We start from the raw sequence: 72,089 nt of genomic DNA on the forward strand, positions 1-72,089 counted from the left end.
GGGAATTTGGCTCTTAGGATTGGGGACCGGTTCCGTGTCTATGACAACGAAATCAACGGGAAAGAAGAATTTGCCAATTTTAATCAAAACATCCTCAATTATACCCCTAGGCTTCTTGATAGATTGATCGGCAAGTTGCAAAACTACCGACATCGGTTGCAATTCACCTAGGCCCAATTTGACATAAACCGAGTATGGAAGAAGGTTAACACTTGCTCCTAAGTCAAGAAGCACCCGATTAATGATATGATCACCAATAATGCATGATGTAGTGGGTGAACCGGGGTCCTTAAACTTTGGAAGAGTGTTATGTTGCAAAATTGAGCTTACTTGCTCGGTCAAAACCACTTTTCTTGGTGTTTGGCTCTTGTTCTTCTGCTTTAGGGTGCACAAGTCTTTCAAGAATTTGGCATAAGCCAGAATTTGCTTGATTGCATCCAATAGTGGAAGATTAACTTTCACTTGCCTAAACATTTCCATAATTTCATTGGTTTTTGCCTTTTGCTTGTCTTTTGAAATTGATCATTTTAAGGCATCCGGAAATGGAACTTTTGGTTCAAACACTTTTTCAGAATTTTCTTTTGAACTCTCTTCAACACAAGAAGTTTTTAAATCATTTTGTTCCAAATCATTTTTCAACAAAACCATTTCAATATCATTTTTGAAAACTTCTTTTTCAAACACATTTTTCAAAACTTTCTCATTCACAAGATCATATACATGCAATGAAGGAGGAATGGATGTGAAACGAGACGGGTGACAACTTGAGGTTGCACCGGTTCACTCTCTTCATTGGACATTTCAACTTGATTGTCCACAATCCTACCACTCCGCAAAGTAGTCACCGCATTAACATGTTCAATGGTGTGGCCTTCCAATGAGGAATGGGTTTCCACAACACATTGTTGCTTAGGTGGGGCATTAATAGGCATCTTTCCCTTCTCTCTTGCATTAAGAGTGCTTGCTATTTGCCCTACTTGGGTTTCTAGCTTCGCAATAGATTGAGAGTGAGAATGAAGTAATTGAGTGTTAGACTCTAAAGTGCCAAAAGCATTCAAAACTTTTTCTTCAAAGGCGGGACTTCTAGTATTACCTTGGGAATAAGATTGGTTGGGAAAATGAGAATTAGCAAATTGATTCCCTTGTGATTGATAAGGTCTATAACCTTGGGATCCTTGGTTTTGAAGTGGAGGTGGAATGTACTTCCCTTGAAAACCACCTTGGGAAGGATTTGAGCCCTCTCCTTGGTTTTTCCAAGAGAAATTCGGATAATTTCTCCAACTTGGATTATAGTGAGTACCATAAGGATTATTCCCTTGGTTCACAAAAGCTGCATTGACTTGTTCATGAGGTTCATTTTACACTTGTCCGTGAGGATAATGAGAAGTAGAATGAAGAACACTAGAACAAGTCATACATGTTTCATTTAATGCACGATGAGAATGGTTAGGGAAGGAAGATACTTGGTTTGTCGAGTTTTGGTTAATCAAAAATTGATCAAACCTTTGAGATAAAGACTTCATTTCGGCGGCTATTTCATTTGAATGGTCGACTTGATGTAAGCCAACACTCTTCCTACCTTGTGAATTTCTACCATGCTTGGATGATAGTGTTCTATGCAAAGAATTTTCACTCATGCTCTCATAAAGACGCCACACGTCATCCTCATGCCTATTAATGTATGAGCCACCCATGGAAGCATCAACCATACCCTTATAGTTATCCGATAAGCTCTCAAAGAAGTATTGAACTAATTGCCATTTGGACATGTCATGATGTGGACACTTCCTAAGCAATTCATTGAAGCGTTCCCATACCTCATAAAACGTTTCTCCATCCCCATGTGAAAATTCTCGAATTGAGGTTCTCATGGCATTGGTCTTAGAAACTGGATAGTACTTCTTCAAGAACTCTTGTTGCATTTCTGCCCAAGAAGTGATTGAAAAAGGCCTCAGAATGTTAAACCAATACTTTGCCTTGTCTTTTAAGGTGAATGGAAAAAGTTTGAGTCTTAAAACCTCTTCCGGCATGTCCATATATTTTACGGTGGAACATACTTCAAGAAACTCATCCAAATGCTTGTAAGGTTCTTCACTTGGAAGTCTGTGATAGTTACGAAGCATTTGAATGGTTTGTGGATTAATTATGTAATGATGTGCTCTAAATGGAGGCAATTGGATGCATGTAGGTGCATTATACTCGTTAGCCACATAATGGTCTCTTAAAGCAAGAGGTGGATTAGCTACTTGAGATACAACATCAACACCTTGGTTTTGAATTCCTTAATTGATGATGGGAGGTTGTGGAGTATACATTGGCCTTGGCATTCCATATGGAACTTGGCCTTGTTATTGTGGTGGTTGGTGAATGAATGGCCTAGGCATGCCTAATGGTACTTGTATGTTCTCATTGTGCACATTAGGATGAAGAATACCTTGTTGGTCTATGTGACCAAGGTCCTCAGCATGATCATTATTATGGTCATCCCATTGATATATTGGTTCTATTTGAACTTCCTCTTCCCCTAGGATTTCTAATGATGGATTCAAGATGCAAATCAAGAGGGACAAGAGTTGGTCTCAATGAACGACGTCCATGCATGCATAATGCAAAACACAATAAGCACAAAGAATGACAAACCCTATGCCTTCACAACAATGCAATTAGACTTTTTCCACAAACACATAATTCATACTCCCATGCTTTAACAACAATGATGTAAGAACAATTAAAAATAAGCCTCCACACAGGCCGACGATTTAACTAAGGGATTGAGTAAAGAAAGTCTCACAAAGATCCTTTAGCACTTCAACTCCAAATTTAAAGCTTAGCTTAGCAAATTGTTAGAATTTTTAGCTTTTTTCCTTGCTTGGTTAGCTTGAATGCTCCTTTGCTTGCTTCCTCTCCAACAATGCACCTAGTCAAGTAAGAACAACACAATAAGTAACCAAAAAGAAAAATAAAAATAAAGTAAAGAAACGATCAAAAGAGTACTAATCCTAATCCATTCCACAAATCCGACGTTGCCAAATCAATCAATTAATCCCCGGCAACGGCACCAAAAACTATGGTCGTCGTCCTACCATAAGCTTAAGAGAGTGCATTAAAGCGAGCGCCAAGAGTTTTACATTTATAGAAGCCACTACTACCTTTCACTATAAATATAGCAAGGGTGAGTAGGGATCGTCCCACGGGATTGTGAGGATTGAACAAAGTCGTGGAATCGCTATTAGGGCTAGTAGGTCGAGTGATCAAATAATTGGTTGGTTGGTTGATTAGAGAGCAACTAAATTCAACTAAGTGATAATAAAAGAATGCAATTAAGAGTAAGTAAGAGAGAGAAATATCTTGGGGTTTAGAGATCGCCACCAAGCAATGCATTTCTATACCGTTTATAAGTGACTAATGAGGGCAAATAGTGTGTTGCAATATTGAAGTGTGTGTGTGTTTGGTTGATTCAACAAGTAAGGATGACTAGTTAAACATGTATTGTCTAAACATCATGTGAAAGGCAACATCATGTGAAAGGCATAATATATCTAAGCAATGAAGCATATATTGTCTAAACAACATGTGAAAGGCACAATAGATCAAAACAAGTCATTAATCCTTTCATTAAGCTCACAATCCAAATACAACACAAGGTTAAAGACATATGCTACTTGCATTCAAAAGCTTGGATCATCAAACAACAAGCATGGATTGTCCTCCCATTTAACACTACATTACAACTACACTACATCTACACTACTAGCATGAAAATAAACTAGGGAAGAGGCACAATCCATCAAGGAATAAGTATAAATCATTAAGAGAATCACAAGAGCATTCCTTTAAGCACTATGTTTTGACAATTTCCAAATCTATAGCATCAATACACATAGACATGCATCAATAACACAAAATCTAAAGACAAGCACATGAATATCTATTCTAGCATACATAGACATATGGATAGAATGAAATGATCAATTGGAAGCATTAAACCACATAAATCATTGAATACACCAGATCTATATATATCAAAGTGTCAAAACATTAATTACAACACTAATCCCTCAATAATACATAAGATTAAGATATAGAAAACATGCTTGGGGCTAACTCTAGCCCCAAGAGGATGTCTAGCCACTCATGGTGATGTTGCTCCAACCCTCAAGGGCTAACTCCATGGAAGAAATCTGCTCCTTGTTGATGAAGAACTCCAATGGTGTCTCTAGCCTTCTCCTCCTCTAAGCTTGCTCTCCAAGAGACGATATGAAAATGATATTAGCCTCCTCCTTTTGTAAAAAACAATCCTTATCCTTATATAGGTAGGTCAAATGACACCCAAAATGAGCTGGGGTCGTGCACACAATATTCCCTAATGATTGGATAAAGGACAACTTTTAATGAGATGGAAATTTAACTTTTTCGCACTAGAGGAAGTTCTATCGATCGATCGAACCTTGGAATCGGATCGATCGAACTGGCTGAGATCCATCGAACTTAGGCTGGATCGATCCAACTGGTTGAGCTTTTTGGGAAAAGACAAACCTGAGATATTTTGAGAGATATTTTTGGGAAAAGGACAAAAGTGGTTAGTGGGTGGTACAGCTGTGGATAGGATCAATCATTTGAATAAGGACAAAAGTGTTCGATAGATTGAAGGGTGGTGTTGGATCGATTGAACTTTTAGACTTTATACTTTTGGGCCAAGGCTTGGATCTATCTTGAAGTGTTGAGATCGATCATTGTTCGATCGATTGAACCTTGAAGTTGGATCGATCGAACTTTGTTGCTTCCCACCTTTGGCTTCATTTGCTTCTTTCTTTCTCCACTTTGCTCCTTTCTTTGTTTAATCCCAAAATTGCTTCAATTAAGCTCTTATTTGGCTGAGTTAGCTTATTTTTGGGATAAGTGCCTGAAAATGGAAATAATACGAAATCAATCTAAAACCGTAAAGTAAGATAGATAAAGGTACTAGAATGCTTAAGTTTAAGGGGTTTAAATATGCACTTTTCAGCGCTCATCAGAGAGTTTCCATAGGTCCATTAGAACCTCTTTTCTTGACTAGCCCTAGATATTGAACCCGAAATGCATTTGATGTTCAAAAACTCTTAAAGTCTTCTTTTTATTTCTTTTTGGAGAGTACACTTGAAAATAGACAAAAATACCAAAATGAAGATAATCTATATACAAAAACCAAATAATGGACTTAACTAATGTAATTAAGGATTCTTGAATATACAATATTCGGCGCTTATCAGAATGAGAGATTTATTTTTATGAGTTTCAAAGTCTTCTTGGAATGATGGTTTAGGGACTTGATAGGTGTGTTGACTTTGGATTCTTTTTGAGTTTGCTTTGGATAGTTCTTGGGAGCTACGGTTAAGATGTGTGGTTTCATATAATTAATTGCAATACAATTAATTGCTCTCCCTTGTCATTGGAGACTTAGGGTTGTGTGTCAGGGTTCTGATAGAATCATAAAGAGTTTCCATTAGACTCATTGCTATCTTAAGATATCTCTTTCTTGTGGATGTCCTGTGATGGTTAGTGTTGGAACTATCCATTACAATTGTTGTTTTATGTTATCTTGTTGTTCTGTGGTCTTTTTGAGAGCCATTCATTTTTGCTTATGATTTTGTGGCATTGTTATGTATAGTTTACCTTTACATGTTTATATGCCTTATCACTTTGAACATGCCTTAGAAACATGTTTAGGATATGTGGCTATGAATTGGTTTGTGTGATGATAGAGATGGTGCGTTTTTTATATACTATATTTGTTTAACATGCTAATATCATTAGTAATGTATAGCATGTCGTTGTTTACTTGGTCCTTATGTGATACGTTGATAATTGGAATGCCTTATGTAGGCTACGTGATGTGTTTGTAAGGTGTTAATTGGTTTATATGATTTGGTTTTGTGGGTATGTACTATGTGAGTGTCGAGTACATACATGGGTACATTGTGTTGCATTGGAGTTGCATACATAGTGTACATTTATTTTGAGATTGTGACATGGTCACTATATATATCGTTGTATTATGATGAGGGACATGGTCCTATATTGTAATTTTCTTTCTGGTGTTTCATTGACGAGTTTTATCATTACATGGTGTTCATGTTATATTATTGTTCCTACACTGATGCATGGGGTTTTGTGACCTTGGCTGTCGGGATTGTGATATGTGAACTACGTGGTGGACTTGTGTTTTGAGGATTGGTTGTCCACGATAGGGATTTTAATTCTCTGTTGTGATTTTAATGTGTGGCCTTTTGGTGGATCTATTTCATTGATGACTTTTTTGGAGAGTTTGGCTTTTAAGCTGATTTGAGAGGTTTGTTGACATTTATGCTTTCTTATTCATTTGGGGTTTCTCACATTGGTGTTAGGTGACTATTTTATGGTGACGTCTCTCTTTGATTCTCTTATAGAGAGATTTTGTTTAAATGATAGATTCGAGATGTGAGCTTAATTTAGAGATTCGAGATGTGATGCTTGATTTAGAGATTCAAGGTATTAAGGAGACTTTGTGTGTGTGATTTTTGGTGTATTGTCTTGTGGCAAGGATTATTGTGACTTAGGAGGTATTGATACTTTTCTGATTTTGTGGAGTTCGATCCATTATCGCTTGAGAGCGCAAATTTGTTAGGCTTTGGATTCGTACTTGAGAGTTATTTATTAGAGGCATTTTAAGAAGTCCTTGATTTGATTAAAGTGACTTGATTTAAAGGCTTTATGGTTTTGGAATTGTCAGTTTTCTTCGTATTGAGGATTTAAGGCCTTAAGTATTACAGTGCCTATGACATTGTTGCCAGAGTTTTGGTATTGGCTGAGATGGTCTGGCCAGATGTCTTTGGACCATACCCCAACTCTTATAGAATGTTTGGTTACCACAATGCTTGTGGCAATGATTGTTTGGTGACATTAATATCATTTGTATCGAGAGATTTCATGGGTAGATTTAGTGGGGGGTATGTTATGAACTCAGGCTATATATTGTCATGCTACCATACGAAATTGTGTGCTGTGGTTAGGTGCTAGTTGCCATCAATGTTACCTTACTAACGAGTAAGTGTGGGAAGGCTCTAGACACTGTCATGCTATCATACATTTGAATATGTTATGGACGGGTTCTAGTCGCTATTCATTTTTTCATGTTTCCTTTTTCGAGGTACCTTGATTCGATGTGTTTTTAGTTAGAGTTCTTTTAGTGATTTTCTTTAGATTGTGTGTTGATTCGTTTGAAGACGGGTTTCACGGTTTTGTAGTTCCTTGTTCTTTAGTTTGATCTTAAGGTTTTGGGAGTTTTCCTTTGGTGCTTGATGAAGTGATTCTGGATATGAATGTTATGTGTTTTTATTTCAAATAATAAATTACCACTCGTAATAGCACGAATCTTTGTATGATAGTACTATATAGAGGGTGTCAAACCCATAGATAAGTGTACTTTGTTTCACTTTTAACTAATATTTCTTCATTTACAGGTAACTGGTTGAATTGATTGATTGATTGGTTTTCACGAACATAAAATGAAATTAAACTAAAGTGATCAGAGAGAGAGATTTTAGGGCTTTGACTTCACCACAACTTTCATACTTTGGTTAACTATTTCAACTCTAGGGATTTAACTATTTATATTTCAAATGAATTGAACTCAATAACATTCATTCAATTCAGTTTTTAAAGAAATATGTTTTATAAATTGCAGTTAACTATAACCTATCTGCGGTTACCATGGACTATTCACCTACCTACTTCAATTAATTTTGTAAACAATCCATCTTTCCTAAGTATAGACTATGAAAACATTCAGTTATAAAAAACATTGGAACACCATTACATGATCTCCATTCTTATGTCTGACAGGGCTCTACCAGATACTGTCCAATAAGAATGGGTTGAGAATATATTACGAACAGTTTTATCTAAGACAAAGTAATAACAATTTAAAAACTATTTAAAACATTAAAATCCAATTGAGTTGTCTCAATCGCTCATAATAATGTAATCAGAAATATAGTATATATTAAAAATATCCCAGAGTTAAAACAATTAAACCATAGTACTTATATCGGTTTACATTAGTGCCTTAAGAGAGGAATTAGCTACCCATGATGATGCCGAATATCATCCGTGTTGTGGTCATCTTCATCATCACAGACGGCACTTCTCTTCTCAGGGTCTTTACCTTCTAAGGTTATGAAAACCCTAAAAGTCGCCACCACAATATCAACCTTCTGAATAATACGAGAAAAAAGGGACTTCTTCTATTAAGGCCTGTGCCTTCTTTTATAGAAGAAAATAAAGATTTGGTGGGCTTTTAGGTCTTCTGGCCCATCTGGAGTGAAATACGACTTGGAAAAGAATAATCCCCGTAACTTTAAATCCGATATGTCTTGGAAGGCTCGAGCTTTGGGAACAAAGCTCGAGCTTCCTTGAATTATTGCTCGAGCTTCCTTGAATTATTGCTCGAGCTTCAAAAGATGGTGTTCGATCTCTAATTTTGTACTAAATTAGTTAAATTTCTTCAATTATTTTCCGAAGCGTCTTTTCCATCAACACTTAGAATATTTTGGGGTTTTCTTCTTTTAATATTGCTCGATCCAAGCTTCATAAGGCTCAAGCTTTAGGTACCAAGCTTGAGCTTTTGGGACTTAAGGCTTGAGCTTTGAATGATGGTGCTCGATCCTTGAGGTTTGGCACGAGACCCTGGAAGCTTGGTTTTCTTTCAAATCAACTCTTCAAATTCCAATGCCTCATACTCAAGCTTGAGGGCCAAGGCTCGAGCACCCTGAGGTAAAGCTCGAGCACCACTAAGTAGGGCTCGAGCACCCTAAGGTAAGGCTCGAGCACCACTAAGTAGGGCTCGAGCTCTAGAGGTACAAGGCTTGAGCTTCAATACCTTGTTGATTTTTCTTCTTTTTCTTGTAGGGCTCGAGCCTTAGAACTTAGGCTCGAGCTTTAGTACTTGAATTCTTCCAAACTTCCCCATTTAATCTTTTGGTTTACTTTGAATGACCGGCAACGACTCTGTAAGCTTCGATATCAGTTTTTCCATCATAAAGTCCTAGTTTTAACCGATTCTCTGAGAAAGTACCTATAAACACACAATAAGTATAAATCAGTCTAATAATGGATAGAAGTATCACTTTAGGCCTTAGCATACATATATTTAGGGGCTCGAATATGCAATATTCAGTGCTTATCAATGACCTTATGTTTGGTCCTCGTTTTGTTCTCCATAGGATGTGTCTAATTTCGGGGACGAAATCTCTTTTAAGAGGGAAGGTTGTGAGGACCGTGTCATCTTTGTCCTTTTTCTGACTTTTATTTTATTTAATTATTTATTTATTTATTTATTTATTCGTTCATTTTTTTTCTTGTTGCCTTAGGATTTTTTGTTTGAAAATGTTTTTTGACATCACACACATTCTATTTAATTTAAATTATTGTTAATACCTAAATTAATTATATAGAAAAGCATGCTAACTTGTTTTCATTTGTATAATTGCATTTTTTCTTCGTAAACATTTTCATTTTTTGGGGTGCTTTGTGTAATTAACTTTTTGGGTTATTTTATCTTAAGGGCCTTTTTGCAATTATTTTTGAAAGATATTTTGTTCAATGACCATTTTGCAATTTTTGACTAATTGTTGACTTTTTGTTAGAACACTTGGAAGCATGAGATTCTGATAAGTGTAAGGTGTAGATTAAGACTTGTGAGACGGCCTAGGATAGTGATAAGTAAAGGGGTGTGATGTGTGTGTGAGAGAGAGAAGTTGTGTTTGCTTATTATATGTGACTATCAATACATTTCACTTAGTGGAAAATCTAGAAAAAGTTGTCTTCTTCATCACCACTTACCTATCCTCTATTGAAGCCTTGTAAACCTAGTATTAGAAGCTCAATTTCAAGCCTCTCCCTCTCACCTTTTGGTCTTGCACTTGGAAGATAAAAGGTTCCTTACTCCATTGTCCACCACACCTTAATTTGGATTCCATTTTTGCTTCCACTTTCATTGGTTTCTAGAGATACAATTCTCTAGTGAGATAGAAGTTGTTTTATGTTTATATTCTATGTGTTTATTGTGTTCTTTAAAGTTAATATATATTGTATGCATGTTATATAAACTCTAGGTTTGCAAATAGATGAGTATTATATATATATATATATATATCTAACATAGGGTTTCATATTGGTCAAGACTTGTATTTAATTTATCTCTTGTAGTGATGTTATTTCATTTAGTGTAGAATTATTCTAGTATTATCTCCTTGTTTTTGTTGGGATTTATATGCCCTGACATAGAAAATTTCTATTTGAATTAAAGTGACATATGTTCCTAACATATCTAAAATATTTATGATTTATACAATTGGTGAATTCAATATATTGTGTTTCAATTCATTATGGAATTGATAGTGTCCACTTGATTACAAGAGATATTTATATATATATGTGATGGCGATCAATACATGAATATAAATAGTAATCATAAATTGTTCATAGTCGGTAATTATGGATGGACTCATTACTAATTAAGACTTAAACTGGATCCGCGTTAGGTTGAGATATATTGTGAGAGCCGTCATATGCAATTGCTCTCTATCATTGTCATGGCATTTGACTCTTAAATATGAGATAAGTATAGAATCTTTTATTAATTAGTAATTACTTTGATTTGTTCAGTGGATTCTTCGAATCCATGGACCGGCACTTTGGGTAATTATGTAATTAATAGTTAGAGGGTTATATTTTCAATATTTGCATCATTGCTACTTGTATTTATTTTGTATTGATTATGGTTGATCACAAAGTAAATTTGAGGCCTTCGTGTGTTTTTAGACAAAATGATTTTCTATATATTTAGTTATTTAAATTATTATTTTTGTCAAATAAATATTTTATTGTAATCAAGCCGGAAATAATTAAAAGTACCAAAATAAATATATTAATTAAGTAGTCGGATTGATGGCTTTATTTATCTGATAATTAATTATACATAGAGGGGTTAAAGTGCAACATTGACTTAGAGATTATTTATTATTTAATTGGAGTTCAATTACTTTCTTTTAGTGGAGTAGAAATTAATTTATAAATTAATTTAATTGGGTCCATGGACTGGGCCGATTATTAATTCATTATAGGCAAGAAAATAATAATCCCAAAGGATTCTCACTCATAGCCCAACTTAATGTTGGAGTCCTATTAGAATTGAGATATTTGAATTTGAGATTAAGAATGATTTATTGTTTACTTTCCTTATTTTATTTTGCCTATATATACATGGGTCCATGTATATTTTATAAAGACTTTTTTTTAAGAAAAATGAATATATTTTCTCTCTCTAGTTTTTAAGGTTTGATTTCTCTTCTAAAGGAGGCTCCCACAAACCTAGTTTTCCAAGGTCATTTGTAACGACCCGGTCATTTGCATTCTTTTCCTTTTTCCTGAAATTTTACGAATGAATTTTTTTCGTTTAATTTTTTTTTCTGAGCTCTGTTTCGTGTCACTTAGTGTCATCTTGAGTGCTCAGAATTGGTTCCTGAGACTCTTTTCCGTGGATTGACAACTTCCTTTGAGGACCGAGTCATTTTCACATTTTTCTTTTTGCGACACTATGCGTTATTTCGTCCTTTTCCCTATTCTGTCTTATCTCCGTTTGTCAGTTTTTGGCACAACCTCACTTCTCATGCTCGGAGTTGGTTTTTGACTTCACGTGCCTTCATCTTAAGTGGTTTCCTCGAAGTACGTATCTTTACTTTTGTAAGAAAGTACTCTGGTTGCTCCCGATGTCCATAGGGGCATGGATGCAAAGTTCTTTGAAATTATTTTCTTTTCTTGGGGTGTTTTTCGTAAATATCTTTTGAAGATATTTTATTTCAGGGGTTTTTAAGAAAATATTTTAGGAAGATATTTTCATTCTGGGCTATAAGTGCAGTTTTCACTTTTTGGAGGGGCCATTGTGTAATTAATGAAATTTATTGCAAAATGTCTTGTTTTGAGCCTGGATCCTCGTACAGGATTCATTTTCACATTTCGTCGAGTTGTGTACTCTTGGAATTTCCTCCTGGTCGATGTTTTCCAGTTTCAGGGTTTTTGGCCCTAGTTTGTGCCAAACTTGTTTTGGGCATAACTTTCTGCTCGGGACTCAGTTTTTGACGCTGTTTCTTTCTTTGTTCATATTTTATCATTTTGAATCTTTTTCGTTCACAAAGTTTTGCCATTTGAGCCGTCTGCTCAAATTTTACTTTTTCAGACCTGGCGGGGCCCCGTTTGGGGCACTTTTTGAGATTTCTATAAAAGGGGGGTGAGATATTTCATTTTTCATCTTCTCCCCTCTTCATGCACGACCTGGAGCTCCCATGGCAGCCCAAGGGGTGCTGCCATTTTCTCTCTCCTCTTTTGGTTCACTTTTCCTTGATGGAAAGTCTTCGGCCTTAACGTTTGTTGTTCCCCTCACCGTGCTCTACCTTTCCCCCTTATTAGAATTCAGTTTTGACCATTTCTTAAGTTGGGTCTTGAGGTCAAGTTATGATTTTGATGGGGCTTTGATGGGGGTTATGTTCATGGCGTTGTCCCCGACAAAACCTAGTAGTTTCGTCGGATTCGGAGCCGTTCCATTTTGATGGCTTTTGAGATTTTCATCTCAAATTGAGGTAGGGGATGTTCTGGTTTAAATTTTTGTTATATAGCATGCTTGTGATGCTTATACTACTTGTTTGCATGATTAAATGAAAATCTAGAGATTTTATTATTTATTTTTCGTGTACGGGATCTAATTTTCCCTGTTGCTCATGACTTGGTTTAAACATGTAGCATGATTTTATATTGCCCCTTGATATGCTCATTGTCGTGTATTAAAATTGAAACATTTGAATAAGTATTAAAGATTTTATTTAATATTTATCTTAGGTGCAAAATTAATTCACATGGCCTTAACTAACTTGAAATCAATATATGTTAGCATATTAAATTAGGCCTTAGCATGCTCTCCAACATAGTTGAATATGAAGGTAATTGGAGGTGTTTTGAAAATTAGTAATTATTAATTAATTAATTTGCCCCGAGTGCACTATTTACTCTATTTGAATTCTGACTTGATATTCTTGATTTACATGCCATATAGCTTTACATATATTTGATTTAGAATATTCGGATAGGTTTTGAAACTTTTTATTTAATTAAATTCCATGTTTAAGATTTAATCCTTATGGTGATATACAATTTGGAATTGTATTGTGGCATACTAGAAAATTAAGTTTTGGTATGGTTGTTCACATGCATTAAATTGGGATTTATTGCATGAAAATTACAATTTTTGTTTTATATTTAACTTTAGTGAAAGTTTGATTTGCGTGGTCATAAATTAAATGAAATAAACTTGTAATGTGATATTACATTAGTCCTTGGCATGTTTTCCAACATAGATTAATTTGAGAGCATTTGGCTAAGTTTGAAAATCTAGAGATTTTAATTAAATTAATTAATTAAAATTTATTTTGCGGTCCCATTAGCTTAATTAAGGTTTTAACTTGATATTTGTATTGGCCATGACTTGTTTACTAGTATATATTAATTTGGGACTATCTGAAGTTGTTTTAGAACCTTGGGATTTAAATTAGCATGATTTAATTAAAGTTCTACATTGTTGTTCTAACAACCTAATTGAGTTTTAGAATGGATATAGGTGATGACCTTGCCATGCCCTTTAATATGTATTAAATTGAGGTTAATTGAAATTGAATCGGAAATCTAGAGAATTTAATTGTGTTTATCTATTTAAATTCTATCAATTTGCTCCATGATCTAGTTGTGTTTTAGAAGTGGTTTCTATATTCAAATCATGGACTTAGACTTGTTGTATATTCATTTAGTTATGTTTTAGACATTGGATAACATAGTTGCTATGTTTGTACTCATGAGAATATGTTTTTCTTATTGAATATATTGTTACCTTGTGTAATGATTTGCACACTTCGTGTTTAACATCTTTCATACATAGCGTGTAACGAATCGCACACTGAAGATTCGACATTCATCATATCATATTAGTTGTGGATTTAGAGCATGTATTGTATAGGTTTCCAAATTTGGTTGTGCTTAGTAGATAGTTGATTATCTTGCATATTCCTGTTGATATATGCGTTATTGCACAACTTGTTGATTTTGGAAACTTGGGGATGTCGTTGTTTGACTATGGCTAGGACGTGGTTCTAGTACGGGGGATAGTCTCTCTATATATAGTCTAGTGCACACATAGGGAGGTTACCCATGGGCTAGTAACCCTAAAGTAACTATGTTGTCGGTCTGATCCGGCGTGACGTCCGAGTATCCACTTTATTTGATTTCGCATTTCATTTTCAAGTTGATAACTAGATGATGTTGTAACTTGTTGTTTCTTATTTGTCGTTCCATTTTAAGTTACAGGATGTTAACTTTGCGAAATTGTGCTTTATGCGTTGTATTGGAAGTTCCAATGCTTGTTAAATTGTATCGATATTGAAAATCGTGTTTTGACGTTCTAATAAAGCTTAAGATTGATCCTATTGATTCATTTATAACATAGACGCTAGGTGGCATGAACCACTACTGTTATTTTGTGCTTTAGATTCTAAGTTAATGGCTTTGAGAACTTAAACCTTGTTGCATTGTATAATATGCTCTTTTGTTGTTGAATTGCATGGATAATGTGATTCTTGTTAACTTGTATTCAAATATGCTTTTGTCATGTTGTATGGATTACTCTAAACCTAGTTCAATTGTATTGAAAGTGCAATTCATGTTAATCTATGCTCAAGCATTCTTCTTGTCGTGTTCTTTGGATTATCCCAACCATGATTCGTTTCATACACGTATGTATATCATAATTCTTGTTGCTTAGACTCTAAGGTAGCTTAGGATACTCCTCGAGTCTCACTTGGACGTAGACGTTAGGTGGCATGAGCCCCTTTAACATGTTTCACCTTAAGGTGATAAATTTATAAAATGCTAGGTCTATGCATGCTCATCTCCTACGAGTAGCTTTATGTTACTCACCCCTACGATACTGGGGCATATTTCAAGTACAAAGACTTGGTTCGTGACGCCTGTAATACCCCTAGTTTTCAAAAGGATAAAATGGGAATATTTTGGTTTGTTTTTCATTTTTATTTAAATTATTGGACTTATTTGTTATTTGGTTAAATTAGTTAATTTATTATTATTTGTGTGTATTTAATTTAATTGTTATATAGTGGATTGGTTTATTTAATATTTTGGTTTGTTTTTCATTTTTATTTACATTATTGGACTTATTTGTTATTTGGTTAAATTAGTTGATTTATTATTATTTGTGTGTATTTAATTTAATTGTTATATAGTGGATTGGTTTGTTTAATTGATTAAGTGTGAATTATTTGTTTTAGATTAATTGATTTATTTTACTTGTTTATTGGTTTTAAATTAATTGTTTAATTGAATTGGTATTTTAAATTAATTAATTATTTATTTTCCTAAATTAAGGGTTTTTAGGGTGTTATGATTAAGTAATTAGGTAGCCGACTTGTAGTTGGGCTGGACTTAGGGTTAGGATTACTGGATTTGGGATTAGGGTTTCAGAGGAGTCTATATATATATAACAATATATGCTGCAAGGGTTTTGGGAGAAAACCCTATTCACGTAATGGTTTATGAGAGGAAAAACAGAGAGGTTCCTTGAGAAGGAAAAACAGAGGGAAATTGAGAGAATCAATTAGGATTGCAGCCATGGATTGAAGGTGGGATCAAGGAAGAAAGAGTCGATGGCTTGTGGAATAAAGCTGGAACAGTGGGAGAGTTGCAGGTAGTTTACAGTTCGTTGCAGAATTTAGCAACGGCGATGAAGGTTTCAAACCAGAATCTTAAGGCAAGTTTCATTCTCTCCTTCCTGTAAACTTGTGTTCTGTGCATTCTAAATAGACTCCAGGAATTTAATTAAAACTTTTAAAACAGATTTTATGCATATTAGTTTAGTCTGAAATTTGGTTAACCGTATACTAACTGAAGATGGCTTCCCTTGCATAAATTGTTAGATTATATATTAAACCTCTGTAAATTAATTCATAATGCGATGTGGGGTGTTGTTAGGATGGTTAGGAAGTTAGTTAACCTTTATAATGGAAGTTTGACACTTGTGATCAGACTTTAGATTGTTCATACATTCAGTTAACTGTGAATGGCGTTTTTGGATACGGTTTTGTTTTGTTTTAGATTTTTGTCAATTAATGCATGCTGGATGGTGAGAAGTTTCTAGGGCTTTAAGAATTTAAATTGAACCCTAGGAATGTTAAAATACTTGGGACAGGAACGTCGGACTTCGCCGGAAACGCAGAAAAATCATCGGACGAAGTAGAGACGATGCAGAGGGGCTCTCAGGGGTGAGAGCCGGCTCCTAAATGGTGGGAGCCGGCTCCCATGAAGAGAGAGCCGGCTCTCCATGAGGGGGAGCCGGCTCTAGAAGCCTAGGAGCCGGCTCCAATAAAGGGGAGCCGGCTCCCATGGAAAAAAACCCCTACGGGGTGTTTTCTGCAATTTTTCCGGAGTTCTGGGGTTAAACGCAAATACTAAAAATTAAAGGGGGTTTCAAATATGTTAAAATTAACCTATTAAGACCCTTAAATAGTTGGTTATGCTAGGGTGCTAATCTTAAGAGGCATCAGGAAACAGAAACGTGGAATAGGCATGCTGTCAAGGAAGGATGAATGTTTAAGTTAATAAATTTGTTTTAATAACTTAAACTGACTGGTATCGAATTACTTTTGGGATATTATATAAATTATTTATATACTTTAATGGAGGCCAGAAAGTTCGGTGTGGGATATGGGCATAGACAGTATTAACTTAAATATTAAATGGTATGCTGTCAGGAGTGGTAGGACTTTTAGTTGCTAGTTTTGGTTTAGCGAACTAAATGGACTAGTGTGGGAATACTGTTAGGGTTTCATATAATGAGCAGTTTGGAATTCAGAGTGTCATATTATATCAGGCACAGGTTTTGGAGTGGAGGATCAAAGGGACGTCATGTGGTGTAAATGCTAACTTTTATGCTGTTAAGGATTTATGGAGGATTTCATTACTTGTCTTTGTTTTGGCAATTTAAATAATATGGTATGAGAGGATGGTTTGGGATACCTAGTATAATGTATTTAGTTCATATTTCTGACTGATCATTATAACAGGTTATGGATGTTAATTGATGAACTGTTTAACTTCTGTTTTATCAATTGTATGGATGTGGATACTATAAATTGTTTATCAATACTTTAACAATTTATTTGGAGGATTAATGATTATAATCATATACGGGATGCATAATAGGATCTTAATAATATCTGTTTTCTATTGTGCTGGTTTCTGGATTTATTTGATGTTCTAATGAATATGCATCGTTTATGGATCATTTGCATTATATGTACCGGTATGGGACGGTGACATATCAGGGATGGATTAGATCAAAAAGCTAAGTCCTACCCCTTCTTACATACGGAATGGATTAACTAAAATAGTTAACTCCTACATGGATACATGTCCTGTCAACTAAAACAGTTGAACGACATAATGGATGCTTGTTTTATCTTCCGGCATTAGGAAGGAATTTATTTATATATTTATGGTACTGTGATACGAGCTTGAGTCTCCTGATCACGGTTAGGGTGCGTATATTGCAAAGGTTGAGTAGCTAGATATAGCTAATGTTCCCTGGTGGGTCTAGGTACTTGGCCGCTGAAAAGCGTGTTTTATATGTCACCTTCTACCCAGGCTGAACTATGTTATAGGCTAGTGAGCATCCTATAGTGTGTATATATATATCTATGGACTATTGTAGATATTGTCGAGCTATCTAGGATGTATCTGCGTATCGGGTTTATGTACGGATTGTAGTAGGATGGAACTTGCATGTGGGCCTGACCCACCTTTATTTTTCAGGTGTTCGTGAGTACCAGGCTTAGGGTTTGATCGTGGTGATGCAGATACAGTCACTCACTCTTCCGACTACATAGGATTTTCTTTCTTATTTTGGTTTTGGATTGTAATTCTGTAAATGTTTTACCAGTTGGAAATATTAGGGGTCCATTAGATGGATTCCCGAGTTGTACGGATTGGAAAGTTTATTTATATTAAAACTTTTATTTTGGAGGTTTTACAATTAGAATTCTTTTCAGCGTATCATTATTTTATTATTAATTCAGTTTTATTCTTGCTTGTTTATATATTAATTGTCTGATATCCCTCGGATCTGTGCTCGGACTTGATCACCCGTGGCTCTAGAATCGAGGGGTATCACAACGCCTAGCATTCCTTGGATGTCGTGTAGCTTTCCAGTTTCCATTTCATGCGAATGTTAGCATGAAATGTCATTTTGTAGACTTATATGTCAAAACATGTATATTTGATTCCATGTATGTAATGTGTACTTAAGTACACTTCTTTCAATGTATTTGATATGTATGAGATGAGGCCGGAGGCCAATGACCATTATATTGTGTTCTATGTACTTTTTAACTTCATGAAATATTGTGAAAATCTTGAAAAATCGCAAGTCATTGCTTCACCATGGTTGCATCGGGTGTGGGAATTCCATTTTCATTCTTTCATAGGGTCTTATTAATCTTGTATGAAGTGTGGCCAAGGGCCAAATGGTCATTTGACTCCATTTTACATTTTTGGATTCCGAGTTTTAATTCCAAGTTCCATTTTTGACTTTTTGCCCGTTAGGGGGTCGGATTTTGTATCGGTGGTATTTTTAAGTCATGGACCATTGCAGCACGTCCAAATAGGTAAGTTACGTTTGCGTGCATGGTCGTTTCCAGGCAAAACCTTATTGTTTGTGTTTTGAGCCTCTTGTGAATTCATTTTGTACTTTTTTTGCATATTCTGATCTAGGGGCATTATAGACTTTTCACAGTGATTTTATTTTCTTTTTTCAACATGGTTGAATAGAAAACATGATTTTAGGGGGGGTTTCTATTTCGTATTTTTTCAGAAAATGTCGTCTTGATATCGGAAATTGCTTACGAGTTCAGCTCTCAGTTTTTCAATTTAGCAGCTTTTTGGACCTCCATGACCAGATTTCATGGATGGGCATTTCGGGTATTCTATATTGCGTTTTTTTTTAATTCTCTCGCGAGTCTTGTAGAAAACTCAATTTTGAAGGGGTGTTCTTCTTTGTGTCTTTGCAAAAAAATTCATCTAAGCCTCCAAATTCAGCCTCTGTTCTGGATTTTACTGGAAAACAAACCCACACAGCAGCTTTATGGGCTGCTGCAAGCCATGGTGCACTCAGCGTGCGCGCGGCGTGCATGGGCACGTGCATGGGTGTGTGCATGGGGTTGTCATGGCCCCTCGTCGGGCCGCCGCGACGTCAATTCTTCTTTTGGGCTTTTCTCTTTCGTCCGAACTCCGATTCAAGTGAATTTTATTTTTAACTTGATTAATTTTTCGTCGTCTATCCAACGGTGTGCTCGGTTACACCCGGATATTTCTGAATAATTACCAGTTTGCCCTTAAAGCTTTAAGTGTCCATTTTTCATCGTCATACCATTTCTCCTTCGTCCGGACTCCGAATCATGCGATTCTTGAGTCCATCTTGATTAGTTTTTCGTTGTCCTTCCAGGGGTGTGCTCGGTGGCACCCGAATCTTCGGTTTTTAGAAATGACTATTTTGCCCCTAGGGGCTTATTTGTCATGTTTTCGATCTTTTACTTCCGCATCAGTTCTTGTTGAGTTCCACGACCTCATGGAAGGTCACTTTGACTTCTTAGAGTCTTGTTTTCTGTTTTCGTTTCCGCATTCGGATCCGCTATTGGATCATCCTTACGGTTCATCACAGGACACGCTGGCCTAAAAACTAGGGTCGTCACATCATTGATAGAGGCTTATGGGTGATTCCTAAAGGCAAGACCATTACCAAGAAGATAGAGATCCAAGGAGAAGGTTTCTAGCAAAGGGATCTACAATAAGTGAGAACATTCACTTTAGAGGAGAAATCTAATATTTACTCAAACCTTGATGTAAGTTTTCTATCCCTAAATTGAATGGATCATCATATTCTTCATGCATAAAACTTGTCTCTATACGTGAATCAAGATCTTTGTTTGAAAAACCCTCATAAAGTTTTAAAAACTTTCGTTTTCTCAATAGTTTTAACTATGAAATTCTAAAATAATTCTTGCTAATAATTATGTTGTGAAATTATACTAAGTTGTTTAAATTATGGATTTGAAGTACTATGTTGCATGAATGGATTTCCTAGTTTAACAACCTTGTAGTAGCATAGTTGTATTTACATTATAAACTTGACATTACAAATGCCATTGTAGCTTGAAGACTTAGAGCATGGTTTATGTGATTTCGAAATTTAGTTGCGCATGGAAGGTGATTAGATGCATTGTATAACTATGTAATTTTTGTGACACTATTGTTGATTTTGGAAATACTTGGGGCATTGTTACATTGACATGGCTAGGGTACGGTCCTAGTATGGGAGGTACAAGTTCTCCCCAAAATAGTGCGCACTTAGGTGGTTCCTTGTGGGTTAATAGCCTAAAAAAACTAATTGTCTTGGTTATGATGTTCATAACTGGATGCCACATCTAAGATATTTCTATTATTTGATTTCGCGTTTCACTTTCCAAGTTGACATTACTTTGCTATTGTAACTTGTTGTTTTACGTTGGATGTTCCAACATTTTTCAAATGCATACTTGTTGCTTACATTGGATGTTCCAATATTGTTCAAATACATTACTTGTCGTTTTATATTGGATATCCAATATTGTTCGAATGCATTACTTGTTGTTTTACATTGGAGGTTCTAATATTGTTAAGTATGTTACTTATTGTGGATTGCTTTCAAAATGTTTCAAATATAGCTTTAGGATGTTCCCTTAGCTTCCCCTTGAAACTAGACGTTAGGAGGTATGATCCACATGTGTTTGGTTTATATTACACTTGCAAAAACCATTGAAACTTTAGGGTATACGCATATGCATCATCCTACTGAGTAATTCGATTACTCACCCTAGTTGATTATTATTTTTTAGGCAAGGAGACACTCTTTTTGGATGCGAACCATCCATAGCTCAACTTGTATTTACATTTCACGCATCTTTTGTATACTTTTGGCATGTAAGTGTTAGCATAATATAGCAGTCTGTTGAAGTTAACAATGTGTAATGTTGTAAGAAGCATGTTTAGCTTCCTCTTTTGGGTGTGTAATATGTACTTAAACAATCTCTTTTGATGCTACTTAACTTGTATGTAATGAGGCCTAGGGCCAAGCACCTCGATGTATTTGAAAGTATATCATTTTGCAGCATGTTTTTATCTTTCATGTATTGTTTGCACTTTGGGACATTTTTGTCATTTTCCATTGCTTTCCATTCTTGGTTTAGACCATAGGTGACTTTAAAATTGAATTTAGATAAGGGTTGCTTTACAAAATTTTCCCCAAAAGTTCCTTTTTACCCCTGAAATTTCAAATTTTCCAAAACTGTCAGGTTGTAGCCCATCGATCGTAACACATTTTTCATCGTTCATTGCATTTTCGATCGATCGTACCCAAAGTGAGATCGATCGCACCTAGGCACATCATTTTAGCCTTAAAAAAAATTTACCCTTTTCGATCGATTATTTCCTAGTACAATCGATTGTACCTGGAACCAAAATTCTGCCTTCCTCATTCGTGATTTTTACGACTAATCGTACCTGTGCACATTTTTGTCATTTTTTATTTTATTTTTATTATTAATTTTTTTTTTTGTAAAACTTCAAAATTTCATATCTTTCTCGTTCTAGCTCCAAATCAAGTGATTTTTGAGTCAAAGTCTATTAATTTTTCGTTGTCTATCTAATGGTATGCATGGTAGCATCCATTTCTTTTGAAATGATCATTTTACCCCTATTAGAATCCTTGTTTGTTTTAAACCTTACATTTTGCATTTGTTTCTTTTTGAGTCTCGTGACTTCACGGGAAGTCACTTTGGCGTCTTAGAGGTGGTGTCAATCTCTTGAGACCTCTTTTCTTTTGTTGCTTCCGCGTTTGGGATCCATTATCGGGTCAGTTTTCAAGTTACTTGCTGACGCACCGGGTTCTTTGAAATTCGGGTCATCACAAGTATATTAAAATCGGCGAGAGCACTGCCATTGAAACCCTGATGACATTTTGTAAGGTTGTTATTGGTGTGTATGGGGAAGAGTACATGTGCCCACCCAATGAAGCCAACATAGCACGACTATTTCAAGAAGGGGAGGAGAAACGATTCTCGGGCATGCTTGGTTCTATCGACTGTATGCACTGGGAGTGGAATAATTGTCCGGTGGCGTGGCATGGCATGCACAAAGGACGCTCTCATATGCCTACGCTCATATTGGAGGCAGTTACCTCAAAAGATTTGTGGATCTATCATGCATTCTTTGGAATGCCGGGTTCACACAATGATATTAATGTGCCTAGCAGTATTAGGCTCCTACTTTTCAAATAGAGGTCAGGGGTTCGAGCCTCGGTGGAGGCATATGTGTGTGAGTACCATTTAAGAAAAAAAAATATTAATGTACTGTATCATTCTCCGGTATTCGGCAATATCGTTACTGGCCAAATTCCTTCAGTTAATTTCGTTTTGAATGGCCATTACCATATAATGAGGTATTACCTATCTAATGGTATATACCCTAAGTGGGCAACTTTGATGCAAACCAGCCCGCACCCAACTACAACAAAAGAAAAACTTTTTGTTCAAAGACAAGAGACCTATAGGAAAGATGTGGAACAAGCTTTTGGGGGTCTTGCAGATCATGTGGGCAATAACGTAAGGACCAATGCGTTGTTGGGATAAAAGGGACTTATGCCTTATAATGAAAACGTGCATCATCCTTCACAACATAATCATTGAAGATGAGTGCCATGCCAAAGTTGGAAGATGGACTCCGCCACCAGAGGTTACACTCTATTCCCACTTTAATTCAAAATCCATCGGTTTTAACAGCACGCATCTACTCTCACCAAGTTCAAATTCGCAACAAAAAGACAAATACGCGGTTGAAGAAATATTTAATTGAAAATTTGTAAAACCGCTTTGGTGAAGAAAGTGTTTAATTCATGTTGCATTTATTTATTTTTAAATTGTTATGAATTTTATGTAATGGAATATTTATTGTGTAATGTTTTATTTTGAAATAAATAATTAAATTGTTTGTTGATTAAATTATTTAGCCAATATGTATGAGTAAACAACACAATATCTAATATCATCTGATTTATTAATTTATAGAGGTGAAAACAAAGACACATTTTTTTTTTTAATAAAAAAAAAATCATATTTTAAAATAAATTTCAATTTGTTAGGGAAAACAAAAAATAAAAAATAAAAAATTGTTTGGTTAGCCAATATAGCCATTAAGGCACTGTTTGGGTCAACCAAACAATCCTCAATAGGAACGTTGAAAATTTTGAAAAGGAAAAAAATATCACTTTTTTTTCAATTTTTTAAAACTTTTTTTTTTTTTGTTCAAAAAAGCCTTTAAGGCACTGTTTGGTTTAAGACACTATTTGTGTCAGCAAAATAATGCCTTAACGGTTCTTTGGTTCAATTATTTGGAGGGAGAGAGAGGAAAAAAAAAAAAAAAAAAAGAGCAGCGCCAAAAATGTGATTTTTTATTTCAGTCCAACATGACCTTATAAATAGTGTTTTGGGCTAAAATAGGGACTTGAGCTACACTTTGAAAAAGAAAAAGAAAATATATGCGGGTCTGTCATACGGGCCTGCGCTCGCTAATAGGGTCTCCAATCCGCATGACATGACCTAATTTTAGCAACCTACAATAAAGCAGACTGGTGCGACCCAAATCGGAAAACAATTGGGCCTGCTCTTAGTCATTGAGCGCTATCTAAATTCCCTTGTTTTTTTCCCACTTTGGGTGTTTGTAATTTCGGCATCCTCCGCAACCATTTTGCTCCCATATATGAAAACGATAGAAGCTGTAGTGAATCTGAATGGAGCCGAATAAAAAATAAATGCCCAATCGCCATCACTCACGGTCTTACTGACGTCATTTGAGTTGTCTCCACCTTCCTATATAAAAAAGTACCGAGTGGTAGATTTGTTTAGCGTGTGAGTTGTGTGACCCACCCCCAAATGAGTGCATTGTGCAGCACGTGCGACTCAGCCTTGGTGCGTGTCCTATACACCAGCCGACCTCATTCAACACGATTCCACCGCCGCGGATTGGTGGTGGCTGGTGGCGTTGAGTGCCCAACCAAACGGTGGCGGCTGGCTATGACAACCAAAAGTGCGACGGCTCAACCGGTGACTACAGAGGAGGAAACAGAGAGTTTGCAGAAAGGGATAGCAGAGTTCTACGATCAGTCATCGGGGGTTTGGGAGGACATATGGGGTGACCACATGCACCACGGCTTCTACAACCCCAACGCCAGCGCCACCGTCTCCGATCACCGCTCCGCTCAGATTCGTATGATTGAAGAGACTCTCCAATTTGCCGCTGTTCCTGGTTCATCCTCGTTTCTCCTCCTCTCTCTCTCTCTCTAAATGTATATATATATATCTGTAGATAATATGTACTTCAAAATAGTTGGTTTGTTTTGTTCAAATTAACAGTGTAGAACATTCAGAAGAATCAAAATTTAAAACTATACTCAGTATATAAATTTGATGTTTTGGTGGGTTGGACAATATTACAGTGATGTGATGGGCATGTAAAGAACTTGAGGATAACCTTCTGTTTTTCAATAATAATAAGGGAAAAAGGGTTCCTATTTTGCAATATTTTGCCCAATTTTTCTTGGAAAGATTTGAAATGTAAATCAACAAATTCGAGACAGACCAATATGGAAATCACCAACTCTTTCCCCATTTGCTTGTGGAAAGAGAGACAATGGGTGGGGGTTTCTTAACAAAGAGAGAGGGGGTTGTTGTTCTGTGTGTGATTCAGGGATTTGTTATTATTAAGATGTGTAGATAATATAGCTAGGAATTGTGTGAGGTGAAATATGGAAGGTGATTTATATAATCTTATCTGATTTCTTCTGTTGTCAAGAATAATAAACTCCAAAATCTATTCGAATAGACCCCAAAGAAATACTTTTGATATGCTCTGTGTTATTCACAACTTGTATCCTTAATGTTGTTCAGTCTAGCTATTGCATAGGATACTAGGTCAATTCTGAGAATGCATATGGAAAAAGATCTGATGATATTGTATTGGTGATTGGATATAAAAACTGAAGCGTTGTTTTAGTTGTTGGATGCTTGAATTTGATTTGATGATCTCTCTGTATCTTTGTCTGCGTGTGCTTCTCGGCAGCACATGTACGAATTGAGGTTTTTTTTTTTTTTTTTTTTAAATAAATTTATGTACTTCTTCTACCTTTTGATTTTATATTGATGAATTGTTTTGCAGAAGACCCCGTGAAGAAACCTAAGAGTATTGTGGATGTTGGGTGTGGGATAGGAGGCAGTTCTAGATACCTAGCAAGAAAATTTGGAGCCCAATGCCAAGGCATTACCCTGAGCCCCGTCCAAGCCCAGAGGGCTCAAGCACTTGCTGGTGCACAAGGATTAGAGGACAAGGTATTTTGGAGCCTATCAATTCCCATTTTTCGCTAGTTTAATTAATTAATTTTTTATTATTATTAGAAAGGAAATATATTAGGAACCCTTCCTGTGGCTCCTACCTCACCTACCTTCTCTGAGATTTATTTATTTTATGTTCAAATATGTGATTATATGGATTCAAAATTTTATTTTGAACCCTGCTTGGATATAGGTTTTTTATTCTTTTAATTTCTTGAAATAAATATTTAAGCATTGGGGAAGGCTGATAGTTTTTGAGTGTCTATCAGGAAACTTCTGATATCAGGTTACAGTTATGGCTGGAAAAATATATTCTCCTATCTCGTAACGCCCTCAAAACAGTACCGAGTTGTATGGTAGTATTTAATAGTTTATTTGAAAATGTCAGCCCTAAAAACAACGCACAAGACAAGAATGTTTCCTTTAATATTTATTAGGTGGTAAGTAATGAGAGAATAGTTCCACTCCGTACAATCATCTATCCTAATGGTTACCTCCCTTTTTATTTTATTTTTCGTTTCTTTCTTGAACTCTAGACAAGAAATACAAGATTTCGATTATGTTTATGTAACAATGATGTGCTTATTCAAAAAAAAAAAAAAAAAAAAAAAAAATTGTTTATGTAACAATGGTGAACAATTAGCAGGTTTCCTTTCAAGTTGCAGATGCTTTAAACCAACCATTTCCTGATGGACAATTTGATCTGGTGTGGTCCATGGAGAGTGGAGAACACATGCCTGACAAAACTAAGGTACTTCCTCTCTCTTACACCACTGCAGAATTAGCGGGGGTCCATGGCTCCAGGAAACTCCAAGTTTAAATCATTGAACTAAAAAGAACAGTAGTATGTTAGCTTGAATTTTCTTTTTTAATGCTTCATGGCTAATTCGATCTCGTCGTTTCATGTTATACTATTCCCTTTCGAATTGGTAGTTTATTCATGAGTTGGCTCGAGTAGCAGCCCCAGGAGCCACGATAATAATAGTAACCTGGTGCCATAGGGATCTCTCCCCTTCTGAAGAATCCTTGCGGCCAGAGGAAAAAAATCTATTGAACAAGATATGTGATGCTTACCATCTTCCAGCTTGGTGTTCTACAGCTGATTATGTGAACTTACTTCAGTCCCTCTCTCTTCAGGTAATAACTTCTTGTGTTGGGAGCTAAATATGGATCAATTATTCTCGTGCTTGAAGTGTTCTGAATTTGCAATCAGCATAACTTCTTGACTGCTTTGGTTTGCGTTCTGAACCGTATATTTGTGGTAAAGCACTAAATAAATTGTTGCTGAACTTTTATATGCAGGATATTAAGGCAGCGGATTGGTCTGAGAATGTTTCTCCATTTTGGCCAGCGGTGATACGTTCAGCACTGACATGGAAGGGGTTCACATCATTGCTGAGAAGTGGTAAGCTAGCGTGCTTGACGTGCATATGTATAATGCATTTCTATTATCTATTTGTTTTTCGTTGTATTGTCTTTCTTGACGGATAAACTTGATCAGGATGGAAAACCATAAAAGGAGCGTTGGCAATGCCGTTGATGATTGAAGGATACAAGAAGGATTTAATCAAATTTGCTATCATTACATGTCGAAAGCCTGAATAACTACTGGATTAAATCTGCTATCATTACATGTCGAAAGCCTGAATAATGACAAATGGTAGGATGTTAAGAGAGAGTTCAATGGACTAGCTCTTGCTTGGTAAATGTTTGTAGTTTCTTACACAATTTTGAATTTGTTATTTTGGACTCTGATTCCATTGACAACCCCAGGGCTTTATTTATTTTTTATTAAAAGTTAAAACAAACACACATAAATTGATGTTTTCAGTGCAAACTTGAATCTCCAAACTTGAATTTGGAAGATAGTCTGGAAACTATATACATTATGTATAAGTAATGCGAATGAGCAACCAAATAATGCGAACAATCACAAAGCTAATCACCAATTCTTTTAAAATGTACTCATGCTCCATTTTTGAAAGATAATTTTATCATTTTATTTAAGGGTTGCGAGCGAAAAACATGTATATGGTATGGATATAAAGTGTATAATTCTAAAGAGTCGTTAACATTTAATTTTGGAGTAAATAATGACCCGAATGATGAAAAGATTAAAGTGTCTTTCTATAATTTAATTAAAAAAAATTGATAAAAAACTTAATTAAATGTGAAATGACTAAACTATCTCTTCTCTTTTTTTCTTTTTTCTTTTTTTTAGTTTTTTCTTTTTTTTAGTTTCTTCTTCATCATTGCCGCAAGTAATGGAACAGGGACGACGACTTGATATGTTTGGTTCTGTGTGTGTGTGTGTGTGTAAGGTTATTTTTGGAAGAGAAAATGGGGTTTTTAGATTTTTATATTTTTAATAGTGACTTTAAGCCATCCTTTACCTATTTTTCAAACTTAATGGACATATATACGCAATATATGCCATTCTTTTTTCTTTTTTTTTTCAAATTTAACGGACTTATATACATAACATAAAGGATATGTGTATTATTTGGCCAAAATGTAAACATTAGGTGTGTTTTTTTCCACTTTACCCTTTATTTAATAAGGAATTCAAGTGGAGTTGCAACATCAAATAAAAATAAAATGTTAAGTATCGGGCTTTTACTTCCCAAAAAGAGGTCGGGGTTCAAGTCTCGATAAATGTATGGGTGTGTGAGTACCAATTAGGAAAGAAAAAAAAAAAAATTAGAGTGTTAAGTATCATTTCAAATTGGACCACAATAGGTGGAATAGGCCATGAGCCAACAAAATCCAAAAGGATAGACCAACAAATAGGACTAAAAGCCAACCAATATGGCCTAAGCAGAAAGCCCAATACAAAAAGACCAAAAACAGTATAGAGAGGTCCAACAAGCCCAATAAGCAATAGCAGATCTAAGCCAGCTTAAACCAAACTGAGTCACTCCGTGAGTCAACACCTCTCCACCACTGGGAGAGGCGATCCAATGAACGTCCGTTGGTGGTCTAATGAAGGACGACCGCAGATAGGACGAGTTTGCCAAGTTGACGAGATAGTTTTGAAGGACATGGAATCCACAGACGGATTGAATGTAATTCCAAATTAGGTGGATGAAAGGGAAAGAAAAAAGAAAAAGAAAAAAAAAGGAGATGATTCAAAGTTTCACCACTTTGCCAATGCGTTCCTGAGTCGATTGAGAACAATAAGCCATAATATGAATTTATGGTGAGGGATTGATGCCGAGCTGCAGATAAGGTGATGCCACTGAACAATTTCACTTTGATTATAGAAAGAAGCTAGTGTGTGTGTTTAAGAGAGTATATCTTGGCCATAAATAGACCATTTGGTGGGGTCGGGGTGCTCTCTCAGTTGTGGAATAGGGGAAACTTCAGGGAATGATGATGACAAATTGGAGGGGAATGGTGTCGGGATTTGTATGGGCATAGCGAATTTGTATTTAAATTAAAGTGGCATATGTTTTTAGCAAATCTGAAATGATATATTTATGCTTTATACAATTAGTGAATTTAATGTATTATGTTTCAATTCATTATGGAATTGATAGTGTCCACTTGATTAGAAGAGATATTTATATGTATGCGATGACGATCAATACACGAGTATAAATAATAATAATAAATAGTTCATAGTTGGTAATTACGGATGGATTCTGTTCGCGCGGTTTTTGTTCCCTACGCCGGTCGATGGACTCTTCGCGGGCGTGCCAGAGTATTTGTACAAAATACCCAAAATATGTAATTGAACACCAGCCTATCCCTTTTTCCGATGGCTGACTCTCAGGCGATTGTGTGGGAGAGAGACTAGTAAGAACTCCCAGCAAGGTTCTTTTATGCCTTGTTTGTAGCAAGGACTTTTTAGAGTGTCTAAAGAAATACAACGGCTGATGAATGTTTGAATGGATGGAATGGCCGAGTGAAGACAGGCGGCAAAAACTTAATCGATCGCCGGCCGAACGTGATGGCGAGAACTTAATCAATCGCCATCAGCCAAACACAATGGCAATAATTTAATCGATTGCCACTGAAACGTGATAGCAAGAATTTAATCAATTGCCATCAGCCAAGTAATGACAAGAATTTAATCAATTGTCACTACGATTCAATAGGAAGAATTTAATCAATTGCCATTGAATTGAAAGCCTAACTAAAATTGCGTAATTAAAATTGGCATAATTGAAATTGAAAGAAAGTAAATGGCTGAATCGAAATAGTTGACGAGGATCTAATCAATTGCCATTAAATTGAAATAAAGAAATTGATAGGAAAATGACGTAGAGTCAATTGAAAACATTTTTAGTTGAAATGCATGTTTTGTGGTGGTGCTGGACAATTGGAATAGGATTACATCTTTCCTATTTATAGAAGTTTTTTCTCAACTTATTTTCCTAACTTCTTGCTAGAAAATCTCTCATTCCCTTTATTTTTTTCACTTTGTTATTCAAACTAGGTCAAAACCCAGTATTCTTTTGCTTCTTATCTCGTCTTGCTCCTCGCTTCAATAGGAAAATCCTTGTTGAAAACTCTCTTTGATCTAGTCAAATGTAAGTTGCTAGCATGTTGCAGAAAAGTTGCTAAGTTCTAGCAACTTCCTTTTATAAACTTGGCAACCGTGTTCTATCCCAAGTGGCCTATCCTTTAGCGCCATGTCAAGGCCACTTGTCACAATTAGATTTGTTCACTTCATGCTGCCAACCTTCTATACATGTCTTCAAAGCTTTCCTTCTTTCATCAAACTAAACTTCCTATTTTATAGGAATTTAGTTATTGAGTTTCATCCAAACTCTAGCCTTTTCCTTTTCTATTAACAACCCATTTTGAAAAAAGTCAAATGTGAGTTGCTATACTTCAGCAATTGCCATATCATTAGGTGGCTGAAATATATCTTTTTATATTTGCTCCTAATATTTTCAAACTGGCCGATCCTTTTGACTCCATATTAGAAATACTTATTCGCTCTTATTAGTCCACGTCATAGCTGAGATGGCTGCCAAGTTTTGGTGCCAACAAATGCCCCCCAAATTTCAAATGTCTTATCGGCCACTCAAGCCGATTAGATTTTTGGAATTTTTATAACATGAAAGAAACTTGCAGCCAACGAGCTTCTAGACTTTATTTCTTCCGAACCACCTCTAAGTTGGTCTTTATTTTGCGTCAACAAGGACTGGCCGATCTTGGTTCTTCTATTATTCCCACAAAGATGGCTGATACCCCTCAAAATATTGGCCATTTATAAACCTATGATAGACCTCACCATTGAAGTTTCCCAACTCTACTGGCAAGGCATGATCGTGATTGATCAAGATTAGGTTGTTATGTAATGTCATTTGGGCCGATCTAACTGGCTTCTCTATTGAAAAAACAAAATTCTGCCAATATGGAGCTTTTCTGATGGCTGATCCTCCTGAATTTTTATACTCCCATGGAGCTTCTGAAAGTACGTCATCCCAAGTTTTTGAATAGTCATCTTCTTTAATGACTTCAACTATATCTGCCGGAAATACCAAGAAAAGTATTTCTTTTATGGCCGATTTTTTATTTGCCGGGTAAGCTTTCAGAATGTCAGCGGCCATGATGGCCTGACTCCTTCTTGATTCTTTATTTGGCACCTCAACAGCTGGCCGATGAAGCATTATCCTCGGCCAAAATGCCTTTCTGACTAACCTTCTAAAGTTAACATCAGCCGAACTTCTTTTCACAGTGGTTGATACTGGTCGCCCCATTTTATTCGTTCTTTTGAACAAAATAAGATTCTCTTCGTGTAGCACTGCATCGGCCACATAAAATTTTACATTAAATGGCCGATTTATTTTCTTCCGCAAATTTCTCTTCAACTTAACCTTTTTTAGTTTCCATTCCCGCTTTCTTTTCTTGAAATTTGGTTGAGGTTGAAGAGCTAAAAGAATTCTCTCAGCCAATAATGGTTCTGGCTGAGGATTAGATACCACTCTCAGCCAAGTATTCTGGTAATCTGGCCAATTTGATCCTGAAATTCTTTTACCTTGATAAGAAGTGAATCTCTCTTGAACATTTCTGCTAGAAAACCGAGTTTGGACTTTTATTTTATGAAAAAACTTAATTTTATCTCGGTTAATACGTTTCCATTCAAGGAAGCAACCGTGTTGTATGAGAGCCTTGACATTTGGAATGGCTGATGGTGTCTTTGACAAGCTTGACAACCTTTTGAGTAATCTATGCAATCTTTCCTCATCCTCGGCCAATAATATCCATACCTGTGAATCAGCCATCTTATTTTAATCCCAGCTTGGTGAGCCCCACAGCTGCCCTCATGTACCTCGGCCATAACCTGAAGTGATTCCTCCTTGCTTATGCATTGTAGTAGGAGCCCATCTTCTAACCCTTTTTTGTATAGATCCCCATCTAGAAGCACAAAGTTGATCGCTTTTCTTTTAATACTTCTATCAGCCTTGATGTTTGGATTTCGAAGAAACATTATAAATGGTATCCTCCAGTCATCGTCGGCCAAATCTTCTACATCAATTGTCTAAGTATCAAACAACATAGTATTTCTCAATTCGGCCGATGGCAAAGATCTTCGTGTTATCTTTATCAACTGATCTTCTATTCCGGCTGGTACTCTTATTCCAGAGGCTGCTTGGGCCATGCTGTTGGCCTCCTTATTCTGCCCTCTGGGCCAGAACTTAAGTTGAACATTATCAAATTGATTGATTAATGAAGTGGCCAGAGAATGAAACGGCCTTAATTGCCAACTTAGGCACTTAAAATCTTCAGAAATTTGGCTAAGGACTAAGTTTGAATCTCCCAAAATCTTTACATCTCTAACAGCCATTTCAATTAAAATCTCCAGGCCGATTATAAGCGCTTCATATTCGGCCTGATTATTTGAACATTTAAAATCTAAAAAGAAAGAGAATGAAGCCTTTCTGCCAGCTGGCGAAATAATAACAATACCTGCTCCTGCTCCATCAGCCGTGCTTGATCCATCAAACATCAAGATCCAAGGAGTTAAGAATATAGCTGATGACTCCAATTCATCATAAACCCATGGATCAATATCAGTTGAAGGATGATCCGCCAAAAAATCAGCCAGAACCCTTCCTTTTACCGATTTTTATGGGACGTAGATAAAATTGAATTCCATCAAAGCCAAAGCCCACTTACCTATTCGGCCAGTGATCAATGGCCTTGATAGCATATACTTGATCACGTTAGTCTGACAAAGAATGTAAACATCAACAGGCCGCATGTATACTCTCAACTTCATGGCCGAATAGTACAAAGATAAACAAAGCTTCTCAATTGAGGAATATCTACATTCTACATCAGTTAGTACTCTACTCAGGTAGTAGACAGCCTGCTCCTTTCCATGTTCATTGTCTTGTGCGAGCATACTACCAATTGATTCTTCTGCGGCTGATAAATAAAGCTTTAACGACCACTTCTTTCTTGGAGGCATTACAACCGGGGGGTTTGCCAAATACTCTTTTATTTTGTCAAAGGCCTTCTGATGGGATTCGTCCCAATGAAATTTCTCATGTGACTTTAATTTCACTAAAGTCGAAAAGACATGCACTCGGCCAGCATGGTTAGAAATAAATCTTCTAAGAAAACCTACCTGGCCGAGGAACCTTTGCACTTGTTTTTTGTTGGCTGGGGCCCTAGCATTTATAATAGCTTTGACCTTGTTCTGATCCACTTCAATACCTCGTTTGTGTACCAAGAACCCCAAGAAATTCCCGGCTGAAACTCCAAATGCACACTTCAATGGGTTCATTTTCAATTTGTGAATCCTCATCCTTTCAAAGGCCCTTTTCAAGTGTTCCAAATGCTGTCTCTTGGCCGATGATTTCACAACTACATCATCTATATAAATTTCCATGAATCGGCCAATCATATCATGAAAGATAGAATTCATTGCCCTTTGATAAGTAGCCCCAGCATTTTTTTAGGCCAAATGGCATCACAATCCACTCAAAAGTACTAATTGACCCAGGACATCTAAAAGCCGTTTTATGAATATCTTCCTCGGCTAAATAGATTTGATTATAACCTGAATGGCGTCCATAAAAGACAATATTTCATGCTTAGCGGCCGAATCAATAAGTTGATCGGCCACAGGCATTGGATATTCATCTTTTGGAGTGACATTATTTAAATTGCGAAAATCCACACAAACTCTAAGTTTGCCATTCTTCTTCATTACCGGAACAACATTAGCCAGCCATTCAACATACCTAACTGTTCGAATAAATCCTGCCTTAAGAAGTCTCTCAATTTCTTCTTTAATTTTGAGCATTACTTCCGAAGACATCCTTCTTGGTGGTTGTTTATATGGCTGAAAATCTTTCTTGATCGGTAATCTATGTTCTACCAATTTTCTAGACAGGCCAGGCATCTCTTCATAACTCCAAGCAAAGCAATCCTTATATTCATTTAATAATTTAATCAAATCGGCCTGGAATTTAAGCTCAAGCAAAGCACTAACAAATAATGGCCGATTATCTTTTTTAGTACCAACATTTATTTCCAATAAAGGATCTTGCACCTCTACTTTATTATCTTCCATCCTGGAAGGGGCTAACTCCAAATCTTCAAGTTGGATTTCATCTAGCTTTTCGAAACCTTCTTCAATTATATCGGCCGTGCTGGCCGATACCTCTTCATATAGCTATTCTTCTCTGGCCAATCTCTTCTCAGCCAGATATGCTTTCAGTCTTATGCAAGCGGCCCTGAAAGCTTGCCGCTTCTTTTCTTCATTGGTTTTGTGATCCATCAGTAACATCTTCAATGTCCTTGATGGTCGACCTGAAAATATCAATTTTCGGCCGAGCTGCTTCTGACAATAATTCTTTAATATCAGCATTAATTAAATTCTTCTTCATTGTTGCCGCTGCTGGTCGTCCCATCCTGTTAATGCCAACAAATTTGATAGGTACAACAGTTTCATCATAAAGTGCAGCCTCAGCCAAATACACCCTAGCTATAAAGGGTTTGTTATCGGCCTCAACAATTTTTACCTCATTTTCATCCCAAAAAATCAACATTTGATGCAAGGTTGATGGGATGCACATGTTAGGATGAATCCAATCTTGGCCTAAAAGGAGATTATAGGCCGCGGTTGAATCAATGATAAAGAAAGCCGTAAAGGATGTCTTACCGCCAATAGTAATTTCCAAAGGTAGAATACCTTTAGTGCTACTAGATCCTCCATTAAAACTACTAATGGCCACGTCGATTGGAACTACATCGTCCACGGTTTTACCCAATTTCTTCAAAGTAGTTGCTGGAATGACATTCACCACTGAACCATTGTCAACCAAAACCCTATTGATTGGCTGACCCTCAACCCATACTTTAACATACAACGGCCTCAACTGCTGTGTCATGGACAAAGGTGGTTTTTTGAAAATGATTTTATCGACCTTAGATGGCTGATCCTGAGAGATCAATCCTATCTCGGCCGATAAACTTGTCGAATCGTTCTTAATTTCTGAAGATTCAGCCTTTTCCTCCTGCTTGGCTGACTCAACATCCCTGTTCATCGTTGGTTCTATCCTTGCTTCAAACACAGAAGGCAAAACAAATACCATGTTACAATTTACCTCATCCGGGAGAGAACCAAAACGAATTCTGTACTTGGCCGCATGCTTTGGATCCTGGTCTGGCTGATCATCTTTTTCTTCATAAAAACATGCCTTATTCTCAAAGGATGTAGCGACCTCCATGTCTTCAGCCACCACTGGTTCATTTTTTCTTTTTAGTTGATCATGGTCGATCTTGTCTTCTTTCCTTTTGAGTTCTGCATTTTTTCTTTGCATCCTCCTTTTTTGAGTACGTGTAGGAGGTTACTTAGGAAACTTTGGGTGACTTACTCGAGTCCATCTGCCATGGTCAACCAAAGGAGGTCTAACCGTTCTTACACGGCTAGATTCTTCTCCTTTTTGAACCCATATTTCTGACTGAATTGTTGGTTTCCTTTTGAAACTAGGATAAAAATGTTGTTCTGGCAGGACTCTATCGGCCACCGGTGACCGAATGATTCTCACTGCCCTCGGCCCATTTTCTCTAAATATTGATCGATTGATTTCTTCGTGATTCTGTCTAGGCTGATGGCCTAACCTTTCATGGACACTGCGCTTTCTGGTTGATTGGAAATAGCCCCTCTTGTCTGAGTCATTCCTTCGGCCTTTGCAATTTGGACAACAACCATGGTTGATGAGGGCAATTTGAGCTTCTCTTAACTGAATTTCCAAGTCCTTAACTTTCTGCTCATCATTACTGGCCGATGAACTACCAAGAACTTTTGGTAATCCTTCCTGTCTACCATTATCAGCGGCTTTTTCAGTTGCCAGGCTGATTACATTGGTACTGACAATATTAGGAAATGGGTCGCCATCGACCCCCATTACATCTGGCTTCTTTTCAGGGAATTTTAATACACCTTCATCGATAGATTTCTGCAATACATTTCTAAATACATAACAATTGTTAGTAGTATGATTCCATGAATTATGAAATTTGCAAAACTCTCTTCCTTTTAAATCATTGGTCGATGGTATATTGTGTCCTTTTGGCAAAACGATTTGTTTGTCGGCCAACAAATGATCAAAAATTTGTTCTGTTTTGGCTAGATCAAACGTATAAACCTTACCAGTATCAGCCGTACCCTTCCTGGCCGATGAAGTCGATGGCTGAGTACCACTGGTGGATACATTTGGTTTTGTTAAAGCGTCACATACATAAGGCTTCTTTAGAATGACTTCGGCTAAATTAGCTTCAAAATCTTCCTCTTCAACCACATCAGTTGAATAAACTTCATAGTGGGGTCCCTATAGTACGTACCTTTAGAGGAATTTTTTCGTTCTTTCTCCTCTTTGAGAACCAACTCATACCTGGTAGCTTTCTCGGCCAGGTCATACATGTCACGAAATGGAACTCCTTCAAACCTCTTCCGAAGTTCAAAATCAAGGCCGTTCAAAGCCAAACGAATGTACTCCTGTTCTGGAAGAGGTACACGACATCTTAATCTTGCTCTCCTGAATCTTGCAATGAATGTCTCGACCGATTCACTAGGCAATTGACTTAGCCTGGATAAATCGGCCAGAGTAGGTTCTGTCTCCGTACGGTAGAACTGATTGTGGAATAATTCCTCCATCTGTGGCCAATTAAAAACAGAGTTAGGAGGTAGACGAATATACCATGAAAAAGCTGCCCCTGTCAAAGAGTTAGGAAAAAGTCTCAATTTCAACCATGGGCTAACACTAGCCTCTCCACATTGAACTGTGAATCGGCCAATGTGTTCCACGGTCGATTGATTCCCCTCTCCACTAAAGGTTACAAAGTCAGGGACTTTATATCCTCTAGGGAACTTAACTTGGTCTACCACTTCTGGATAAGGAGTTCTATAAATTGGTCGGCCGGCACCTCTAAGTTCCAGGCCATATTCTTCTGTGAGTAAATCAGCTAATTGTCTTCTATCTAACATGACTTGAGGTGGCTGATTTAATATTGGTGGTACCTGATTAAAAACGGCCAATCATGTGGATGATTAACCATATTCTGCCCCCCGAGCCCTACCTATGGCGGCACATGAGTATACAGTGGGTTCGGTGGCCTTCACCTGATCTGATTGCCCCCCGAGTTCAAAGGCATCGGAGGAGGGTTTGGTGGAATTACCTGTGGCCGCGAACCTGCTACTGGTGGCTGATTAGAACCTGCCAACGTAGGCTGAGGATAGCTTTCTGCCCAGGTGAGTAGCGTATGAACCGGCTGACTTGATGTTGCACCTGGTTGGAGTGTCACTACTGGCGGCCATGGCTGTGATGTTTCAATGGCCCTCTCTGGCCGAGCAGCTTGTGATAGATTTGGCTGAGAAGCCGATTCCTAATTGTTGGAGCTGCTAGCTTGAGTCGGCTTGTTCAAAATAAAGGCTGAGAGTTGGGACATATTTTCATGCAAGTCATTGTATCATGCTCCCATCCTTCCCATTGCATCTACCAAGGAGCTAACCTGTGCTTGAAGTACGGCTAACTCATCAGTAGGACCTGCTGCAGAGTTCTCAACCTGTACTGGCTGATCGCCTTCCTCCAAATCTTCATCAGTAGCCACGGCCTTAGAATTTTTTGTGGGCCGCGGCATATTTGCCTCTTTTATAACACTTTAGTAGCGGTCCCACCGGGCGTGCCAAAATGTGTTCGCGCGGTTTTTGTTCCCTACGCCGGTCGATGGACTCTTCGCGGGCGTGCCAAAGTATTTGTACAAAATACCCAAAATATGTAATTGAACACCAGCCTATCCCTTTTTTTGATGGCTGACTCTCAGGCGATTATGTGGGAGAGAGACTAGTAAGAACTCCCAGCAAGGTTCTTTTATGCCTTGTTTGTAGCAAGGACTTTTTAGAGTGTCTAAAGAAATGCAACAGCTGATGAATGTTTGAATGGATGGAATAGCCGAGTGAAGACAGGCGGCAAAAACTTAATCAATCGCCATCAGCCAAACACAATGGCAATAATTTAATCGATCGCCACTGAAACGTGATAGCAAGAATTTAATCAATTGCCATCAGCCAAGTAATGACAAGAATTTAATCAATTGTCACTACGATTCAATGGCAAGAATTTAATCAATTGCCATTGAATTGAAAGCCTAACTAAAATTGCGTAATTAAAATTGACATAATTGAAATTGAAAGAAAGTAAATGGCTGAATCGAAATAGTTGATGAGGATCTAATCAATTGCTATTAAATTGAAATAAAGAAATTGATAGGAAAATGACGTAGAGTCAATTGAAAACATTTTTAGTTGAAATGCATGTTTTGTGGTGGTGCTGGACAATTGGAATAGGATTACATCTTTCCTATTTATAGAAGTTTTTTCTCAACTTATTTTCCTAACTTCTTGCTAGAAAATCTCTCATTCCCTTTATTTTTTTTCACTTTGTTATTCAAACTAGGTCAAAACCCAGTATTCTTTTGCTTCTTATCTCGTCTTGCTCCTCGCTTCAATAGGAAAATCCTTGTTGAAAACTCTCTTTGATCTAGTCAAATGTAAGTTGCTAGCATGTTACAGAAAAGTTGCTAAGTTCTAGCAACTTCCTTTTATAAACTTGGCAACCGTGTTCTATCCCAAGTGGCCTATCCTTTAGCACCATGTCAAGGCCACTTGTCACAATTAGATTTGTTCACTTCATGCTGCCAACCTTCTATACATGTCTTCAAAGCTTTCTTTCTTTCATCAAACTAAACTTCCTATTTTATAGGAATTTAGTTATTGAGTTTCATCCAAACTCTAGCCTTTTCCTTTTCTATTAACAACCCATTTTGAAAAAAGTCAAATGTGAGTTGCTATATTTCAGCAACTGCCATATCATTAGGTGGCTGAAATATATCTTTTTATATTTGCTCCTAATATTTTCAAACTGGCCGATCCCTTTGACTCCATATTAGAAATACTTATTCGCTCTTATTGGTCCACATCATCGCTGAGATGGCTGCCAAGTTTTGGTGCCAACAGATTCTTAATTAACTAAGACTTGAACTGGATCCGCATTTGGTTGAGATATATTACAAGAACTGTTGTATGTAATTGCTCCCTATCACTGTCATGACATTTAACTCTTAAGCATGAGTGAAGTATATACTCTTTTATTAATTAGTAATTACTTTGAATTGGTTAGCGAATTCTTCATAATCCAAAGACCGGCACTTTGGGTAGTTATGTAATTAATACTTAAAAATGTTATATTCTCAATATTTGCATCATTGCTACTTGTATTTATTTTGTAGTGATTATGGTTGATCACAAAGTAAAATCAAAGGCCTTCATGTGCTCTAGACAAAATGATTTTCAATGTATTTATTTACTAAATTATTATTTTTGTCAAACAAATGTTTATTGTGATCAAGCCAGAAATAATCAAAGATACCAATAAATATATTAATTTAGTAGTCGGATTGATGGCTTTATTTATCCGATAACTAATTATGCATAGGGGGTCAAAATGCAACATTGACTTAGAGGTTATTTACTATTTAATTAGAGTTTAATTAATTTCTTTTAGTGGAGTAGAAATTGAATTATGAATTAATTAAATTGGGTCCATAGTATAATGGACTGGGCTAATTATTAATTCATTGCAGTCATAAAAATAGTAAGTCCAAGGGATTCTCACCCATAGCCCAACTTGACATTGGAGGCCCATTAGATTTGAGATATCACGTGAATTTTAGAGATTGAGAAATATATTGTCTTCATTTTTATTTTAAGTATATATACATGGGGTCCATGTATTTTTTGGGTTAGGCCTTTGTGCATAATTTTGGAAGACAAGAAAAATATTTCTCTCTCTAAGATGTTTTGGGTTAGTGTTCTCATCTGAAGAAGGCTCCCACGAGCTTTGTCTCCAGGGTCATTCATGGATGTATATGGGTGATTCCTAAAGGCAAGATTACGGCAAGATTACTACCAAGAAGATAAAGATCTACGGAAGAGGCATCTACCTAAGAGTTCTATAATAAGTGAGAACATTTACAGAGGATAGATTTAAGGTTTACTCAAACCTTTAATGTAACTTTACTAACTCTATATGAATGGATCATCATCTTCTTTATACATAAAACTTGTTTCTACACATGAATTAAGATTTTTATTTGAAAATCCCTCTAAAAGTTTTTAAAACTTTCATTTCCCTAATAATGGTATCAGAGATTGGTTTGATTTATGTTTAGATATCATGTTTTTTTTTTGAAGAAAATCATCATTCATGGATCCAATTTATATATGCATATGTATATATTGATGTATGTTGATGTATGGTTTAATATATTGATATATAATGATGATGTATGTATATTTGTGAATAGATGATGATGTTATATATTTGGGCCATTGATGAAGCTTATAGGTTAATTAAATGTAATTTTATCTTTGGATGAATGTAATTAAAGCTTTGATTTAGCCATTTGAAAATTCAATGATGTCATTTATATTTTTTCATTGTATTTCAAATGTAAACTTAATTTAAAGCCATGTAATCTTCATCAATGGGTACAATGAAGCTTCAAAAAGGTCCAAGAGTGTTAAATTTGGCTCCTACAATTTTCTGGAATTTTTCTAGAATTTTTTCAAAAATTGTTGGGCCTTTTTTTATGCGACTAGAAGTTTTGGTGAAGATCTGGCCGCCGGCGGCAACTTTGGCGCTTGAGGGAGGACACAGGATTCGGTGTGGCACGGTACACCAGCGTACCGTGGGCCCGGATCAACAGCCGTTGGATTAGATCAAGAAGATCCAATGCGGCACAGTTGTGGTGCTCTCTATGCGCATCCAATAAGGCGAGCGTGTGAGGAACATGCGCTGGCCAATGCCAACGTCATCAGGTAGGTGCCATGGGCTGCCACTTTCTCCTGGCGCATGTAGGAGCACGAGGTGCGCATGGGACCTGGTTCTTGGCTCCTGTATGTACACTATAGCTTATGGTCGTAATACCCCTATATTTTAAAGAAATTATTTATTGGGGTTTATTTATTTTTATTTTTAATTAAAATAATTTGTTTGATTTAATTGGGATTAATTGCTTTTATTTTATTTTAAATAATTTGTTTTATTTAATTAAGTGTTTTGATTAATTGTTTGATTTTAATTAAATTATATTTCGCATTTTACTTGTTGAATTGACATGATGTTTTGCTTTGTGGAATGCTATGATTGAGCTGTTTATTTGATTTGTGTGTATTTAAGCTTATGTGATTTTTATAGTAAATTATTTGAAATTAATAGATTTAATTTAATTATTTTATTTTAATCGGATTGGGCTTAAGAGGAGTGGGACTAATGAATATGGTTTTGGGCTTGGATAAAACCTTGTTGGGTTAATTAATAAAGGCCCATGGTTATAAAGATATTTAAATAATTATCTTTGCATACTTATATATATATAATTATATGTATATAAATGTAATTAATTAATAATTATTATAGAAGGATATATATATATATGTCTATATGATTTAATTAATTAAGGATTAGCATGGAAGGAAATATACATATATTGTATATATATATAATATAATATACGTGTGTGTGTCTATATAAATATATATATATATATATATATATATTATTTAAGATAATAATAATTATTTTTATTTGGTCGTCATACTAGGTAGGGGTGCACACGGTTCGGTTCAATATGGTTTCGTCAGGAACTGAAATTGGAACCGTTATATATGGAACCGAACCGTGAACACCGGTTCGGTTCTGGTTCAGTTCTACGATTCCTAACTATATACTTTTTTCTTGCTATATATATATATTGTAAGTGCAAAATTTCTCTCTATAAAAGAAATAAAACAATTCACTCAAAAAGATGGTAAAATTATGGTAGGACTCATCTTACTTGTCCTCCAATTCATTCCATATACATCTTTCTTTACAAATAGAGTTCTTTCCCTTTCTTAATTCTTTCCATGTCAAACTTTCATTGAATAGAACTTTCCTTCTATGTTGATTCCTTTGATTAGTAGGACTGATTTACTCCCATATAGTCTGGGCTGAATACATCTCGGGCCAGCCGAGCTTGTTTGATGGGCTAGAAGCGGTCGTAGGCTAAAGGGAGACTTAATTTGGGCTCTACCAGGATGGGCCTCTGTAATCTGTCAAAGATCGATAGTATAAATTTATATTGTGATGACGTGGACAATTCTTACTGGAGGGGGATTTTTCCCTCCACACTTTGCCCCAATTCTCTCTTTAATTGGACTACGGCTCCTAATTAAAAGGAAATTAAAGTTGCACGGTTGCTAATTTTGCAAGAGGCGGTTCAAGGAGTGTCTATTGCTATTCTGACTCAAGAGCTTTTTTAAGATTGTTTTTGCCTTCACTACACTCACTTCGTTCATTGCGTTCTTTACTTCGTCGTGTCACTAGGTTAGTTCTTCATCCACTTTTTGATCTTGAATCATGAGCACTTCAACCACTCACGACCATGTAAAAATTGAAGATTCTGACTCCACACCCTCATCTTCCCCTACTCTCATTAGGGTCCTCCCCCTAGGGTTTCTAACCCTCTTAAATCTGCAAATGACTCGGCCAATCAATTAGATGACTCTTTACTTCAAACTGAGACATCCACCTCTGGGTCGAATAGTATCTTCACTAAAGAAGAGAAAGAGATGATTTTGTCTATTCGACGTATCAAGTTCATCATTGATTCGGTAATGGAGGAATTTGAAATCCCTGAGGGGGTAGAAATTGTCGAATACCCGTGGACGGCTGATTTCAGTTCAGGCGAGGGAATTGAAGAGAATGAGTTACTTCTCTCAGTTGGGCATCTTAACGCTCTTCGATTTTCTCTTCACCCCTTCTACCACTTGGTCTTTAATAAGTTAGGTTTTGCCCCCCTTCAAGTAAACCCTAACTTTCTTCGAATAGTCTCGGCACTTTTGGTTCGCTGAAGGCTAGAGAGTCTTGATTTGACTCTCGCTGACCTATTGATTACTTACACCATCTCCAGGCATGGGACTGAGCCTGGCCATTTTTATTTTACTTCTAACCTTCAGCAAATGATATGTATGGACCTCCCTTCCTTTGAGAAGAAATGGAAAGAGAGGATGATTATAGTTAAAGGGAAATGGTTTGTGCCTTAATCGAACAAACTCCCAATCCCTCGCAAATTTGGGAAGTTAGGTATAGAATGCTTACCCTTTCTTCATACCAAGTGCTCTGGCTGCTTCCCATGTCAAGTCTTAATTTTTCATCATACTTATGAGTTTCTTTTGTGTTTTTTCAGCAACCTTCCCCTCCTCTGTAGCTAAGAATAGGCTCTCCTTTCTCGAAGGACAAATTTGGAGTGAACCCCCATTTGTTGAGGAATTGCTTACCTCCTCTAACCTCAAAGAAATCACTTCTAATGCCTCAGCTGCAGACCTTATGGATCTATCACTTCCATCTTTTGACAGCTTCCCATTGACTAAAGAAGAAAAATAAAGAGCTGAAGCTCTAAAGAAGAAGGCTGCTGAAGACAAGCCTTTGGCAGTCATTAGGTCTACTGAGCATGAAAAGGAGGTTGATGAGCCTCCTCTAAAAAAGACAAGGCAGAATCCACCTTCAACCAGTAAGGGGAAAAATGTCCCCAAAGGCAGGGGGAAGAAGGCTGGAGAAACTGACCTTGAATAGGAGGTTCGGGCTTATGTCCAGGCCGAGGCTAGAGAACCTTGGAGACATATCTTCTCAAGGGTTGACAAATCAGTTCTCCATTCTGGGGACTCAATAGTTACTGACACCTCTACTGCTTTGGCAGTAGCCTGGGGAATATGGCTACCCAAGGATGAAGAAATCATTGGGAACATGCGGTTGGATCAGCTACTACTGTCTGCCCTAGTTCATGCTGTGAAGGTTTGAACCTCCCTTCATCTCTGATATTTACTTAACTTTCCTTTAGCATTATTTACACCACTGCTAATTGTGTAAAGTATGTACCACACCATAGCCCTGTGCACCACTGCTGAGGCTCAGTCCCTTTCAATTAAGAAATTAGAAAGAGACCTTGCCAATGCTGAGAAAAAGGCTTCCAATGCTGCTCTGAATTCGAAGATAGCTTCTGAGGCAAAGGACGTTTACAAGAACCGCTTGGCCACCTCTGAAGCTAAGGTGGAGGCATTGGAGGCTGAGAACCAGCATTTGAAAGATACAATTGGCACCTGCATCACTACTTGGAAATAAATGCAAGGACTCTATTCCACTCTGGTGCGCTTATCCAGTGCTAGGGCCTTTCGGTTCGGCTTCGATCAGGGCTCAGGGGACAAGCTGAAGGACCCAGAGGCCTTTGATACTGACATAGAGGTATCCTTCCCTTATGCTGAGGGTCCATAGGCCCAAGAAGCTGAGGTACTATTTGCTGAGATGGTGAAGTCTCATCAAGAAGATCATCCAGCTCCAAGTTTGTCAGTTCTTCCAGCTCCCAGCCCTTCAATACCTCCAGCTTCAAGCCCGAACATAGTGGATACTTTTGACTCTGCTCCTTTTGACCCAAAAAGGAAGTAGAGTTGTGTAATTTGTATTCTGAAACAATGTATTTTGGAACAATGTATCTCTGCTCTTGTGCTGTAATGATTAAACTTATTTTGGGGCAATTTGCATACCTTTGAATGCCTTTATGTTACATACAATTATTGAGTAGTAATGTTTTCATGTTTGTGAGAGAAATTCACTGCCTGAGGGCCTTGTACTCCTTGTGGTCCGAAGCAAAAACAGGAAGGATGGTAAGAAGGGAATCCCTTTGATAGTTCGGTTAATATCTGAGGATTGTTTCTCCATCTAGTGATCTAACCGTTAAGGGAACCCTGCTTGCCATTGATTTATATGGAGTAGATATATCAATTCTTGTTTTTCTTGTATAATTTCGATGTGGGACAAACTTCTAATGGGCTTAACATTCCTGGGCCAAACATCGGGGACTGAATGTGTAACGTCCATAAAGAATATTTGCCCCCATCTGAGTTTCGACCCTTCAGACCCAGGGAGTCCGAGGTGCTAAATTCTTCAGTAAGGAGTTGTATTGTGTCGGATACTTGGGGTCCGAAGTTTAGAGTTCCTTGGCACTGAGCTAGAGAGGAATTGTATTCTGTCGGACACTTGGGGTCCAAAGTTTAGAGTTCCTTGGCATTAAGCTAGAGAGGAACTGTATTATGTCGAACACTTGGCGTCCGAAGCTTAGAGGTCCTCGGTACTAAGCCAGAGAGGAACTATATTATGTCGGACACTTGGGCTCCGAAGCTTAGAGTTCCTCGGCACTGAGCTAGAGAGGAACTGTATTATGTCGGACACTTGGGGTCCAAAGTTTAGAGTTCCTCGATACTGAGCCAGAGAGGAACTGTATTGTGTCGGACACTTGGCTTAGAGTTCCTCGGCACTGAGCCAGAGAGGAACTTAGTGATACTGTAGGATGCATGAGATCAGCAGTAAGTAGTGTCCTCAGCTTTTTATTTTAGAGGAATGTTGCTGATGTCTTCAGACTCGTAGGTCCGAAGATTCAAAAACGAGAGAAGGCCAAGGAAAAGAGTAACAGTGACCTAGCCAGACTCCCAAATGCTTGGTTGGGACCCTTTATTTCACGGTCACTCCTTCTTTGGTAGTTGCTTTTAACAAACCTTGCTTATATTAACCATCCCCACTCCTTATTTATATTCGATATGGGAGAAAAGTGAACTTCATATTTTGGGCCAGATAATCTGGGCTTAAAAAGGATTATTACAAAGAATGCTCGTTGGTATCAAGGTTTTGAACACAATTTGGGCTGGGCCGTTTCTGTTACCAACGGGCCTTTTCTGCAATGCACTCCAATACTTTACTATTTCCCTATACAAAAGAAAGCTTAAAGCTATGTCTAAGCGATGTGGGACCATAGCAAAATATATGCCTTGAGCTACATACATTTGTGTTATGTGTCCAAAAATAAGAGAAAACATTGCAAAGAATGTCACAGTTCATGCTAAAGCTTGCCCCTATGTAAAAGGACTTGCGGAATAATAGAATATCGATGTGGGATACAACAAAAAAGTCGTAATATTTTTATGTCATTGCCATAATATCTTTCTTTTGTTGTAATATCAACAGTAGGGTATATGTATGGGTTGCCTCCTTGACGAAAAAGAAAGTAACAACAAGTAACATCCCACATCAATGAGTTTTAGAAGAAAAGTTCAAAGAAGTATAACTAATAAGAATCTTTTATTATGTGGGCCTATAAGCAGCCATATTTGTAGAAAGACAAATATATTGTCTATGTGTAAAAGTAAGTGGAATATATTATCTAATGATAGTACCTTTTGAGGTGTATTTGTAATGACCCGGTCATTTTCCTTCCTTTCCTTTTTCTCAAATTTTACGGATGAATTTTTTTCCGTGTAATTTTCTTTTTCGAGTTCTGTTTCTCATCACTTTGTGTCATTTTAAGTGCTTGGAAATGGTTTCTGAGACTCTTTTGTTTGGATTGACAACTTCCTTTAAAGACCAAGTCATTTCCACATTTTCACTTTTCGGACACTATTCACTTTTCGTTCTTTTTCCTGTTTCGTCCTTTTCCCTATTTCATCTTTTCCCCGTTTGTCACTTTGTTGGCATAGCCTCACTTTCCATGCTCGGAGTTGGTTTTTGACTTCACGTATCTTCATTCCAAGTGGTTTCCACGAAATACATATCTTTACTTTTGTCGAAAAGTACTCTAGTTGCTCCTGGTGTCCATAGGGGCATGCATGCACAGTTCTTCAGAATCTTTTTCTTTTCTTGGGATGTTTTTCATAAATATCTTTTGAAGATATTTTATTCCAAGGGTTTTTAAGAAAATATTTATGAAAGATATTTTCATTCTGGGTTATTAGTGCAGTTTTCACTTTTTGGAGGGGTCATTGTGCAATTAAGAAAAGTTATTGTAAAAATGCCTCGTTTTGAGTCTGGATCCTCGTACGGGATTCATTTTCACTTTTTATTAAGTCGTGTACTCTTAGAATTCCCTCCTGGTCATTTTTCTCCAGTTTCAGGGTTTTTGGCCTAATTGCTGCCCAATTTGTTTGGGGCATAACTCTCTGCTCAGGACTCAGTTTTTGATGTTGTTTCTTTCGTTGTTCATCTTTTCTCATTTTGGTTCTTTTTTGTTCGCGGAGTTTTACTGTTTGAGCGCTTCTGCTCAAATTTCACTTTTTCGGACCCGGCGTGGCTCTTTCAAGACACTTTTAAGGTTTTCCTATAAATAGAAAGTCTTAAAAAGAAAAATCACTTTTCTCTTCATCTTCCTCCCTCTTTGGCCGGTAGCCATGGGAGCTCCTTGGGCTGCCACCTTTTCTTCTTCTCCTCCACTTGATTTCTTTGGTAGAAAGTCTTTGGCCTTAACATTTATCGTAGGCCTCGTCGTGCTCTACCTTTCCCCCTTATTAGAACCCGTTTTTGGGAAATTTTGAGTTCGGGTTTGAAGTCAAGTTGTGATTTTGATGGGGCTTCCTTGGGATTCTTGTTTATCGTGTTGTCCTCGACAAAACCCCGAAGTATCGTCGAATTCGAAGCACTTTTCTTTCGGTGGGGATTTGAGATTTTCATCTCAAATTGAGGTAGGGGGTGTCTTAGGTTTATATTATTGTTGTATTGATGATTTTAGAAGTTTATACAACTTGTATGCATGTTTTGGTTTAATTTCTAGAATTTAATTTAAGTAATTTCTATGGTTAAGATTTAATTCTCATGATGAGGTATAACTTAGAATTAAGTTGTGGCATGCTAGAAAATTTAGCTTTGGTATGTTTGTTCACATATATTAAATTGGGATAATTTGAATGAGAATTACAACTTTCTCTTTGGTTAAAGTTTAATTTACATAGATGTAACTTGCATGAAATAAGCTTGTAATGTGACAATACAATAGGCCTTGGCATGTTCCCTAATATATGTTAATTTGAGAGCATTTGGATGAATTTAAAAATCTAGAGATTTTAATTAAAAGAATTCATTAAAATCTATTTAAGGGTTCCAATGGTTTAATTGAGTTTTAAACTTGATGTTTGAAATGACTAGGACTTGTTACTAGTATATATTAAATTGGGACCATTTGATGTTGTTTTAGAATTTAGGGAATTGATTATCGTGATTTAATTAAATTCTATTTTTATTGGTCAAATGGCTTAATCACGTTTTTGAATTGATATATGTAATGATCAAGTTATATTGTATAACATTTATTAATTATGGATCATTTGGTTGAGAATTGAAACTTAGGGAAGTTAATTAGTTTATTTAATTAATTTCCGTTTCTATTGCATGAAGGATTTAATTATGTAGTTGACGTTGGTTATATGTTTAAATCATGATTTTGGATTTGTATTAAATGCATGAGTTTATGATTTCAATGTTGAAATATATTGTTATAGCGTGTAACGAATCACACACTGAAGATTCGACATTTGTCATGCCTTAGTAGCGTGGACTTAGAGCATGTATTGTATGTGTTTCCAAATTCGGTTGTGCATGGTGGATAGTTGATTATCTTGTATATTCCTGTTGATATATACGTTGTTGCATAACTTGTTGATTTTGGAAACTTAGGGATGTCGCTGTTTGACTACGGCTAGGACATGGTTCTAGTACGGGGGATTGTCCTCTACAGTCTAGTGCGCACATAGGGAGGTTACCTATGGGCTAGTAACCCTAAAGTAACTATGTTGTCAGTCTGATCCGGCGTCACGTCCAAGTATCCACCTTGTTTGATTTCGCATTTCGTATCAAGTTGATACCTAGATGATATCGTAACTTGTTGTTCCTTAGTTGATTTCCCATTTTAAGTTTCAAGATGTTAACTTTGAAAAAAATCATGTTTTATGCGTTGTATTGGAAGTTTCAATGTTGGTTAAATTGCATCGATATGGTGATTTATGTTTTGATGTTCAAACGTAACTTAGGAATGATCCTATAAATTCGTTAGAACATAGAAGTTAGGTAGCATGACCTACTTGAATTGTTTTCGTGTTTTGGATTTCAAGTTGAAGACTTTGAGAATCTATATCTGGATATTTTGTATAATATGTTTCCATTATTGTTTGAGTTGCATGAATGATGTGATTACGCTAGAAATGATCTAAGATAGTTTAAGATACTCCTTGAGTCTCATCTTGACATAGACGTTAGGTGGTATGAGCCACTTTAACATGTTTCACCTTAAGGTGATATAATTGTAAAATGCTAGGTCGATGCATGCTCATCTCCTACGAGTAGCTTTATGTTACTCACCCACATTGTGGGGACATTTTTCAGGTACAGGGACTTTGATTTGGGATGCACACTGAGCCATGGAAGTTTCGTAGACTTGAAGTATCATTTTCATGCAAATGTTAGCATGAATTGCCATTTTCATAGCCTTGTATGTCTAAACTAGTATTCTTTGATTCCATATATGTAATGTGTACATAAGTACACTCTTTTCAATGTATTAGACATGTATAAGATGAGGCTGGAGGCCAATGACATGTATCTTGTACTCTATGCACTTTCATTTTCAAGGTTTACTATGGAAATAATGGAAAATGATAAGTCATTGCTTCATAACTTTTGCATCGGGTCTTTCATAAGGTTTCTATGATCATGTATGAGGTGTGGCCAAGGACCAAACACCATTTTGTTCTAAGTTTCACATTTTGGTTTCATTTATTGCATTTTTAGGCATTTTTGGCCGTTGAGAGGTCATATTTTGCATTTAGGACATTTTGAGGCCGTGGACCATTGGAACGCGTCTTAAATGTCTTTTTACGTTTGCGTGCATGTCCACATTTCACAAAACTCTTAAGTTTCAACTTTTGACCTATTTTTGGGCGATTTATTGAATTTTTATGAAAATTCATGCACGGGGGTGTCATTTGAAGTTCCTCTTTGTTTTGGCAGGTTTTAGATGCTTGAATGGGGCTAGGGAATGTCTTAAAATATGTTCGGATAATGTAGAAAGCATATAGAACCTTAGAGATGGACCTAGAAACACACACACACATTACAACAGCTTTTCATAGCAGCAGTAGATGCGTCAGTCGGCTGATGAGAGCCATCAATCGACCAACAAGCCTCGAGACCCAATTCCAGAGAGTTTGCATGTGAAAAAGGGCGTTTTAGTCAGCTGGTACTGTACATCAGCCGGCTGATGATGCACTTTCGGTCAGCTGGTACTGTTCATCAGCCGGCTGATCCTCCCTGGAACCTTCCCTTTTTCAATTTTTCTTGGACAGCTTTGTTGCACTAACTTCAGTAGGCCATATCTCACTTGTTTTAAATCCAAACCATGTCATTCTTGAGCCTAAATTCAAAAGCTTGAAGTTAGCTTTCCAATGGTACCAACTATGCATCAAAAATTCAACCATAGTGAGAGTTATTACAGTTTTAGTGAGATAGGGTCGTGGTAACTCCTAAACAGAGAATGCCACTTCGTTTTAAATTCATATCTTTTCCGTCCAGACTCCGAATCAGGCGATTCTTGAGTCTATTTTTTATTAAATTTTCATTGTATTTCCAATGGTGTGCTTGGTAGCACCCAATTTTATTTTGGAAATGACCATTTTGCCCCTTGGTTAATTCTTGTCCGTTTTTGAAACGTCGCTTCCCTATTTATTTTCTTTAAATTTCATGACCTATTTGAGGATCACATTGATGTCTTAGAGATGTGTTGTATCTCTAGAGACTGTTGTTTTATCTTTTGCTTCCGCATTCTGGATTCGTTATCGAATCTATGTTCGGTTTATCACAGGACGTACTGGCTTAAAAACCAGGGCCGTCACAGTATTACTTTCCATGGACGGGCAATTAGTTGCCCATTAGCTTTGGCTAACCGGTAAGCTCCTTTCCCTACCACTTCTATGACTCTGTAGAGCCGGTCCAATTGGGTTGTAACTTTTTTACGTGGGCTGTTTCCTGCTTCAGTACCCAATCGCCTACCACAAAGCTCTTGAACCTGACTCGCCTGTTATAACTGTTACTCAACTATTGTTGGTATGAAGCGAGTCGAATTGTCACGGCATCTCATTTTTCTTCCAAGAGGTCGAGGCTATGCTCGAGATGCTTGTTCCCTTTGAGTAGCAAGTACGTCCGAAGGGTTGGAACTGCTGCCTCCGTAGGGATGACAACTTCAGACCCATAGGCTATTGCGAAGAGGCTTTCCCCGTTGGCCGCCGTGGGGTGGTTCGGACGCCCAAAGTACCTTAGGTAGATTCTCATACCACTTTGATTTGAGCGTCTCCAACTTTTTCTTCAGACAAGCAAAAATGGTTCGGTTGGTTATTTTAGCCTGCCCATTTCCTTGCGGATGACTAACCGCGGTCAACTTTTGCCTAATTCCATGTTCGGCAAAGAACTTTCTTATACTCCTGTTGTCTAAGTTCGTACCATTATCCATCATGATGACCCTTGGTACCCCGAATTGACAGATGATATTGTTCCATACGAAACTTTTGACTTGCTCATGAGTCACGCTCGAGTAAGCCTCTACCTCTACCCACTTCATGAAGTAGTCTGTGGCTAGTAACATGTATTCCTTCTGCTTCACTGCTTTGGGTAGAGGTCCAACCATGTCAATCCCCCATTGGGCAAATGGTCATGGATTTACTATTGTGTGCAAATCTTCAACAGGCTGATGCTTCATTAGGCCATGTCGCTAGCACTTGTCGCATCTCCTAGCATACTCTTCAGCATTCTGAGCTAGGTATGGCTAGAAGTAGCCTTGAGTTAGAACCTTATGTGCAAGGGATCTGTCGCTGGAGTGGTTTCCACAATCCCTGTAATACCCCTAATTTTAAAAAGGATAGTCCTAGCATTTATTTTAATTATGTATGTGTGTTTAAATAAATTATTTGTTGCATTAATTGCATTACTCGAATTAAATTGTTTTAAATATTTGGTTAATAAATTATTTGTTGGATTAATTGCATTACTTGAATTAAATTGTTTTAAATATTTGGTTAATAAATTATTTGCTTGATTATTTGCATTTCGTGAATTAATTGTTTAAATAAAACTGGTTTAGGTTAATTGGTTATTTAATTATGTTTCTTAAGTTTTCTTAATTACGTGCTTATGTAAAATTAACTGCTTTAAAATTTAGGGTTTAGTTTATGTAGCCGACACAGGTTTTAATTATGTTCTAAGGGCCGGTTAGGATTTAGTTAGGGCTTGAATTAATTTAGGGTTTGGTATAACTCTATAAATATATGGGTATACGTCTGCCTAGAGTTTTTGGTAAACCCTACTCACCACCTTCAATAACAAAGTCACGTAACGATAGCATACAGAAAGTTATGAGGGCAGAGAAACAGAGAGGGAGCTTGTGTGGTTTACAGAGAGAAACTTTAGGAGATTAAGGGAGGAATTCAAGGAGGAGTTCTGGTCTTAACTAGGAGTGGCAGAGGTTGATAACAACAAGTTGACGTTGCCGGAATTTATAGAGACGTCAGTTAGAGTTTTTGATTCAAACTCTCAGAGGCAAGTCTTGTTCTTCTCTATCTCTTTAATCTGTGTTCCGTGCGTGTTTAGGAAGACTCCAGGAACTAATGCTTAAACAATCTATTTTGCATGTTTAAACTGATAATTAACTTTGTTGAATGGAACTGTTATACCAAAATTCTTTAGGTTTCTGTTAGTTGGTTTCTCCTGTAACATGTTTATTTTCTTGTTTAATTGAGATCAACGATTCATATGGTTGCCTAGTAATTAATCTAGGACAGAGTTTGAACCCTAGAACAGGTGCTTAGAACACTATTTAATTGCATCAAATTAATCTGAATTAAATCTGTCGTAGCTTGCTTAAAATTGGTTAACAGCGGTGTTATAATTATTGCTTTAAAACTTGTGTTCCTACACATGTTAGGATTGGATCTCAGTGGTTTAAACTTATTTAGGACTAAGATTGAACCTAGAATAAGAATTAGAACAGACCACAGAGGCTCTGTAATCACCGGAGTTTGAGAAAACAAAGCTGGAACGGGCAACGGCTGCAAAGGAGAAGGAGCAGGCTCTAAAATTTCCTTAGAGCCGGCTCAAAGATGATGGAGCCGGCTCTATTAGGGACTTGGAGCCAGCTTAATGTTGAAGGAGGCGGCTCTAACCCAAAAATGGAGTGGGCTCAATGTTTTAATTGAGCCTGCTCTTTCTTGAAACACACTAAAATGAGTTTTAAGGGCTGTTTGGGCTGCACAGTGTTTTCTAAGGCTGTTTAAAAGCTACTATGAGATGTAATTAAATGTTAGGGACTTAAATAAATATTGAAAACATTTAATACAATAATGGTTTAGGGAAAGGAACAATGAACAACTCAAATAATGGCTATACGTTGCACTGTTTTTACTAGGTTTATATGACGGGAAATTGGCAAAGTTTTTATATATAATTCAATTATATATAATCCTATATTTTTATAATGTTATAAGTATGGTGAATTAATTATATTTAACTATACTTAATCTGGATTTAATTGATATTTAATTTGTTTAATTTGTATCAATTTATGGGTTGTTTTGGAGGATTTAAACGCTATAATTTATTTTAGCAGTTTAAATGATTGGAGCATGATATTTAGGTTTTTAATGAATATCTAATATTGATATATGTATAAATTTATACAAATGCATATTCTGGAGTATGGTTGTTGATTATATAGTATTGTTTTAATAACTATGCTATATGGAGGATTTGTATATATCGGTATGGGACGGTGACACACTAGGTATGGATTAGTAAAACACTAAATCCTACCTAAGTTGGATTAAGGTATGGATTAACCCTAGGAGTTAAGTCCATCACCTACTTGTGTCATGTCAACAAAATAGTTGAATGACTTAATATAGTTTCAGGACGGATGGATATACATATACCAGATCACTACACAGATGGATGGTATCTTGTGCTAGGAGGGGTATGGACTTTTTATATTTATTTTATGGGCCATGGTATGAGCTGAGTCTTAGGACCATGGTTAGGGTGCGTATATCGCCTAGGATGGATAGCTGGATAGAGGTATTGTTCCCTGGTAGGTCAAGATACACATGACCACAGTATGTGCAATTTGCATGGTATCTCTATTCAAGCTGAGACAAACCTTTTTGGACTAGTGAGCGTCCTATAGTGTGTACTATATACATATATGGACTACGCTAGATATTGTTGAGTCTTCCTAGGATGTATCTGCGGATTGGATTACTGTTTGGATTGTAGTAGATCAGGACTGGCATGTGGGCCGGACCCACTTCTTTATTTTTCAGGTGCTCGTCAGTTCCAGGGTTAGAGTTTGGACGTGCAGAGTAGATACAGTTATTCATTCCTCCAATTATGTAGGAATCTTCTCTATGTTAGTTTTGGATTTTATTTTTATTATTTCAGTATCTTTTGGAGAATTTTAATAAGGGGTCCAATGGATGGATTCCCAAGTTGTAAACTTATGGAGTTTTGGATTATCAGGTTTTAAGTATTTAATTATAAAGGATTATATTTCTAGATTCTTTCAGCTTATTATTTTTATTTCTTATTTTATCTTGTATTCTGTATTCGGTTACATATTAATTATTTGATATCCCTCGGGTTTGGGCCTGGGCTTGATCAACCCATGTGTCAGATCCGAGGGGTATCACAGTTGGTATCAGAGCACTCCAGGTTCAAGTGTCTCTAGGATTCTATCGTATAAGACTTCCACGTAGCATTTTATCTTGATTAGAACTTAAGTATTAAGATTCATTGTATTCTTTACGGTTCGGTTTGGTCGTGCTGATGTTTGTCTTTTTGTGTTGACAGAATGGCTAATGTAAGAACCAGACGAAACAATCGGCAACGAAGGGAAGCGGCCCATAGGCAGCGTCAGGAGGATGAAGTTCAGTTCTATGAGGAGCAGGAGGAAGTTCAGCAGACTTGGGATCAGGGAGAAGATTCACAGTTTCCCCTTCACCTCAATGACCTTATTGCTCGGGCTATAGAAGTAGGGGTAACGACTGCTCTTTGGAATCAGCCTCAGATACATCCGGCACCATTACCAGCACCGGTTGTTCAAACTGATACTTGGGAGAAAGCAAGGAGTTCTTTCACAAAGGGGAGCCCACCTGAGTTTACAAGCTCCACCAATGAGAGAGCAGCTCACCAGTGGAAACAGGACATCGAGCGACATCTTCGCTTGGTTCAGTGCACGGAGGTTCAGAAGCAGATGCTTGCTACCTTCAAGCTAGTTAGGGATGCACTACAGTGGTGGGAGTCAGTTACCACCATAGAGGAGAGGATAGCTTTGACTTATGATGAGTTCAGTGCATGCTTTGAAGAAAAGTATTTTCCTTATGCAGTCAGGGCAGCCATGAAGACTGAGTTTCTCAATCTGCAACAGGGAAACATGACAGTGGCAGAGTATGAGCAGCAGTTTACACGGTTGTCTCTCTTTGCACCGGAGGAGGTGGATACAGAGGAGAAGAAGCGCAACAGTTTCGTCAAGAGACTGATGTGGTCTATCAAGAGAGCTATTACAGGTAGTCCAGCCTATACTACCTACTCTCAGGTGGTAGACGCCACGCTACAGTAGTACCAGTTGACAGGGGACATTAGACAGGCCAAGGGTGAGAAGCGGGGTGACCGAGACTCTGCTAACCAGTCAGCTGAGAAAGGGAATGGGAATGGACACCGACAGAACGACAAGGGCAGATTCCAGGGACAGCAGCCTTGGAAGAAGCACAAGGGTGGTTCAGATGCTTCCAAGGATGTGGTACCTATTCATCATCAACAGAATGGGGGACCACAGGCAAGACAGGGTCAGCCACAGGCTAATCGACAGAAGAGGCCATTCGGTACTTTCCAGGGTAGTTGCTATACTTGTGGGGAGTATGGTCACACTTCCAGGTAGTGTCCTACAGTCAGACAGGGACAGAGACAGGGATAGGGACAGCATGTGCAGCAGGGACAGAGGGCGCCAGTGCCTCTACCAGCTCCATAGGTTCCTTGGATTCAGGGATAGACTTATCCGGCATTACCAGCTCCGCCGCAGCCTCAGGGATAGGCACCGCAGCAGTTACATTATGGCAGGGTGTATAACCCTAAGCCATAGGATATGCAGGCACCTCAGGCTGTTGAGGGTAAGTTTCCTATACATGGTTTTCATGGACGTGTTTTATTTGATACGGGTGCTACACACTCATGTGTAGCTAGGACTTTTGTTGCTTTATCGGGGATGCGGACGAGGGTATGTACTAGACCTCAGGGTATTTCTACACCATTAGGCGATACAGCCATTACACATGAGAGTGATGGGCCTGTGACACTAGATATTAGCAGACTCAGGTTTTTAGCCAACCTATTGGTCCTGGACATGCATACTTATGATATGATACTTGGGATAGATTGGTTGTCTCACTACCATGCCCAAGTTGATTATTCTAGTAGATCTATTATATTTACCATACCTGGTCAGGATATGTATGTAGTAGCTATGCCACGTTCTAAAGGAGGCGGTAACACCTATTTGTTCCATGTGGAGGAGGAAATGGAGGAGGGGACTACTATATCGTTGGATGACATACCGATTGTACAGGATTTCTGGGATGTATTTCAGGAGATTCTAGGGTTGCCACCTAGTCGCGAGATCGATTTTGTGATAGACTTAGCTCCAGGCACTGCGCCTATTGCTAGGGCACCCTATAGGATGGCACCGGTGGAGATGAGGGAGCTGAGGGATCAGATTCAACAATTACTCAGCCAGGGTTTTATTCGTAGGAGTACATCACCTTGGGGAGCACCGGTGTTATTTGTGAAGAAGAAGGATGGTTCGCTCCGCTTGTGTATAGATTACAGGGAGTTGAATAAGGTTACGATTCGTAACAAGTATCCTTTGCCTAGGATTGATGACTTGTTTGATCAGTTAAGGGGAGCCACATACTTCTCCAAGATTGATCTGCGTTCTGGATATCATCAGTTGAGGGTTAGGGAGTAGGATGTGCCTAAAACCACATTTCTTACAAGATATGGATCTTATGAGTTACGTGTCATGCCATTTGGGACGACTAACGCACCAGCAGTGTTCATGGACTTAATGAACAGAGTCTTCCGGGCTTATTTGGATCAGTTTGTAATTGTCTTTATTGATGACATCTTGATCTATTCTCGATTAGAGGACGATCATGCGAGACATCTTCGGATGGTGTTGCAGACGCTTCGTGAACACCAGTTGTATGCAAAATTCGAGAAGTGTGAATTTTGGCAACGGGAAGTGAAGTTTCTGGGTCACGTGGTGTCAGAAAAAGGGATAGCAGTAGATCCAGCCAAGGTTTCAACTGTGGTTGAGTGGGGACAACCTACTTCACCTACCGAGATTCGGAGTTTTCTCGGATTGGCAGGATACTATCGGAGGTTCATTCAGGGGTTCTTTAAGATTGCGGGGCCACTCACTCATCTGACTAAGAAGGGTGTACAGTTCTTGTGGGATGGGCACTGTCAGCAAGCTTTTGATGAGCTGAAAAAGAAGTTGACTTCTGCACCGGTTCTGGCTACTCCTCAGAGCGAGATCGAATATCTTGTTTACACAGATGCTTCGTTGCAGGGTCTTGGATGTGTTTTGATGCAGGAGGAGCGACCGATTTCTTATGGATCTCGGAAGCTTAAGCCTTATGAGCTTAATTATCCAACACATGATTTGGAGTTGGCAGCTGTGGTCTTTGCTTTACGTATATGGAGGCATTATCTGTTGGGTGAGTCCTTTAGATTATTCAGCAATCACAAGAGTCTGCAGTATTTGTTCACTCAGCGGGAGCTGAATATGAGACAGCGCAGGTGGTTGGAATTCGTGAAAGACTATCACTTCTCGATACAGTATCACCTAAGGAAAGCGAATGTGGTAGCAGATGCACTCAGTCGCCGACCTGTTGGTAGTTTTTCTGCCTTATTCACCACTAAGTGGAATGCTTTGAAGAATGTAGATGAGTTGTCGGACGTTTTTTTGGCTTGCATGGTGGTTACACCTTCCATTATTCGTAAAGTTTTACAAGTACAACTCACCGATCAACAGTGTATTGACTAGGTTGCAGAGATAACTTCCGGAGAGGTTCCATTCTACTATGTTAGGGCTGATGGAGGTTTGTGGTACAAGGGTCGGTTAGTGGTACCTTCTGCTGATGATTTGAGGAAAGATGTGATGACTTAGATTCACCACTCCAAGTTTTCTGTTCATCCAGGAGGCGACAAGATGTATCAAGATATGAAGCGGCAGTTTTGGTGGGCAGGTATGAAAAGGGACATTGCTCTTTTTGTCTCACGATGTAGTACTTGTCAGATGGTAAAGATTGATCATCAAAGGCCGCCAGGAGCTCTACAACCACTACCGATACCAGAGTGGAAATGGGAGAGCATTTATATGGATGTTGTGGAAGGTTTGCCAAATTCTTTCAAGGGGCATAATTCCATATGAGTTATTGTGGATAGGTTGACCAAGTTAGCTCATTTCTTGCCTATTTGCACTGACTACACTTCGGAGCAGTTCGCGAGGCTTTACAGTTCAGAGATTGTGAAGCTACATGGCATTCCATTGTCTATTATATCAGACAGGGATTCGAGCTTTGTATCTGGATTTTGGAAGAGCTTTCAGCAGGCTTTGGGTACGGAGTTACATCTTAGTACTGCTTATCATCTTCAGACTGACGGACAGACTGAGAGGGTAAATCAGATTATGGAAGATATGTTTCGGTTATGTGTTCTTAATTTCAAGGGCCATTGGGAGGATTACTTGCCACTTGTGGAGTTTGCGTATAACAATAGTTTTCAGAAGACTATTGGTATGGCACCATTTGAGGCATTGTACGGTCGACCGTGTCGATCACCTGTTTGTTGGATGGAGGTTGGAAAGAATCGATTCTTGGGTCCTGAGTTCATCGAGGATACCTCTGAAAAGATTGCTCTTATTAAGGATCGCATGCGTACTGCTTAGAGTAGGCAGAAGAGTTATGCTGATTGGCGTACTCGTGCTTGGGAGTTTAGAATTGTAGATTAGGTTCTCCTCAAAGTGTCACCTATGAAAGGTGTTATGTGCTTTGGGAAGAAAGGGAAGTTGGCACCGCGGTTTGTCGGTCCATTCATGATTATGGATCATGTTGGAGCTGTTGCTTAATGGTTGGCACTTCCGGATACTTTGGATCGCGTCCACAACGTGTTTCATGTTTTCATGTTGCGGAAATTTCTGCGCGATAAGGATCGGTATCAGCATATCGATGTTGGGGAGATTGAGTTGCAGCCGGATGCAACTTATTTGGAGCCGCCGTGTCGTATTATAGACCGACGGGATCAGATTCTTCGTACCAAGGTTATTCCTTTGGTACATGCTTAGTGGAGTCAACACAATGAGGCTGAGTCCACTTGGGAACGGGAGGATGTCATTCGCTCGCAGTTTCCTGAATTATGGGAAGAAGGTAAGAGCGAATTCCGAGGACGGAATTCCTTTTGTTAGGAAGGAAGAATGTAATACCCCTAATTTTAAAAAGGATAGTCCTAGCATTTATTTTAATTATGTATGTGTGTTTAAATAAATTATTTGCTGGATTAATTGCATTACTTGAATTAAATTGTTTTAAATATTTGGTTAATAAATTATTTGCTGGATTAATTGCATTACTTGAATTAAATTGTTTTAAATATTTGGTTGATAAATTATTTGCTTGATTATTTGCATTTCGTGAATTAATTGTTTCAATAAAACTGTTTTAGGTTAATTGGTTATTTAATTATGTTTCTTAAGTTTTCTTAATTACGTGCTTATGTAAAATTAAATGTTTTAAAATTTAGGGTTTAGTTTATTTAGCCGACACATGTTTTAATTATGTTCTATGGGCCGGTTATGATTTAGTTAGGGCTTGAATTAATTTAGGGTTTGATATAACTCAATAAATATATGGGTATACGTCTGCTTAGGGTTTTTGGTAAACCCTACTCAACACCTTCAATAACAGAGTCACGTAACAGAAGCATACAGAAACTTGTGAGGGCAGAGAAACAGAGAGGGAGCTTGTGTGGTTTACAGAGAGAAACTTTAGGAGATTAAGGGAGGGATTCAAGGAGGAGTTCTGGTCTTAACTAGGAGTGGCAGAGGTTGATAACAACAAGTTGACGTTGCCGGAATTTATAGAGACGTCAGTTAGAGTTTTTGATTCAAACTCTTAGAGGTAAGTCTTGTTCTTCTCTATCTCTTTAATCTGTGTTTCGTGCATGTTTAGGAAGACTCCAGGAATTAAACTAATGCTTAAATAATCTATTTTTCATGTTTAAACTGATAATTAACTTCGTTGAATGGAATTGTTATACCAAAATTCTTTAGGTTTCTGTTAGTTGGTTTCTCCTGTAACATGTTTATTTTCTTGTTTAATTGAGATCAACGATTCATATGGTTGCCTAGTAATTAATCTAGGATTGAGTTTGAACCCTAGAACAGGTGCTTAGAACAGTATTCAATTGCATCAAATTAATCTGAATTAAATCTGTCGCAGCTTGCTTAAAATTGGTTAACAAAGGTGTTGTAATTGTTGCTTTAAAACTTGTGTTCCTACACATGTTAGGATTGGATCTCAATGGTTTAAACTTATTTAGGACTAAGATTGAACCTAGAATTAGAATTAGAACAAACCACAGAGGCTCTGTAATCACCGGAGTTTGAGAAAACAAAGCTGGAACGGGCAACGGCTGCAAAGGAGAAGGAGCAGGCTCTAAAATTTTCTTAAAGCCGGCTCGAAGATGATGGAGCCGGCTCTATTAGGGACTTGGAGCCAGCTTAATGTTGAAGGAGGCGGCTCTAACCCAAAAATGGAGCAGGCTCAATGTTTTAATTGAGCTTGCTCTTTCTTAAAACGCACTAAAATGAGTTTTAAGGGCTGTTTGGGCTGCACAGTGTTTTCTAAGGCTGTTTAAAAGCTACTGTGAGATGTAATTAAATGTTAGGGACTTAAATAAATATTGAAAACATTTAACACAATAATGGTTTAGGGAAAGGAGCAATGAACAACTCAAATAATGGCTATACGTTGCACTGTTTTTGCTAGGTTTATATGACGGGAACTTGGCAAAGTTTTTATATATAATTCAATTATATATAATCCTATATTTTTATAATACTATAAGTATGGTGAATTAATTATATTTAACTATACTTAAGTTGGATTTAATTGATATTTAATTTGTTTAATTTGTATCAATTTATGGGTTGTTTTGGAGGATTTAAACGCTATGATTTATTTTAGCAGTTTAAATGATTGGAGCATGATATTTAGGTTTTTAATGAATACCTAATATTGATATATGTATAAATTTATAGAAATGCATATTCTGGAGTATGGTTGTTGATTATATAGTATTGTTTTAATAACTATGCTATATGGAGGATTTGTATGTACCGGTATGGGATAGTGACATATTAGGTATGGATTAGTCAAACACTAAATCCTACCTAAGTTGGATTAAGGTATGGATTAACCCTATGAGTTAAGTCCATCACCTACTTCTGTCATGTCAACAAAATAGTTGAATAACTTAATATGGTTTCAGGACGGATGGATATACATATACCAGATCATTACACAGATGGATGGTATCTTGTACTAGGAGGGGTATGGACTTTATATATTTATTTTATGGGCCATGGTATGAGCTGAGTCTTAGGACCATGGTTAGGGTGCATATATCGCCTAGGATGGATAGCTGGACAGAGGTATTGTTCCCTGGTAGGTCTAGATACACATGACCACAGTATGTGCAATTTGCATGGTATCTCTATTCAGGCTGAGACAAACCTTTTTGGACTAGTAAGCGTCTTATAGTGTGTACTATATACATATATGGACTACTCTAGATATTGTTGAGTCTTCCTAGGATGTATTTGCGTATCGGATTACTGTTTGGATTGTAGTAGATCAGGACTTACATGTGGGCCTGACCTACTTCTTTATTTTTCAGGTGCTCGTCAATTCCAGGGTTAGAGTTTGGATGTGCAGAGCAGATACAACTATTCATTCCTCCGATTATGTAGGAATCTTCTCTATGTTAGCTTTGGATTTTTTTTTTTTTTTTTTTTTATTATTATTATTTCAGTATCTTTTGGAGAATTTTAATAAGGGGTCCAATGGATGGATTCCCGAGTTGTAAACTTTTGGAGTTTTGGATTATCAGGTTTTAAGTATTTAATTATAAAGGATTGTATTTCTAGATTCTTTCAGCTTATTATTTTTATTTCTTATTTTATCTTGTATTCTGTATTCGGTTACATATTAATTGTTTGATATCCCTCGGGTTTGGGCCTGGGCTTAATCAACCCATGTCTCGGATCCGAGGGGTATCACAATCCCCATCATGAATTTGCTTTAATATTACGAGGGCCTCAGTGGGGCTTAAGCACTTTAGGTAAGGACCTAAGAATGATTTTCGGTATAGTTGATTATTGATAATCGAATATTTGGCTGCTTTGAACCTGAGTTTCCTTGCCTCGTCTTTTTGGCCTCATGGTTCTCATGGAATGTCTAGGATCACCATTATCTCTTACCGAGGACTAATACTGGGTTCAACCAGGGTATCGATTGGTACTATTCAGACCAAATCTTTGTCCGAGGAAGATGCCCCAAATTAATATATGCTAGTAACAAGTCATGATCAATACAATTATCAAGTTAAAAACTTAATTAAGCTAAGGGGACCATTAAATAGATTTTAATTAATTCTTTTAATTAAAACCCCTAGATTTTCAAACTTAACCAAATGCTCTCAATTTAACATATCTTAGAGAACATGCCAAGGACTAGTGAAATATCACATTACAAGTTTATTTCATTCAATTTACGACCATGTGAATTAAACTTTCACTAAAGTTAAATATAAAATAAAAGTTGCAATTCTCATGCAATTAATCCCAATTTTATATATGTGAACAACTATACCTAAGCTTAATTTTCTAGTACGTCACAATTCAATTCCAAGTTGTATATCACTATGAGGATTAAATCTTAAACATGGAATTTAATTAAATAAAAGGTTTCAAAACCTAATCGAATATTCTAAATCAAATATATGTGAAGCTATATGGTATGTAAATCAAGAATATCAAGTCGGAATTTAAATAGAGTGAATAGTGCACTCGGGGCAAATTAATTAATAATTACTAATTTTCAAAACACCTCCAATTACTTTCAAATTCAACTATGTTGAAGAGCATGCTAAGGCCTAATATAATATGCTAACACATATTAATTTCAAGCTAGTTAAGGCCATGTGAATTAATCTTTCACCTAAGATAAATATTAAATAAAATCTTTAATACTTATTCAAATGTTCCAATTTTAATACACGACAATGAGCATGTCAAGGGCCAATATAAAATCATGCTACATGTTTAAACCAAGTCATGAGCAATCGGGAAAATTAGATCCCGTACAAGAAAAATAAATAATAAAATCTCTAGATTTTATATTTAATCATGCAAACAAGTAGTATAAGCATCACAAGCATGCTATATAACAAGAATTTAAACCTAGAACATCCCCTACCTCAATTTGAGATGAAAATCTCAAAAGCCATCAAAATGGAACGGCTCTGAATCCGATGAAACTGAGAGGTTTTGTCGGGGACAACACCGTGAACAAGAATCCGCAAGAAGCCCCATGAAAATCATAACTTGACCTCAAAGCCAAACTCAAGAAATGGTCAAAACTGAATTCTAATAAGGGGGAAAGGTAGAGCACGGCGAGGGGAACAACAAACGTTAAGGCCGAAGACTTTCCATCAAGGAAAAGTGAACCAAAAGAGGAGAGAGAAGATGGAAGCACCCCTTGGGCTGCCATGGGAGCTGCAGGTCGTGCATGAAGAGGGGAGAAGATCAAAAATGAAATATCTCACCGCCCTTTTATAGTAATCTCAAAAAGTGCCCCAAACGGGCCCTGCCGGGTCCGAAAAAGTAAAATTTGAGTAGACGCGCTCAAATGGAAAAACTTTGTGAACAAAAAAGATTTAAAATGATAAAATATGAACAACGGAAGAAACGGCGTCAAAAATTGAGTCCCGAGCAGAAAGTTATGCCCAAAACAAGTTTGGCGAAAACCGAGGCCAAAAACCCTGAAACTGGAAAACATCGACCAGGAGGAAATTCCAAGAATACACAACTCGACGAAATGTGAAAATGAATCCCGTACGAGGATCCAGGCTCAAAACAAGACATTTTGCAATAACTTTCATTAATTGCACAATGGCCCCTCCAAAAAAGTGAAAACTGCACTTATGGCCCAGAATGAAAATATCTTCCAAAAATATTTTCTTAAAAACCCCTGAAATAAAATATCTTCAAAAGATATTTACGAAAAACACCCCAAGAAAAAAAAATAATTTCAAAAAAATTTGCATCCATGCCCCTATGGACACCGGAGCAACCAAAGTACTTTCTTACAAAAGTAAAGATACGTATTTCGTGGAAACCACTCAAGATGAAGACACGCGAAGTCAAAAACCAACTCCGAGCATGAGAAGTGAGGTTGTGCCAAAAACTGACAAACAGAGATAAGACGGAATAGGGAAAAGGACGAAATAGCGCATAGTGTCGAAAAACGAAAAATGTGAAAATGACTCGGTCCTCAAAGGAAGTTGTCAATCCACGGAAAAGAGTCTCAGGAACCATGTAATATCCCTAATTTTAAAAAGGATATTCCTGGTATTTAATGGTATTTAATTTATTTTTTAAGTGCATTTTATTTGATTATGTGTCATTTTTTTTTTTATTAGGTGCTTAATTGTTTTCTTTTGTGGTGATTTAATTTATTTAAATGATATTTATTTTTAGTTATTTGATTGGAATTACTTGTTAGTGTTTTAATTATTTAATTGGCATTAATGGTTTAAGTGTAATTGGTTTAGTTATTTGATTGGAATTACTTGTTAGTGTTTTAATTATTTAATTGGCATTAATGGTTTAAGTGTAATTGGTTTAGTTATTTGATTGGAATTACTTGTTAGTGTTTTAATTATTTAATTGGCATTAATGGTTTAAGTGTAATTGGTTTAATTATTCTATGTGTGTCTTATTTTATGTGTGTCTTATTTGGTTTAATTGGGTTTACTAATTATTATTTTGTTCAATTAGATTATTTGTTAAGTATTTAATGGTGAATAGGGTAATTAGGTAAATACATCTAACTAGGGTTTTAATTACAGTATAAATTAGGGTTTTATATTATAGCCGTCGTAGGTTTCTACGTTAATTGAATGGGCCGTTTAGGATTGTGAGTTGGACTTAAATGAACCTAGGGTTTAGGAAAACTCTATAAGTATAAGGTAGACGTCTGTGTAGGGTTTTTTTTAAACAAAGCACACGTTTTGTGGAAGTGGAGAAGGAAAAACGCAGTTTTTCACATTCTGCCAAGGTTTGATCAAAGCTCCGATCCCGCTTCGTCCATGGTCCGATCGAGCTGAATTTTGGAGAAGAGGTTCACGACTCAGTGACGCACAATCTGAACGGTGAAGATCAGAGTTTGACCTCGGGAACAGTGATTCGTACTCATGAACAGTAACTGGGTCGCACAGGTTTTTTTCCATTCTGCCCAGGTTTCATCAAACATCCGATACCGCTTCTTCTGTGGTCCGATCGAGCTGAAATTTGGAGGATAGGTTCATGACTCAGTGACACACAATCTGAACGGTGGAGATCAGAGTTTGACCTCGGGAACAGTGATTCATACTCTTGAACAGTAACTGGGTCGCATAGGTTTTTTTCTATTCTGCCCAGATTTCATCAAACATCCGATCCTGCTTCGTCCATGGTCCGATCGAGCTAAAATTTGGAGGATAGGTTCATGACTCAGTGTCATATAATCTGAACGGTGCAGATTAGTTTTTGAGTTCGGGAATAGTGTTTCGTACCCGTGAACAGTAACCGGGTTTTGAAACTCGCCGAGATTTTTTTTTAAGAAGACGACGTTGAAACTTTGAACAAAAGTTTATGAGGCAAGATTCTATCCTTACTCTTTCCCTTAGGCTTCATACTCTTTGCACTCTTAAATGATTCCAGGATTAACGAAGATTAAACCAAACTAAAATGATATCTGTTTTGCTATGAAACTGGTAGTTACAGTAGTGTTGTATGCTTGTTCAACCTAGACTAAGCATGTTTGTGGATGCATTGTGGTTCTGTGGTTCACGTTTTTCCTTACCACTGCTAGTATAAATTATTGGAAGGATGGGTCTAGATGATAGGTATCTTAACTTCTGTAATAGCAACTATTGGAACTTAAATACTAGGAGGATTTGAGTTTAACACTAGATCGGTTTTGTGGAACACTATAATTTGAGCATGTCTACATACATACTGTGAATATTGTTTTGATGCTTACATTATCACAGTTAGTATCAACTGTGGAGGTTAGGATTTTGTGATACATACCCTACATATTTGTATGTCATTTGTAAGGTGTTAAATGGAAGTTTTAATTAATTCTATCTTTATATTAGACTAAAGGGAACAACTTAAATTGGGCATGTATATGTTGTTGTTGTAACCCTGTTTATCAATGCTTATTTTATCACTGCTAACATTGAATGTTGGATGTTGGAATTTAGTTGATATATACTTGATTTATTGGTATTATTGACTACTGGAGTATTGGGAAGTAGGCATCGGTATGGGACGGTGGCATACTAAGGATGGGTTTGGTTTTTAAAACAATACCATTACCCACCTACTTGGAATAAGGATGGGATTAACTAAAAGTTAAGTCTCGTGGATTTGTATTGTCATGGCAACTACTTGTTGAGCGGCAATACCAGGGATTTTGGATGGATTTTATATATGTACTGTTATGGTGCCTTGGTATGAGCTTGAGCCTCAGGACCGATGGCTAGGGAGCGTATATGCATCGGGATGTGTAGCTGGCTACGATGCTTGGAGGTGTACCCTATTTAGGTATAGGTACATATGCCCACTTCGTGTGCGTTTTAGCATGTTACCTCTATTCAGGTTGAGACCGGCCTGTAGTCCAGTGAGAGTCCTTTAGTGTGACGATATATATATTTACGGACTATCAGCTATTGTTGAATTGTTTAGGATGTACATGCGTATTGGGCCTCTGTTTGGATTGTAGTAGTATAGAACTTGCGCATGGGCCTTACCCATTTCTATTTTTTTAGGTACACGACAGTTCCAGGCTTAGACGTGTTCGTGCTGAGCAGAGGTCTCTATTCACTCTTCCGACGATGTAGGGCTCTCTCTATAGTTTTATTTCTGGACGTTTATTACAGTTGTTCTATCTTCCGTTTGGATGTTTAATAGGGGTCCACTAGAGATGGATTCCCAAGTTGTAAACTGATGGAGTTTTGGAGTTTGGGTTTGATGGATTTTAATAATTATAATATTTTGCGGATTCTATTTTTAGTTCCTTCCAGCTTTAATTTCATTTCTTAATTTATTTTGTATTCCGTGTTCATTATAAAATATTAATTGTTTGATATTCCCTCGGGTTTGGGCCTGGGCCTGATCAACCCGTGTCTCGGATCCGAGGGGTATCACAAACCAATTCTGAGCACTTGAGATGACACTAAGCGACACGAAACAGAGCTCAGAAAAGAAATTTAAACGAAAAAAATTCATTCGTAAAATTTCAGGAAAAAGGAAAGGAAGGCAAATGACTGGGTCGTTACAACCTACCCTCCTTAAAGGAATTTCGTCCCCGAAATTAGGAACACACCAAAGAGAACAGAATAATGACCGAACAAAAAGTCAAATCAAAGGACAGCTCACAACGCACTGAAGGACAAATCCTGAAGTCTAAAGATCAACTGAAGGAATGCGAAACCAAGAACTGAGACAACACCTCATACGAACCGGCACGTTAACTCAACGTCAACCACCGAGAGAATCCCAAGACAAAGGAACGTTGAATCACGATGAAAGGAGAGAGTGACAAGGCAGTACGAACAGCAACCAGAACCTGCCCACACTTACTCGTCAGAAAGGTAGCATGACGGTATAAGGCACTAGTCCGTAACATGCCCCAGAAGGGAACTTTTCGATACCAATGACATCAATGTCGAAAATGATCGTTACTAGAAGCACCGCGGGAACCAGGCATCTGCGAGAGTTGGGGTAGCTAATCCCAAACTCTGACAACAATGACACTGGCACCATTATGCTTAAGGCCTTAGATCTAAAAGCCACAATGGAAAAGGAAATGAAACGGTGCCTCCCTGGCCCACGTCTCACTCCACCAGACAAGGAAAAGGAAATGAATCGCAGTCGTCTACGCTCACATGAGCCTCACTCGCATCAACCGACAGAACAGACAAGAAGATTCCTTACATGGGTCCTCACAGAATGAATTTCTCCTATCCAAGGACGAAACTCGTGAAACAAGAACGCATCCAACGGATACGACAGATCCTAAGAGACAATGCAAAAGCCTGACATAAAGTAAACAAGTAGCATGCAACATAGCATAGCTATCTACTCACACAAGTAGTAAACAAGTTACCACATAAGCAAATAGGCATGTTATCAAATCAAACATGTTACCAAGAAGCACGGAGACATGTTATCACACCAGAACATGATAGTGACACAGAACATGTTATCAGGAAGCATATATACACAAAAGCATGCTCAACCAATGATAGATGTCTCAAAACACCTGAACATGTGAACATATTATCATACAAGACATGTTATCAAGATACAAATGACAAATCAAAGTAAAACAACATGAGCATGATATGCACCCAAAACCCGTCGTCCAAGGTATTCGAACCCAGACGCTCTGATACCACTTGTGACGACCTTGGTTTTTAGGCCAGCGTGTCCTGTGATGAACCGTAAGGATGATCCGATAACGGATCCGAATGCGGAAGCGAAAACAGAAAACAAGACTCTAAGAAGTCAAAGTGACCATCCATGTGGTCGTGGAACTCAACAAGAACTGATGCGGAAGCAAAAGATCGAAAATATGACAAATAAGCCCCCAGGGGCAAAATAGTCATTTCGGAAAACTGTAGATTCGGGTGCCACCGAGCACACCGCTGGAAGAACAACGAAAAACTAATTAAGATGGACTCAAGAATCGCATGATTCTGAGTCCGGACGAAGGAGAAACGGCATGACGAAGAAAAACGAGCACTTAAGGCAAAAAGGGTAAATTGGTAATTATCCAGGAAGAACCAGGTGCAACGGAGCACACCGTTGGAAAGACAGTGAAAAATTAGTCAAGTTCAAAAAAAAATTCACTTGAATCGGAGTCTGGACGAAGGAGAAAAGCCCAAAAGAAGAGTTGACATCGCGGCGGCCATGACAGCCCCCATGCACGCCCGTGCGCGCGCCCATGCACGCCGCGAGCACGCTGGGTGCACCATGGCTAGCAGCAGCAGCCCATAAAGCTGCTGTGGGCTTATTTTCTAGAAAAATCCCGAACAGAGGCTGAATTTGGAGGCCTAGATGATTTTTTTTGCAAAAACACAAAGAAGAAACCCCCCTCAAAATTGAGTTTTCTACGTGACTCGCAAGAGAATTAAAAAAAAATGCAATGTAAAATGCCCAAAATGCCCTCCCAAGAAATCTGGTCCAGAGGGTCGAAAAAGCTGCTATATAGAAAACTAAAAGCTGAACTTCGTAAGTGATTTTCGATGCCAAGATGACTTTTTCTGGAAAAACACGGAAAAGAAACCCCCCCTAAAATCATGTTTTCTATTGAACCATGTTGAAAGAAGAAAAGAAAACCACCGTGAAAGGTCCATAATGCCCCTAGATCAGAATATGCAAAAAAAATGCGAAATGAATTCACAAGAGGCTCAAAACACAAACGATAAGGTTTTTCCAGGAAACGACCATGCACGTAAACGAAACTTACCTATTTGGACGTGCTACAATGGTCCACGACTTAAAAATACCACCGATACAAAACCCGACCCCCTAACGGGCAAAAAGGCAAAAATGGAACTTGGAATGAAAACTCGGAATCCAAAAATACAAAACGGGATCAAATGACTGTTTGGCCCTTGGCCACACTTCATACAAGATTAATAAGACCCCATAAAAGAATGAAAATGGAATTCCCACACCCGATGCAACCATGGTGAAGCAATGACTTGCGATTTTTCAAGATTTTCACAATATTTCATGAAGTTAAAAAGTACATAGAACACAATATACATGTCATTGGCCTCCAGCCTCGTCTCATACATATCAATTACATTGAAACGAGTGTACTTAAGTACACATTACATACATGGAATCAAATATACATATTTTGACATATAAGTCTACAAAATGACATTTCATGCTAACATTTGCATGAAATGGAAACTTGAAAGCTACACGACATCCAAGGAATGCTAGGCTTCACGAACCAAGTCTTCGTACCTGAAATATGCCCCAGTATCGTAGGGGTGAGTAACATAAAGCTACTCGTAGGAGATGAGCATGCATCGACCTAGTATTTTACAAATTTATCACCTTAAGGTGAAACATGTTAAAGGGGCTCATGCCACCTAACGTCTATGTCCAAGTGAGACTCGGGGAGCATCCTAAGCTACCTTAGAGTCTAAGCAACAAGAATCATGATATACATACGTGTATGAAACGAATCATGGTTGGGATAATCCAAAGAACACGACAAGAAGAATGCTTGAGCATAGATTAACATGAACTGCATTTTCAATACAATTGAACTAGGTCTAGAGTAATCCATACAACGTGACAAAAGCATATTTGAATACAAGTTAACAAGAATCACATTATCCGTGCAATTCAACAACAAAAGAGCATGTTATACAATACAACAAGGTTTAAGTTCTCAAAGCCATCCACTTAGAATCTAAAGCACAAAATAACAGTAGTGGTTCATGCCAACTAACGTCTATGTTATAAAAGAATTGATAGGATCAATCCTAAGCTTTATAAGAACGTCAAAACACGATTTTCAATATCGATGCAATTTAACCAACATTGGAACTTCCAATACAACGCATAAAGCACAATTTCGCAAAGTTAACATCCTGTAACTTAAAATGGAACGACAAATAAGAAACAACAAGTTACAACATCATCTAGTTATCAACTTGAAAATGAAATGTGAAATCAAACAAAGTGGATACTCGGACGTCACGCCGGATCAGACCGACAACATAGTTACTTTAGGGTTACTAGCCCATGGGTAACCTCCCTATGTGCGCACTAGACTATATATAGAGGGACTATCCCCCGTACTAGAACCACGTCCTAGCCATAGTCAAACAACGACATCCCCAAGTTTCCAAAATCAACAAGTTATGCAACAACGCATATATCAACAGGAATATGCAAGATAATCAACTATCTACTAAGCACAACCAAATTTGGAAACCTATACAATACATGCTCTAAATCCACAACTAATATGATATGATGAATGTCGAATCTTCAGTGTGCGATTCGTTACACGCTATGCATGAAAGATGTTAAACACGAAGTGTGCAAATCATTACACAAGGCAACAATATATTTAATAAGGAAAACATATTCTTATGAATACAAACATAGCAACTATGTTATCCAATATTCAAAACATAACCAAATGAATATACAACAAGTCCAAGTCTATGATTTGAATATAGAAACCACTTCTAAAAACACAACTAGATCATGGAGCAAATCGATAGAATTTAAATAGATAAACACAATTAAATTCTCTAGATTCCGATTCAATTTTAAATAACCTCAATTTAATACATGTTAAAGGACATGGCATGGTCATCACTTATATCCATTCTAAAACTCAATTAGGTTGTTGGAACAACAAAGTAGAACTTTAATGAAATCATGCTAATTTAAATCTCCAGGTTCTAAAACAACTTCTAATAGTCCCAAATTAATATATGCTAGTAACAAGTCATGATCAATACAATTATCAAGTTAAAAACTTAATTAAGCTAAGGGGACCATTAAATAGATTTTAATTAATTCTTTTAATTAAAATCCCTAGATTTTCAAACTTAACCAAATGCTCTCAATTTAACATAT

At 37.3% G+C, this 72,089-nt stretch overlaps 1 protein-coding gene and 1 pseudogene across 2 annotated transcripts; both read left to right on the plus strand.

Moving 5' to 3' along the window:
* Positions 1 to 1,767: 1,767 nt before the first annotated feature.
* On the plus strand, positions 1,768 to 1,866 carry LOC132272123 (small nucleolar RNA R71; annotated as a pseudogene).
* A 22,242-nt stretch (positions 1,867 to 24,108) lies between these two features.
* On the plus strand, positions 24,109 to 27,438 carry LOC132268293 (gamma-tocopherol methyltransferase, chloroplastic). 2 transcript variants are annotated; one of them, XM_059769128.1, is made up of 6 exons: positions 24,109 to 24,519; positions 25,432 to 25,598; positions 26,248 to 26,352; positions 26,535 to 26,738; positions 26,904 to 27,006; positions 27,103 to 27,438. In XM_059769128.1, exons 1-6 carry the CDS (start codon positions 24,147 to 24,149, stop codon positions 27,204 to 27,206), a joined length of 1,056 nt encoding a protein of 351 aa, XP_059625111.1. In that variant the 5' UTR covers positions 24,109 to 24,146; the 3' UTR covers positions 27,207 to 27,438. The 2 variants fall into 2 exon arrangements, with proteins under 2 accessions (XP_059625111.1, XP_059625110.1); XM_059769127.1 differs by having other exon boundaries at positions 24,110 to 24,519; positions 25,429 to 25,598.
* The last annotated feature ends 44,651 nt before the right edge of the window (positions 27,439 to 72,089 follow it).

This window comes from Cornus florida, unplaced genomic scaffold (genome assembly GCF_030987335.1).
Source record: "Cornus florida cultivar Cherokee Brave unplaced genomic scaffold, ASM3098733v1 CherokeeBrave_3.0.0_Hap2_Chr08, whole genome shotgun sequence".
NCBI classification, from domain to species: Eukaryota; Viridiplantae; Streptophyta; class Magnoliopsida; order Cornales; family Cornaceae; genus Cornus; species Cornus florida.

Bases quoted from the DNA above. Each gene is read 5' to 3' on its own strand.
- LOC132268293 (XM_059769127.1), top strand. From the start codon at position 24,147: ATGAGTGCATTGTGCAGCACGTGCGACTCAGCCTTGGTGCGTGTCCTA. The intron at 26,353-26,534 runs GTACTTCCTCTC...TCGAATTGGTAG, and splicing joins ACATGCCTGACAAAACTAAG to TTTATTCATGAGTTGGCTCG. The intron at 27,007-27,102 runs GTAAGCTAGCGT...AAACTTGATCAG, and splicing joins CACATCATTGCTGAGAAGTG to GATGGAAAACCATAAAAGGA.